This window comes from Buteo buteo, chromosome 3, assembly GCF_964188355.1.
Source record: "Buteo buteo chromosome 3, bButBut1.hap1.1, whole genome shotgun sequence".
NCBI lineage: Eukaryota > Metazoa > Chordata > Aves > Accipitriformes > Accipitridae > Buteo > Buteo buteo.
In genome coordinates, this window is record NC_134173.1 from 42,427,686 (window position 1) to 42,499,774 (window position 72,089).

Here is a 72,089-nt window from a genome sequence, read left to right on the forward strand (position 1 = left end):
AGCGAGTATTCAATGTATGCAATTCCCTCAAAATTTCTGAGTTCCAATTTTCCAGTTTCATGGCCAGATCAGATAGATTCACAGTTTCACCACTTGAGTTTTATTCCTTCCAATCAAGACATGGTATAGCTACTTCCAGTGAAGCAGACTGGGCATACTACAGGGTGTGCTGCCCCAGAGTACTCAAAAGTCAAGCACGTTCAAGTTTGTCAAGTCCACTTCAGGAGCTGTGAAGCAAGTACAGGAACTGTGACTGAAATTAGCTGAAACATATAATAAATTATACTGCAATAACTCTAAATAGCACTAAACGATTGAAGAATGGTTACTTGTAGTCAAGATTTTGTACTAGAAACGTTTATTCTGTATAGTAAGCAACCGAACTGTAGAAGATACAGAATGCAGATTTATTATTTTGTTGGGTATAAACTCAGCTATAATAACAGTTTTTAATTAAAACTATTTTATTTATCAGCTTAATTGCTCATAATTACTCCTCTCAATCAATAAGCAGTCCAATACTTGAGTTAACTTGAAAGACTAATTTAGCAATTTCTTCTTAAGACTGAATTAAATCTCTAACTCATTCTCTCAAGTGAAATGGCTTGAATTATACCCGTTACAAAAGGGTACAGAGGAAACATTAACTGCATATTAAACTGGAAAATTAACTGGACAAAGCTTCACATTTAATACAATTATGAAAGACAGATAACGGAAAAAATCTTAAATTAAGATTTTTCCAGCTGTGGCAAAGGGCACAATAAATCAATTTTAAGAAGTTGTAGCTTTAAATATTTTTTCATAAAAATATATATAGGAGAAATCAAACTATTTCCTAACAGAGGTGAAACAAAGCAAAACAGTTAAAGGAATGTTTCTCATAACTTGATCCACTTATCTAACAAATTCCCTCTTCACGGAGCATTAATGCCTCCTAAAACAATCACAACACCACATTGTAAGAACCTCCACCCTCTAAAATCAGACAGATAAATTTTCAAAGGTCCAACGCACACTAATTCGCCAAGAAACATACACTTTAAAAGCACAGACAGGAGTTAACAGTGCTACTCAAATCAACTCTTTCTATGACCATACACGCTCCCTTCTAATTTTCAAGTGCTAAAGCTACATCTCAAGAAGGTTTTTTGTTCCTTGTAAGAGATTTCTAACCAACAAACAATAAGACTCTGCAACATTTCCAATTAGTTCAGTTTTGTTTTAATGATATGGGGCAATTCTTAGAGCAGACATTGTGTAGCTAATAACTACAAAATAAAGAGGTTTATTGGTGTGGCCTCACAATCCCAATTTGAACTGTAAATTTGAATCAAGGTAATTAACTGAAAAGCCAGAGTATCTGAAAATGCATACTAAGTTTTTACTTCAATTTTGCAAGACTTCTTGAAGAACTTGGAAAAAGTAAAGTTGGTAGAACAGTATATATCACCAAGATTACAAAAACTGGAAAGAAATAATACATTGCAACAGTGATCCTCAGTAAGTGAGGTTATTTCATCACAATAAATGTTTAAAAAAGTGTCAATGTTATTTAAAAAGTGTTGTATCTCCCCCCCGCCCAAGTATTTGAAGACAGATAAACCTTTTTCCTAGTCAAAATGGCTTTTAAAAAAAGTTTGTCAAAACAACAGCAATAATCAAAAACCATTAATTGTATTTTCTTTAATCCACAACATTTCTAGTGCTGAAGGGCCATCCATGTAAAAAGCAGATTCTTTGGGGACATTAGTCAATTAACTTAATAAAACCCAGTTTTACGAGGATTTATCCTTCCTGCTACGAGGCGAGTCTGCTCCATTTGAGGTCACTGTTCCATTTATTCCATTTTCTAGAAAAAAGAAGAAAACATTTTTCAAACACAATGAGATGCTTTATATTTTATTACATTTTTGTAGGTCCTATACAAACAGTCTTTTAACTTCTTTTCTGATGTATCTTCTTTGTTAAACCTCATAATTATCATTAATAATGCAACAGTATAATGAAGTTTTTATAAAGTGCAAAATTTAAAGTTTGCTATGATAAAGTCCAGTTTCCTGACATGGCCAGACACTGAAATGTGTGCATTATATACATCTACACTGAAAATCAGACCAGCTATCATATTTAGAAGATACTCTCTTAAAAAGTAAATACTCAACCTGTAGATGAGACTGCCCTGTGAAATTTTGGAGATACACAGTACATACACAATTCCCTGGTACAGGTCTTTATTGTTTATCCCACCTATTTAATATTTTAATTCTTGCTAAAATTACACTCCTTCACTTACCTTTACAAGCTTTTCATATATATAGGAAACCTTTATATACACATACATTTTTAAGTATATACTTTAAGATACGGAGTTCACTTATGTTCTGATGAAGATATTTACATAGATAAAATGGACAGAAGTAAAACACTAGTTAGATTTTGAGATGAGTATGTGTAAATGGAAAGAGTTCAAGCACAAGACCAGGCTCCAATCTAAGAATACAAAGCAAGAACGTGTTACCAGCTGCAATTCTCTACTTCTATCCCACTTCTGGGCCAACTTAAAGGTCTCAAGACTTTTAATCTGTACAGGTACCACAGTAACTATTTGATAGCAAAAGTTTGCCCTAGAACAATGACCCACAATCTATGGATTTATAATGCACACAACTTACAGTAAAATGGAGCAGCATAATACCACTGTGAATTAGAAGTATCCCCTTTATTCAGTGTCACCACAACACAAGGAAGCAGAGATGCTGCCTGACAATAACCATATTTATAAAACAGATTGAAGAGCAGAGTGTACAGCCAGCTATAATGCTTGCTGCTTAGCATCTCTCCTCTGACGTACAGTATCATTCTGACTTAAAGCAATCATTGTGGGTTTTTTTGTACCAATAACTGGTTAAATTAATGTTTTCCATCTGCAGATCACCACAGTGTGGCCAATCCACAAAAACAACTGTTGATCTCCCTCCCTTTGCCACTACACCCAAATATGCTCTCATTTATGCAAAAAAAACAACTAAAAGAAAAGAAAAATCAGAAACACATAAGGGTGAGACCAGACACGGGCCCAATTAGTCACAGAAGAACAGTCAAAGTCTATCCAACATATTTGGTTGTAAATGACACCACCATTTTAAGCCTACATAAGGTGGTCTTTGGATACTTTTCAAAAAGTTTGTATTATTCTTAAATCAAGAAGCTTACAAACAATGAGCTAGATCCAAGCCAGATAACTGCAACTGTATTTTCTTAAACAGTTAAGTCAAAACAAATATAAGTCAAACAAAGAACAAGAATCAGCATGTGCCTGGGTACCCCACCTACATCACCAGTAGGATCTTTCTACTGCCATTTCTTGCTTTTGGCATAATCTAAAAGTAACACATTTTATTGTGCCCTCGCTCCCCCAAATCCATCCAACCACAAAAAAAGAAATAAAAGAAAAGAAAAAAAAGACTGTTTTCAACAGTTTAATTGCATATATTACTCTTTCAAATACACTATCTTGCTGCACCCTGTGCAAGTGTTCTGAACAGATAACATTACAGGAATCTTCAAAACAGAAGAATCTGAAATGACACTAACCTTTCAGATTTCACAGTTCTTTTCTTTCCATTTAAAATAAGGTGTAAAATTCTCCAGTCTAAGACAGGCATAGCTCAATTATTTTGTGAATTAAACCACAATTCCAATTAACTGACTTTTTCACCATTCATTTACTACTTGCAAGTCTCCACTGAAGTTGGGTAAAACCCAGCAAATTCACCAAATTACATGAATGAAATAGTTTAAGTTAAAAAGCTACTACATTTTTGACTCAGAGATTAAAATGCCATTTAAGTTTATGCTTTAAAAATATCTGTCATAGAAGATTTAAATTAATTCCACAAAAACCATAGTAAGACACAATGAACATGAAGCTCTGATTAAGTAGGACACCTACATAGGAAACTACCTTCACTCAATTTTAAAAAGTCCACCTGGATTTTCTGACAAAAACAAAAAACCCAAACACCACACACAAAAGCCAAGTTGTGACAATTACAAATCATCAAAAGGGAGTACAGAAATTCTCTTTTTATTGAAATCATGGGGTTGGGAGTAACTTGGAAAAAACCCAAACCCACCGAATTGATCTCTGACCACAAATCTCAGTTCTCGGTGCAAATGGTCTTCACACATGTTATGTTCAATATATCAAGAAGTGGAACAGGTTGGCAATACATGACTGATAGCAAAGGATCGTGCTGAAATAAGGTTTTGAAAGGACTTAAGCAGTTTCAAAAAAGTGCAGAAGTTACTCAAGTTAGCAACTGAATTGACAGAAGTTTAACTGTTGGTACAACAGAAATACTGAAGTGTGGGGATTTTTTTTAATTTTTTTTTTTTTTAAAATGGAGGACATGATTTTCCTTAGAGGAAAAAGCGTTCAGTACATGCCCTTTCCATAAAAAGAGTGTGACATAATCAGTAAGTCAAACCTGGAGTCATTAGTTCATTTCCAAATGCTACATGGGTTTAGAGTAGTAAGTAGTTATTATCTCCCCTGAAAAGAAGTATCAAAATTCTATTTTTAGCAACAACAGTCCAACATAAGCCTATTTACTGGATGGATCATCAAACCGTCTCCTTGCCCTAAAACCTCAGAATTTAGTGCCAATGAAAAACAACCTTGAAATTCATTGCAAGGAGAATTTAGAAGTAATTGATTATAACAGATCTAAAAATGTGTCTGTTCCCTATATACAAGGGAACAAAACATAAGCATGACACATTTTGCTCAAGTAATAAAATTAAACATAATAAAAACCTCATGTTGCATTAACTAAAGAAATGGTAATTCATTCAGTCAATCAGAAGAGAAAAACCAAACAACTAATATATAGTGATTTTTTAACATTAACCCCCCTCCCCCAACAGTATTCACCAATACTGTCTTCTGTAACCGAGTCATCTCACTTGCAAGTTAAACAAAATGTTACTTTAGCAATTATATTAAAAAAATGGCTCTCCATTACCTGGAGTAGTTTTTTGAGAAGTCAAGGTAACAGAAAAACTGAAAATACAAACCTCTTTCTTTTCTGGAGGTCTTTCCTTTAGCTGTTACAAACTTCTTTTTCACTGACTGAGGCTGAGAAGAAGAATGCTCTCTCCACCTCCGAAGCTGGAAATTAATGAACTTCCACATCATAAATGCTTGAGCCATGCAAATGGAAGCCAGCACACTGATTCTATAAACAAAACACAGGAAAAGGTTTATCAGTAAGTTTATCTCATTATTCAAATAGAAAAAGAAAGCAGAACATCACCTCAGATAGTTCTTTGTATGTCATAAACTGCCTTTTTATTCAGGTTCCTCAAACACAACAGAGTGATTCCTTCTAGAGAAGATGAATTTCTAAAAGTTCAGTTTTGTTTGGTGTGTTGGTTTTTTTTTGTGTGTGTGTGAGACTTTCCCCCGCCGCCTCCGAGTAATGTCCATTTTCTAAGCCGTGCAAAAGTTAGCTCACACAAGGAGACTGGGCTTAGCACAGCTGAACAAAACTAGATATACAGTGAGAGTGAAGTCTTTGCCCCTCCATCAAAACTGGGAAGCACTAGATTTCTTTCCTGCTTTCTCCTATCTTGGTATTACTCTCAAGGTACCACATATTAACAGCTGAAAATGGTTTAAGAGAGTCTTGCAGTTCCGAGTATCAATTCTGCAGGGTAATGCTGATACTGCCCATGTTTTAATAACTTCCTTTTCTGGATTTAATTCATAAAAAGGCCAGGTGGTTGGCTGAACATTCTGCATCACATAGCAGCAACAGGAGCCATAATAAAGGCAGAGAAAGAGGTAGGAATCTTCAACCAGGACTAAAGATGCTCTGGGCATAACGCTTTGATCTCTATAGATAACCTCACTGCAATTATATCTAGAATTCAGTTCACCTACTCTAGAACATTTTAAAGTAATCTCTATAATTGGATATCCCTTTTAATTCTGTTTTTTTTCTGACAAAACCCCCCAAGTAATCAGTTACAGGTTTCTCAGCCGTAGACTGTAAATTCCTCAATTAATTTCACTGTGCCTTACAAGTTTGTTATAGAAGCTATTCTTACTGATCCCATTGGTTGCATGAAAACACCTAACAATTCAGAATTACTAGCATTAACACCACATCACTTATACAGTGTATTTAACACAGGTTTACAGCTCATGCTTAAGAACCGTTTCAAGTTTACTATACCTAACAGCCAGGATATTAAAGTTTCCAGTACTGAAATTCAGCTGCTGATCTTCTGCTCTTGCCAGTCCAAAGCCAAAAGTGAGGACTGAGAGAATCAAGGTGAGAAGCCTTCCCAAAACAAAAAGAACTGCCCACAGTGAAAATCTACAAAGAAAAACACCACAAACACTAAGTAAATTTTCTGTTCACAACATAGTACTAACAATGCAAATGGTCACTCTTCATCATGTGAATTAGTATGAAATTTAAGAACTTACCTAAACTCATTATTTTGCACCTATCCTAAACTAGTCTTGTATTTCTAGGACTCAGAGAAGACAAAAAGCAAAAAAAAAAGCCCTGCCTCACAATCTTTTTTTACAAACCAAAAGTATGTTCTGAAAACTAATTTCAGGTCAAAGGAAAATGTTTTCCATTACTATTAGAACATAAGCATGTTATTAGTTTCTATAGAACTGGCTATATTAGCAACCTATGCTGCTCCTTTCTCTACAAAATTTTTGTAAATATTAGTACATAGTGTAATATTTTATTTCATTTTACACTACTACTAACTTTTACTTAAATAGGCGAATAAGGTAAAAAAAAATAGTTTTAGAGATACAAATACTAAAACTAGTCTGGAGAACTGTGGCTTCTAAGGAAACACTGTTTGAACTTCCTTGTAATTTTGGTTTCTGGTTAGTTAAATGCACAAGGCTTTGAGACAGAAATCACATGAATTTAAAAGATAAAGACTACTTACCCTTTCTGGTATCTTTCATCACTGAAGTAGAAAAGACGAGATATGTGGAAAAGAAATTCAACAAAGTAATGCAATACCAGAAGAACAAGTCCAAGATGGGTCAGACTATCAAGACAAATAAAACAAATATTCAGACATTTTGTTAGATGTTTAAGACAGAGAATGAAGCCAGCAAAAGTTTACCATTTACTTACTTCAGGAGATAGGCTCCAGCAATATGAAAAAGATAAAGTCCAATATAGACGATCTGGCGAAAGATATCTTCCTATTAGGAAGAAAAAAGTAATTCTACATTATACACAGTGTTATACATTATTGCAAACTATTCCATAGTCTTGGAAATTCTTCTTGGTTTATCAGCTACCTTTAACACGGCACTGAATTACTCAGCCTAGATCATCTAATTCCTCACATAACTTAGTGCTTACTTACCACTAATATTTGGTATCTCACACATACGCTGTTGTGAGAAAATGCATCAATCATCAAAAAGATGCTTTTTAAAAGGGCCTGGTTTTATTTGATATGACTACTGTGAATTTGTAATAGCTATTACAATACTTATTTGGTATGTATTACTGTATCATCGGCTAACTTCCTACAGTTCCATGGTGTTTGCTGCCCATCAGATTCTGTCAGATTGCTACAGAAATAAAATAACAGTCTATGAACCAAAATGAAAAGGTTTCCAAGTGTTGACATCTATTTTAAAAATTCACAATCATCCAAGATTCTGGCACACTGTTGCTGCCAAATACGGAGAATAATGTTATTAACCAGTCATGCTAAGCCACATGGTCACCCTTCCCAGTTAGGTTTTAGCCAGCCCCATTAAATTGAACACTTCATAGAGACAAAATAATGAAGAGGAAGAGACATGGATTGAAGTATAGACACACAGCACATGGAAAGCAGAAGGTGCCATCTGTGATCAGAAGAATCATTAAAGTATGCTAGATCACAATAAAAATCTGTCTTCAAGTGGTATGCAGAGTGCATTCAGTTATGCTTAAGAAACTCCTACTTTTCAGAAAGATTCCCTAAACTTCAAGCAACGTGATTCAGCTTTATCTTGTATACATGTAATTAAAAAAAAGTCTAAAAAATTAATCTTGTAAGATCTATGCTATGTTATGCAATACTCCATCTCAAAGCCAACAAAAGCACAGAATCAAACACTTGTTGCAACAGCAAACACCACACACATACACAAAGAGCAAGAGAACAGAGAGACACCTACTCTAAATGATCTGAAAGAAAACAAAAAATGAGTTCTTTCAGACAAATTAGAGAATAGTCACTACAAATGCTCAGTTTCTCCAAGTACTATCAGGATGAGCCTTTTGCACTTTATCTTCAGAACTGAGGTAATGTTTAAAGTCCATACTACCTGCTTAGACAAAACTGTGAAGAGACTGAAGGCCTACTGGAATAATGCAGGTGGAGGTATACACTACTATACAGAAAGCTGAGTTAAGAACTTCTTTTCTTGTTCACATTAGCAGTACAGACAACTAGACCTGAGTAAAAGAAGCCAGTTCCTTCTCAAGGAATAAGGCAGAGAAGGCAAGATGGCAGAGGTTAAACTGTGGTGAAAGAAATATCAACTATGAACTTGCTAAAACAAATGAACTACCATTCTTAAAAAATGCAAAAGTCAGAGGCCAAAATTCCAAGCAGTGACTGACCCAGTGTAACACTGCTATTCAATACACAGCACTTCGGCCACTTGTGGCAGCTTTCTTGATGTTATGTTAAAAAAACCTCCACACTTGGATATGAAGTGAAATTCAAGAGATATCACTAGCACAATATGGGAACATCAGCTGCAGTGTAGCTGCAAAACATCAGTGTTTATACTGTGTCTCATCAGCATGAAAACAAAGCATCTCAACTATTTTCCCAAGCCTCTTCTAGGCTCTTGAACAAAGACCTACAGTTACATAACACGTACGTTTCATTTTCTTGAATAAAGCAGAACTTTGGCAGCAGAGACCAGTCTACTCACAGAGTAACAACAGAATCATAGAATGGGTTGGGTTGGAAGGGACCTTTATAGATCATCTAGTCCAATCCCCCTGCCATGGGCAGGGACATCTTTCACTAGATCAGGTTGCTCAAAGCCCCATCCAACCTGGCCTTGAACACTCCCAATGATGGGGCATCCATGGCTTCCCTGGGCAATCTGTCCCAGTGCCTCACCACCCTCATCAAAGAATTTCTTCCCATCTAATCTAAATCTACCCTCTTTCAGATTAGAATCACTGCCCCTTGTCCTGCCACTACAGGCCCTGATAAAAAGCCTTTCTCGATCTTTCTTATAAGCTACCTTCAAATACTGAGAAGCAGCAATAAGGTCTTCCCAAAGCCTTCTTTTCTGCAGGCTGAAAAACCCCAATGCTTTCAGCCTGTCTTCATAGGAGGGGTGTTCCAGCCCTCTGATCATTTTTGTGGCCCTTCTCTGGACCCACTCCAACAGATCCATACCTTTCTTGTGCTGGAGAGCCCAGAGCTGGATTCAGTACTCCAGGTGGGGTCTCACCAGAGCAGAGTAGAGGGGCAAAATCACCTCCCTCAACCTGCTGGCCACACTTCTTTTGATGCGGCCCAGGACACAGTTGACTTTCTGGGCTGTGAGCCCACATTGCTGGCTCATGTCCAATTTTTCATTCTCCAGTACCCACAAGTACTTCTCTGCAGGGTTGCTCTCAACCCCTTAAATCCCCAGCCTGTACTGATGTTGGGGATGCCCATGACCCAGGTGCAGGACCTTGCACCTGGCCTTGTAGAACTTCATGAAGTTCACAAAGGTCCAGCCCTCAAGCCTGTCAGGATCCCTCTGGATTGCATCCCTTTCCTCAAGCAAATCAATTGCACCACTCAGCTTGGTGTCATCTGCAAACTTTCTGAGGGTGTACTCAATTCCACTGTGTATGTCATGGATGAAGCTATTAAATAGAATTGGTCCCAGTACAGACCCTTGAAGAACACCACTTGCTACTGGTTTCCACTTGGATGTTGGGGCACTGACAGTAACTCTTTGGAAGCAGCCATCCAGCCAGTTCCTTATCCATCTAACAGCCCATCCATCAAATTCATCTCTCGAAGTTAGAGGTAAGAATGCTGTGGGGGACCATATCAAAAGCCTTAACAGAAGTTCAGGTAGATGACATTAGTAGCTCTTCCCTCATCCACTGATGCAGTCACTCCACTGTAGAAGGCCACTAAATTAGTCAAGCATGATTTGCCCTTGGTGAAGCCATGTAGAGTTTAAAACAGAAAAGTTTAAGAAGGAAACTGCATATGCAAGATAAGCCTGAGCAAAAACATGCAAAGAGACTACTTAAATTGGTCCAGGAAGGCAAAAAGTGTGCTACAAAAAATCTACAGTAAACTCAGTGTTTTGAGAACCCCAACAGAGGGTTAGGGGGAAAAGGATGCTGTTAAAAATTGAGCACTGAAAAAAAAATCTCAATACACAACTAACCAGAACTTTTGCTGAGGACAGTAGCATTTAAATAAAATCCCAGAGTTTAATATTTCCTGGATTTATGAAATTATTCACTGCTTATATTCTACACCTGTATGATGATTCATGAAGCAATTGTGATTTCAGTAAGACTATTCAGACTACTAATTACAAGGAAAAAGAAGAGAGTTTGAAAAGAAAATCTCACATTCATTTGTTCAAGGGAAAATTCTTTTAGTAGATGAGAAACACAGATATATATTGATTTTACTGCAATTAGAAATACAGGATTTAACTGAAAAGGAAAAAAAATAAATCTATCTTCTCACATGGACATTTGAGCACCCAACATTCCATCAGGAAAAGTGGGTAACACAAGTAAGAACAGGGTAGGAAATCTAGGGCAATACGTTACTCTGGAAGTCCAAAAGAAATTCACTATTCCATTGTTCAAGTTGCTTGCTTTAGAGTTCTTTCAATTTACATTTTGAACTTACTTTTTTAGTTTTCTGGAAGTACAATTCTGGAAAAGCATGAAACCAGTATGCCAACTGTAAGATGTAGAAAAACTTCATTTGAAACCTGTACAATACAACAAGAATTGAAGAATATTAGTTTTCATTAATGAACTTAAAACATTTCAGAAGCTTTCTAGTGAACACATTTAATCATTGTCTCTAAAGAAAGAAAAATATGGATCCTTCCTGCCAGCCAACTAAAAAGTAAGATTTTTTTAAAAAACCAATATCATTAAGATAAAGCTTGCAAAAACTTAATTCTTTAAATAACAGACTACAGAGAGAGAAGTATGTGTGCTACAAATTGATAGAGAATCAAGTTCTTCCATAAATATGAGCAAAAATACAGTAATGACCAATATAGTTTTACAGACTACATATTCTACAGATTATACGTGACACACCCTAAGTTTAAAACACTCCCTCCTCTTCCCAACAATCCTCTAAGGAAGAGGCCTTACGGAATCAGAGTGTGCGGATAGTCCCTCCACAGAGAGGTTGGATCTGATATATAGTTCTCCTAAAAAAAAACAAAAACAAACAAAAACCCAATAAACTCTCACAGATGTTACTTCCTAGTCAGACATAATGAATGAAGATATATACATACACGTATTTAAGTATATGCGCATGTGTACATACAAACATGCACACATCTATACACACAGGTAAAAGCTGCAGATCAATATATTTCCTTTAAAAAACCCAAACAAACCGCAAACCCAAAAGACAGCTGTATTGGCTTAGAAAAATAAAAAGCAACCAAACAAACCAAGTGCTTATTCAAGATAGAGTGTCCTTATGAGATGGAGGTTATTTCAGCATCACTACAGCCATAAGTCTTCCCTTGTAAACTGCTGATAAGCTTTGAGCTTAACTAAGAGAAGGGAAGTTTTTTCAGGAGTCATTATGTTAAGGAGAAAAAAACCCAACCAACCAAAAAAATCATACTCTTCCCCTTTTTTGAAACTAAGCTCATACACATACAGCCACTAGCAAAGAGTATGTCACCTGAAAGCACACACTTACCTGACCCTACAGCAATCTGTCCATACACCCATTCTCTAAGCTGCCAAAACACTATGTATGGTGCTTTTAAAACATTTATTTTATGCTAATAAGCCAACACAGAAGACTACAGAAAATGAAGTACCATAATAGAGTTAAAAAGTTTTACCTTATTCGGTTGACAATAAATCAACTCAGACTGAGCAACAGTAACACTATTGGACTTTATACTCAGTTATGACTACAATCTACACAGAATCCATAAACTTGCCCCCATTTTAATATTAAAACCAGCTAAAACCAGAAAAATAAGCCAAAAAACTTATTTAACATCATCATAAATAAGTTCTTGAAATCTCACAACATAAACAGAAGAGAAAAAATACTTACAGAGACAAGAATACTTGTTCCCCAAACACAGGAGAAAAGGTAGAACGCACTAAGTTGCCCAGACTCATTGAACTTGCTATGCTTTGTTTTTGAAAAGTGCATTTTCCTGTTAATTTTCTGAAATGAAAGTCCATTGTTATTTATATGGTGTAGTACTTAACATTCACCTGTTAACTGCATTAGAACATCTAAAAGTTTCAATGCATGTTTTAACAGTTAAAAGCAAACTTTTGCATTAAAGCTTTTAAGTTAACAGTCATAAAGTCTAGTTAAAACCTAACAATTTTCTTGATGAAAGGAATTAATGTTTTGTACTTACATCCAGTACGTATTCCTGAATTATAGCATGTATGATTATTGCTACAAGCATGTAAAAGAAAATTGTAGCCAAATCTTTGATGCCATAGTGATAGAGAGAGATTGTTTCTGCAGATTGTTCTTCTAAAAGACAAAGAGAATTAACTGTTAGGCACCAATACAGTTTAATGGCTAATAAGTTTGTTTCTCAAAGTGAAACCTTTCAGACAGAAGTAGTTTGTAGTCAGCTGAACAAATAGAATTCAAATTAAACTGCTATCATGAGCGAGGTCACTAGATTGTTTACAGTCATCTTCTCCATCACATCACAAACTAAATTTGATTCTGGAAAGATGTACTATAAAAATGAAAACTTAAGTGCACTTAAGAAGCCTACCCAAATGCACTAAAAAGGGAAAATAAAATTATGTTAAACTATCATGTTTAAATTATGTTAAACTATGCTTTGACTAGTAAAGACTGTCACTTGCAAAACCAGAGTAAGAATTAATGTGAACTTATCTACCAGTCAGATGGTGTTTTAGCACTAATGATGAATCCAGCAGAACAGAAACACAGTCCCTAACCTAATTAATTAAAACGGAGTTTTACTAAAAATGAAGTCCTTGAAATTTTCTTATTATCTATTCAAACTGACAAATTCATTTACCCTCAGCCTAGAAAGTACAGCATACTAATAATGTCTGAATACACTGTCTCATAACTAACCTCCTGCAAGATACATACCTGTGGCAGGAATGGTAACATTATACTGAAGTGTAACAAAAATGACAGCTGCTTTTGCTGTAATCTGAAAGACAAAAACCAGAAGTGCTATAAGTTCTCACCGAAATAAACTATGCTAAACTGAAAACATTTGCCCATAGTTTTAGCATGCTTCCCCAGCACGTTTGTCCCCTCCCATAAAACTGATCAACTTGCCTTATCACACCACTTCATTTGACTTTCCAAAGGCAGAACACATTGCACGATCTCTATAGGTTTGTTTACAGAATACCCAATCTCCTGAATGAAATCTCCTTGAAAATGCTACTTACAAATAGTCTTTTCTACAACATTAAAATGAAAAAACATGCTGCAATTCTTTCTCCTGTTCATACTATATTATTACATTAAGAGAACGTAAAATACCATGTAATCCCTAGAACATGACACATGCAGCAATGGCTGAGAATAAACTTCATTTAAAACTACTTTTTAATTTGACAAAATTTGAAGGTTAATATCATATTCATAAATCTGTGGGTGATTTGGAAAATGTGGACAGGAAAGGAGAAAAGGCATAAAGAATGGAGAACCATTTCAGGACAGCTGCATACCAACTCAATACAATTAGCATTCTTTTAACCCTGGGGATCCTTTGGCAAGAAGTGCAAAACAAAAGAAATGAAATTTAGCAGTAGTGGTACTACCCCTTTATGATGGACAGTAAGAAAATGCAGAATGAATAAGGGGGGGGGGGAGTCTGTTCTAAAGGCTTATTTTTTGGGGGTGGTGGTGGTGATACTATAAAAACCCCAATAAATAAGCAAATAAAAGGAGCACAAGTTCTTATCTGTCAATAAGCATACATTAATTTTCAACTTTAACCCATCTTTGTTGAATGCCAACGTGAATCAATGTGTCTTAACAGAGAGGGAAAAATAACCATGCTTTGCAGTATTTATTATCCGATTGTTTCTCATTGCTGTAAAAAACTAGCACCCCAGTTGCATTTATAGGACTGATGAGAAAATAAAACCAACAAACAAACACCCCTCCCCCCCCAAACCAAACTCCTGTTTGAATCTTGGAAGGATATTTTGAGTATCTGAAGGTAATGATTAGGTTACTACCAGCATTTATTATCACACACAAGAAATAAAATTTATTTATTTTTAAAACTAGCGCTTTGTAAACAAGCCCTAGATTTTCTAGGGGTCCCTGAATACACAGTGGACTATTCGCTCCATGTAACTCCAGAGAATCCAACTAGTTTGCCTGAATTAGTGAAGTTGCCTAGGGCTCCCTATTCATAAAGGGAGCCTTCAGAGGACAATTCAAAACTAATGAATTCTGAACTGCCCTTTGAAGGCTGTCAGCTACTCACAGTCCTAATTCAGTTGCACAAGTCAGGCAGTATAAACACCTTACCAGACCAACATTAACCACAGCAGGTGATTTCCAAGACCAATCAAAGCATTTAAAAAAGCACAACAATCTTCTCGGCCATACCACATCTGTACCAAAGGCGTACAGCCCTTCTACGCTGGGGCAGAAAACACCCTGGATTAAAAAAACTGGAAACAAAAGACTTCAGCACATCCAATCCCTCCAAGATTTCCAACCCTACCAGTAATGCTGTAAATACAGTAAGCCAGAAGTAGACATAAAAGGTAATGGTTTAAGTCCATCTATTTAACCTCAATCCCCAGAAAACCACCATATAAGGACTGTCTTGGTGATTTTTGATAGTAAACCCAAACATAACAGCTTTCTTGGTCTGACCCGTTTTTCCTTTTCATATATATGGGTGGTTTTTTTTTTCTCCTAACTCTACTGGCCTTTAGTGCTGAGCAGTGCCAACAGCTGGATAAAGTTATTCTGAAAGCCATCCATATAATAAAAAGGCCCACAACTCTGAACAAATGGCTAAAATACCGAAAGCCAGGAACATTTAGCCAACAAAAACTAAGTGTCTTACTTTGACGGGACACCACTAAGCACATTTTGGAAGTCACACAGGTAAACGACCTTTTCGGTTCTCTCAGAAGGTAACCGAGAAAAGCCCCAAAGGCACATTTTAGATCATCTGCCTCCAACGTGGGGGCCTAACGAGAGCGCCAGGCCTACAACCGCGGCCGAGCAGCAGGGCTTTGCCCTCGGCCAGGCCCGAGAGGCCGAAGGGAGAAGCTCCCTCCGGCCGCTGTCAAACCCGGCCCCATCTCCGACCGGGAGAGGAGGCGGCGGCGGGGGGTAACGTCGGCGCCGGCCGAGACACCCGGATCGACGCCCTGTGGGCTAACGGCTCCTCACACCGCCGCAGCGCCGGGAGGCGACGCGCGGCCTCGGGCCCCGCGGGCGGCGGGGTCCGGGGGGCGGGAAGGGGAACCCGCCGTGCGCCCCCGCCGCCCCGAGCGGGGGCTGCAAGTACACGTCACCGCTTGTTTCCCTTCCCCGCCGCGCCGCCTGACGGGAGCCGTAGTGCCGGCGGGGCCCAGCTGGGCCGCGCACACAAAGAGCGGGGGATCGTCTGTCGCGGCTGGGCCTCGCCCGCCCCTCCCCGCCTCCCCCGGCCGCCGCGCTCCGACTGCCACGTAACCCCGCCGCCAGCAGGAACTCCCCCCCGCCACCGCCGCCGCGGCCGCGGGAGGAGGCGCGCCGCCCCGCTCCCCGTCCCTTGCGGGAGCGGGGGACGGGGGACGGGGCTGCAGGGCACGGCCTCCTCTCCCGGGCGGCGAGTGGAGCCGGGAGCCGGGTCCTGGCGGCAGCCGCGGGCTGCGCGTCCCCGGGCCGAGAGGGCGTTCCCCGAGGGGCCGGGCCCGGCGCCGCGCGGGTGAGCCGTGGGGAGGGCGGCCGCCTTGGCTCCTCCGGCCGTGTGGCGGGGCGGCCGGCTCCTCTCCCCGCGCACAGCGGGGACGAGAGGGCCGGGGGCCGCGCGGCCCGGGGAGGGCGTGGGCTGGCGGGCAGGTGCGCCGGGAGGGACCCAGGCTGGCCGAGGGGCAGCCGCAGCCACCCGCCGACCGGTCACCCGCCGGCGCATCGGGACCCCCCCCCCGCCCAGCAGCACCGAGAGCCGCCGGCGGGGGAGGGGGGGAAGCGGGAGGAAGCCCTTCCCCACACCTCCCCGGGGCGGGGGCGCCGGTGCCGCCTCACCTCGAACATGAGCCCCAGCAGGAAGATCATGGCCATGCAGGACACGATGTCCGCATGGTTCTGCACGATGAACTCGTGGCTCAGCACCGGCGGGTTCTTGTTGCTCTTCTTGCGGATGGCCATGGCGGGCAGGGAGTCGGGCGACGCCGCCGCCGCCTACCCCGCTGCCAGCACAGCTCCTCTCGCCGCGGCCAGGAAGAGGCGGAGGGGGAGGAGGCGGCCGCGCAGCCGAGGAATGGCAGCCGCCGCTTCGTTTCACCCCGCCCCGGCCGCAGGGAGCAGCCCCGGCCGCCGCCAGCAGCGCCCCTGCCGGCCGGCGGGCCCCCACCTCACCCGCCCGCGGGGGCGGCGAGGGGCAGCGCCCGGCAGTTCAAACCGACCAACGGCGGCGGGCCCGGCGCCTCCCCGCCCCCGGGAGGCCGCCCCGGCTGGCGGTGTGGGCCGGGGCCTGGCAGCCGCGCCGAGCCGCGCCGCCGTGGGCGGCGCCGGCGGGGTACTCGCTGGTGGTAGCCCGGAGCCCGCCTTGGGCACCGGCTCAGCTTCCCTCTCCCGAAGCGCCGACAGAAGACGGCCGCGGGTCCCGCCGGGGTCGCGGAGGAGGCGGCCGCGCTCTGGGGCAAGCGGGGCCCGCGCCCACCCGGGCAGCGGCCGGTCAGAGCGGGCGGGCCCCGCTGCGGTCTGTGCCCGTAGGGCCGGGCCAGGCTCCGCTCCCGCCCGGCACCCCCCGCCATCCAGGTGCAGCCTTGATTTCCTTCTGCCCCCCCCCTCCCCAAGTTTTGTGGTCGCCAGACCTCGGCCGACGGGACGCTGGGCGCCCGCAGGCCGGAGTGAGGAAGCCGCGCTCCCTGGGCTCGGTGCGGTTACGGCTGAGGCGCAGCCGCAAGGTACAGCTTGCCCTGTGCTGGCAGCAGGCCCCGGCCATCCCGTGTGCTTACATTACACTGTATAGCCAGAAATAACGTATGTTATCCAAGTAACAGCGAACAAGGAGTCCAATGACAAGGAGGCAGAAGGGAGGAAAAGCTAACCGGCAAGTATAGAAGGGAGAGACGTTGAAAGGGAGGCTAGATGTGGATTAAAAAACCGACCCAATCACAGCAGGCTGTTACCAGGGTAGAACAGATGAAGAGGTCTGAGAAATCAACACTGATCCAGAAAACATTCAGGCCGAATCGAGCTGTCCTTCAAACCCCCCCAATTTCGTGCTGTTTTTATTTATTAAAGCTTCTGGCTGACAGATACTCCCAGTGGATATATGGAGAGGAAAGATCAAGAAAACAAGTAATTCATGGCTGAAGTTTAGCATTGTCAGAACAGTTTTTGCTGCCAGCAGCTGATGAATACAGGGTAAGAGATTAAGATGCAACTATTTGGTATGGCTCTGCCTTACCAGAATTGGGAGTATGCACCAAACACATTGTATGAACTGTTTTTAATAGGTTGGTTTCTTCCTACTATATGGAGCAGTGACTGATTCAGGGAGCAGACCGATTAGTCTGCTAATGACCTTATGACCAGGTTTTTCAACTACAGAACACCTTCATCAGCTGTGAAATGCTCAGTTTTGTATGAATGTTGTTGTTCAACCCCAGCCAGCAACTAAGCACCATGCAGCCACTTGCTCACTTTCCTCCCTCCCAGTGGGACAGGAGAGAGAATCAGAAGGAAAAAGGTAAAACTCGTCGGTTGAGATAAAGACAGTTTAATAGAACAGAAAGGAGGAAACTAGTAATGATAGTAATAACAATAATAAAATGACAATACTAATAAAAGGATTGCAATATACAAAACAAGTGATGCACATTGCAATTGCTCACCACTCACTGACTGATGCCCGGTTAGTTCCTGAGCAGCGATCCCCCCCCCAGGCTAACTCCCCCCAGTTTATATACTGGACATGATGTCACATGGTATGGAATACCCTGTTGGCCACTTTGAGTCAGCTGCCCTGGCTCTGTCCTGTGCCAACTTCTTGTGCCCCTCCAGCCTTCTTGCTGGCTGGGCATCCAGAAGCTGAAAAATCCTTTGACTTGTTGCTCAGTTGTGTTTATACTAACGGAAAACATCAGTGTGTTATCAATGTTGTTCTCCTACTGAACCCAAAACACAGCACTATACCAGCTACTGGAAAGAAAATTAACTCTATCCCAGTTGAAACCAGGACAATATCCAGCCCTTATTCTATACCATTTATGTTGTGCTCAGGTCACATACTTTCCAATATATCCTAATCAATCACCATCACCTTTTCCATCCTTTGATATATATATATATATAAGTATACACACACAGAGATATCATTCCCTTAGTCTATGGGCCATCTCTATAAAATGTTCATCGAGTTCATTTAGTCCCTGAACTTGGGCTCCATCTATCATAGCAGTTTTTCTGGGCAGGAGGGATGGTGCGAAGCCCGCTCAGTCGGCAGAGCAGGAACAGGCTTCAGTGCGGTGTGGCGAGTGGGTGACATTGGGCACAGCAGGAGGATGGTGTGCACTGTTGGATTGTTGCATGCCAAAGTCAGTTCTGGTTCCATCGCTACTGTGCTTCGCTCAGTTTTATCAAAGTTCATTCTTGCTTGATCTAAGTGGTTCTTACTGTAATACCATTGTTAAAGCATATAACAATTATAGTAATGATAACATACAATGGCAGGGTTGTATAGCAACTAACGTCATACAATTTAATTCATTGGCTGGTCTCACCTAAAATCAGATCCCCTTGAGGCACACATCAGACTTCTCCATCTTTTTGCATCATCCACCACATGCACCCAGGTCCTTGAGCAAAAGCAATCCCACAATTGGGTTTGCTTTTGCCTGAGGCAGGAGTAACCCAGACTGTCTTCCCTAACATATTTTTTATGTGTGCTATAGGGACTTTATCCCCTTCTACAGTACGTTGAAGTTCTAACTGGGCAGGGCCACCCTGAGTGGCAGATCCTCTGGTGTTGACTAACCAGGTGGCTTTTGCTAAATGTGTATCCCAATGTTTGAAGGTGCCAGCACCCATCACTCGCAGTGTAGTCTTAAACAGTCCATTGTATTGTTCGATTTTCCTGGAGGCTGGTGCATGATAGGGGATGTGATATGCCCACTCAATGCCATGTTCTTTGGCTCAGGTGTCTCTGAGGTTGTTTCAGAAATGAGTCCTGTTGTCTGACTCAGTTCTTTCTGGGGTGCCATGTTGCTACAAGACTTGGTTTTCAAGGCCCAGGATAGTGTTCCGGGCACTGGCATGGGGCACAGGATATGTTTCCAGCGACCTGGTGGTTGCGTCCACCATTGTAAGCACATGGTGCTTGCCTTGGTGAGTTTGTGGGAGTGTGATATAGTCAGTCTGCCAGGCCTCCCCATATTTATATTTCAGCCATCACCCTCCATACCACAGGGACTTTAACTGCTTGGCTTGCTTAATTGCAGCACATGTTTCACATTCATGGATAACTTGTGCAGTAGTATCCATGGTTAAGCCCACCCCTTGATCACGAGCCCATCTATATGGTGCATCTCTTCCCTGATGACCTGAGGTGTCATGGGCCCACCTAGCCATATATAACTTACCCTTATGTTGCCAGGTGGATCCACCTGAGCCACTTCAATCTTGGCGGCCTGATCCACCTGCTGGTTGTTTTGACGTTCTTCAGTGGCCCAACTCTTGGGTGCGTGAGCATCTACGTGACGTACTTTTACAACCAGATTCTCTAGCCAGGACACAATATCTTGCCACAGTGCGGCAGCCCAAATGGGTTTGCCTGTGCACTGCCAGTTGCTCTGCTTCCATTGTTGTAACCACCCCCACAGGGCATTTGCCACCATCCATGAGTCAGCATAGAGATAGAGCACTGGCCATTTTTCTCTTTCAGCAATGTCTAACGCTAGCTGGATGGCTTTCAACTCTGCAAACTAACTCAATTCACATTCTTCAGCAGTTTCTGTGGCTTGCCGTACAGGACTCCATACAGCAGCCTTCCACCTCCGATGTTTCCCCACAATGTGACAGGACCCATCAGTGAACAGGGCATATTGCCTCTCATTTTCTGACAGTTTATTATAAAGTGGGGCCTCTTCAGCACGTGTCACCTCCTCCTCTGGCGACATTCCAAAATCTTTGCCTTCTGGCCAGTCTGTGATCACTTCCAAAATTCCTGGGCGACTGGGGTTTCCTATGCGAGCCTGTTGTGTGATCAGTGCGATCCACTTACTGCACGTGGCGTCAGTCGCGTGATGTGTAGAGGAGACCCTCCCTTTGAACATCCAGCCTAGCACTGGCAGTCGGGGTGCTAAGAGGAGCTGTGTTTCAGTACCAGCCACTTGTGAGGCAGCTCGAACTCCTTCATATGCTGCTAATATCTCTTTTTCAGTTTGAGTATAATGAGCCTCGGATCCTTGATATCCCCAACTCCAAAACCCCAGGGGTCGGCCTCGGGTCTCCCCTGGTGCTTTCTGCCAGAGACTCCAGGTAGGGGCATTCTCCCTGGCTGTGTTATAGAGCACATTTTTAACATCTTGTCTTGCCTGGACTGGCCCAAGGGCTACTGCATGAACAATCTCCCGTTTAATTTGTTCAAAGGCTTGTTGTTGCTCAGGGCCCCATTTAAAATCATTCTTCTTCTGGGTCACTTGATAGAGAGGGCTTACAATCAAACTGTAACTGGGAATATGCATCCTCCAAACCCCCACAACACATAAGAAGGACTGTGTTTCCCTTTTATTAGTTGGTGAGGACTTAGCTGCTATTTTGTTGATCACATTCATTGGGATCTGATGACATCCATCTTGCCATTTTATTCCTAAAAACTCAATCTCCTGTGCAGGTCCCTTGATCTTACTTTCTTTTATGGCAAAACTGGCTTTCATAAGGATTTGGATTATTTTCTTCCCTTTCTCAAAAACTTCTTCTGCTGTGTTGCCCATACGATGATGTCATCAATGTATTGCAGGTGTTCTGGAGCTTCACCCTGTTCCAATGCAGTCTGGATCAGTCCATGGCAAATGGTGGGGCTGTGTTTCCACCCCTGGGGCAGTCAATTCCAGGTGTACCGGATGCCCCTCCAAGTAAAAGCAAATTGTGGATGGCACACTGCTGCCAGAGGGATTGAGAAAAACGCATTAGTGATGTCAATTGTGGCGTACCACTTGGCTGCCTCTGACTCTAGTTCGTATTGAAGTTCCCAGCATATCCGGCATAGCAGCACTCAGCAGCTGTGTGGCTTCATTCTGGCCACAACAGTCAACTGTTAGTTTCCACTCTCCATTAGACTTTGGCACAGGCCATGTGGACTATTAAAGGGTGAATGAGTTTTGCTGATCACTCCTTGGCTCTCTGGTCAATGAATCAACTTGTGGATGGGAATCAGAGAGTCTTGGTTGGTGTGATATTGCTGCCAGTGCACCTCTGTAGTAGGAATTGGCATTTGTTTTTCTTCAACCCTCAGCAACCCCGCAGTCGAAGGGTCTTGAGAGAGACCAGTCAAAGTAGACAGCTGTTTAATTCCCTCCGCCTCCAAGGCAGCTATACCAAAAGCCCACCGATACCTCTTTGGGTCCTTAAAATACCCTCTGCTGAGGCAGTCTATGCCAAGGATGCACAGAGCCTCTGGGCCAGTCACAATGGGGTGTTTCTGCCACTCGTTCCCAGTTAGGCTTACTTCAGCCTCTAATACAGTTAACTGTTGGGATCCCCCTGTCACACCAGAAATACAGATGGGTTCTGCCCCTTTATAACTTGATGGCATTAGAGTATACTGTGCACTGGTGTCTACTAGAGTGTTGTACTCCTGTGGGTCTAACGTGCCAGGCCATCGAATCCACACAGTCCAATAGACCCGGTTATCCCTTTCCTCCACCTGGCTGGAGGCAGGGCCCCTCTAATTCTGGTCAGAGTGTCCATTACTTGCTTCTTGTAAAATTGACTTAGAAGTCCCTTCAAGAGGATCAGAAGTAAGATCAGCTCTTCTACTCTGTTTGGAAACTGGAGCGGCATTCTTCCTGGAAGAATCCCCTTCTATGGTGGTTTTTCCTTGCAACTCATGTACCCGTGCATCTAGGACTGAGGCAGGTTTTCCATCCCATTTCCTCATGTCGTCTCTGTGGTCACATAGGTAAAACCACAGGGCACCTCGTGGTGTGTACCTTCTATATTCTCTCTCTTGGGCAGAAGAACGCTCACTCCTAATAGCTAAGATACTGGTCTGTACAGGTGGGGAGTAGGACATACCCTCTTTGAATTGCTGGAAATCCTGGGGCAGCTTCTCCACAAAATGCAGGCTTCTAGGGAGGAAGAGAGATTTTCTTTGTATTGCTGGAGTTGGTGAGCCACTTCATTCACTGTCGGTACCTCTTTGTCTTTCCAGGTCAGCATTGTCAGTGGGTTGGCATAGGACGATGGTGCACTCCATACAAACTTCGGCCACATGGGTCGTATGCATTGGACTTCATCTGGATCTTTGAGTAATTGTGCGTTGTCCAAGTCATAATAAATCGTCTCTAGCATGGCTAATTCCCTCAGATATTGGATACCTCTCTCCATGGTGGTCCATTGGCCTGATTGACGTATAGCATCTTCCTTGAAGGGGTACCTTTCCTTCACGCTTGACAGGAGTCGCCTCCAGAGGCTGAGGGCTTGTGTCCCTTCTCCAATTGCCTTGTCAGTGCCACCTTCCCACCTTCCCTGGAAAGAAATCCCAGCTGCTTGCTTCCCTACCTTCTAATTCCAGGCTACCAGCCCCATTGTCCCAGCATTGGAGCAGCCAGGTGATAATGGGCTCACCTGGACAATGGCTGAAATCTTTTTGCATATCCTGCAGCTCACTCAGGGATAGAGATCGGGTGATTACCTCTGGTTCTGCTTCTTCCTCCTATTCTTGTGATGACACTGGTTCATCTTCATCCTTCGCTAAGCGAACTAAATTTTTTGTATATTTCTTCTTCTGTATGGGGGCAACTGATACTGGTGCAGGTTGGTTCGCTGGTTCAGCTGCAGTCCCTGTCACGGCGGTTGGAGTGGCCGCAGTACCTGTCACCTTGTTAGATCCAGAGACCTTCTCTTCCCCTTGAGGGTACTGAGTGGCGTTGAACAGGGCTTGATAGGCGTGGGCCAGGCCCAAGCGTGTTGCAGTAATTTGTGTCTCCCTGGAACTGTCGGGCTGACAGCATGCTTTTTCCAAATGTTCTGCTAGTTTTTCAGGATTCTGCACTTGTTCAAGGGTGAAGTACCAAAACACTGGAGGTGCCCACCGCCCTAGGCATTTGCCCATACTACCCCCACACCCTGCCACTCATAATTATCCAGCCTTGGGGCAGATCTCCCAGTGATCTTCTTAAATAGTTGTTTAACCCTAAACAAGACCTGAACCACATTCAGGAACATCCTAGTTCCTAGCACTAGGACCATGCTGGTTCAACATCCCAAGGGTATTCAAATTTTTCAAAATTCTCAAATGCCACTCTAATTAGAGTGGAGGAGAAGGGAAAGGGGAAGAAAGGTGTCTCGCCCATAGATTGGCTCCCCGAGGAGGAAAGGTAAATGGGGTAATTATTAATAGTTTCCCACAGATGGCTCCCGAAGTATAGAGGTGACGACAATGCTGAGTGCAAATAACGGATTAGTCCCACGACTAATAACTTCATCATACCATAAAACAGTATGACACAATACATCAAAGTGAAAACCTTAATCCACCTCCCACAGATGATAAGCAGCAGCACAGGGACTATATACAGCAAGTGAGGTAATACATACCAGAACTCTAAAAACGAGTGCCACAACTCTAAGCTCATAAATCAACATTGTGACCAGTGACTATTAAACTAATATAATGAATGCTTGTAACAAATCAGTTTTAACACACTCTGGTCAGATCTGTCGTTATCTCAACCCTTCGTGCCCCACGTTGGGCGCCAAAATGGACTGTCGTGGTTTAACCCCAGCCAGCAACTAAGCACCACGCAGCTGCTTGCTCACTTTCCCCCCTCCCAGTGGGATGGGGGAGAGAATTGGAAGGAAAAAGGTAAAACTTGTTGGTTGAGATAAAGACAGTTTAATAGAACAGAAAGGAAGAAACTAGTAATGATAGTAATAACAATAATATAACGACAATACTAATAAAAGGATTGCAATACACAAAACAAGTGATGTACAATGCAATTGCTCACCACTCACCGACCGATGCCCAGTTAGTTCCTTAGCAGTGATCCCCCCCACAGGCTAACGCCCCCCAGTTTATATACTGGACATGACGTCCCATGGTATGGAATACCCCGTTGGCCACTTTGGGTCAGCTGCCCTGGCTGTGTCCCCTCCCAACTTCTTGTGCTCCTCCAGCCTTCTTGCTGGCTGGGCATGAGAAGCTGAAAAATCCTTGACTTAGTCTAAACACTACTGAGCAACAACTGAAAACATCAGTGTTATCAACATTCTTCTCATACTGAACCCAAAACACAGCACTATACCAGCTACTAGAAAGAAAATGAACTCTATCCCAGCTGAAACCAGCACAATGAATTTATTAAATCGGGAGACAGGAATACTTGGTATCTGGAGATGATCTGGGTTACTTAAAAATAGAGAAAAGGCTACAGAAATTTTTGCTTTCACACCTGGAGTTTTTTTTTTTTTAAATATAAAAGTTTAAACAGAACAAGCAGTCATATTTCAGTCCCAAGTTGGTTTATATCATAGAAATCTCTTCATCCCCTGGCCACACCAGTATTTTGTAACTCTAAACTAAGCAGAACATTATTTCAACAATAACAATTTGAAAGTATAGCCCTGATGGCATACTGTGTAGTCAGGGATGTCACATACTGCACCCAGAAAGTACATTGGGCTGTGATAAAAATTAGAATCCTTTCTGCAAGGTAGTCTTGCATCTATTTCCCACCTCAGCCTTTAAAAGAAATCAGGTCATCTCATCTCCACAGAACATAACAACCAGGACTCAACTGGGACAAGACATCCTTTCCTCAAGCTATAATCAGCAAGTACCCTGAGCATCTGGCTCGACGTCCTCTCGTACAGGGACAGAGCTCCTTGGTTTCCACTTGGTTTTGTGTTTGTCCTGATGATATAGTGCAAACTACTATACTGAAATGGAAAACAAGGCAACCTGTTACCTCATCGGAACAGCTTCCACACCTTCCTTTTATTGGAGTTTTCCCTTCTGCTGCATCATGTTTCTTAGGGCTCTTCAGGCAAAGTGGGGTAATATAAAACACCCAAGACTGCAGCCCTCAGTCTGCTGTTTGCCAGTGGGGTTGCTGGCCCATGTTTGCCAGGTTTCTTTCCAGATGTCCACATTTTGAAATATTAGGCTTCAAAATGATTGCGTCATTTAGGAAGGAAGTTGCCAACAGTCTGAAATGGGGGAAGCTTCTGGCATTTTCTCACAGAAGCCATGCCGGTGGCCCCCCTGCTACCAAAACCTTGCCACGCAAACCCAATAAACCGTTTCACATGGCAAGACTGTGGAGGATTTGGTAGGAAGCGTGTTATTGCACCTGCAGTAACAGATGCAAACAGAACAATTCCCTTCCTACTTGGGAGCCTTTCCTGAATTCACTCATCACCAAACAGGCTTAAAGATATAACCAAGAACGACATTTTAAATGCAGTGTAAGTAAGGAAGTTAGCAAGAAACAGAATAGAAAACCCCCCAAAGGTTATAATTACCATCAAACTTCTTTCCTAGGTCTTAAACCTAATAAATGATGCTGCCTCTTAGGACAGGATCTTCAAATTAGCTGGCAGTAAGGCTGGCAACACAATTTGTCCTCAGCTGTTTAAGAAGTTAATGCATCAAATGACATTTGCCATTCTAGCTTGATGAGACAGAAATTGCCCCTTCTCTTGTTTTTATTCTTAACTTTTAATGTATTCTGCACAGATGAATGTATTCAATACAAAGGACGTAAATAGGCTAATCCCCCTTTTTATACATACATAGCATATAGCTTACATTACCACTCTTTTTAAATAAACACTTCTTCTGACTTATAATCTCATGATCAACAAGGAGTCTTTAGACTTTTGCAACATGTCATAGCAGATACAAGTATCCTTTATTGTATATACATTTTAGTAACAGTGCAACCTCTGCTTTTAATATTCCAGAGACACCATACACAATCATTAATCACAAGTCTGGTTAAACTGCAATCTCCCTCATTTTTTTTTAGAATGTCAGGCATCTGCTGCAGCACAGCACAGTGCACAGAATTCTCTGATTTGTATCTTCTTGCTTTCTTTGCTGCCTGCAAGTTCCAATGATACCTGAACTGAATTCTAAAGCCATTTCCATGTATTTAAAAATGAAGTGTAGTAAAACAGAAGAAAATGGTTCAGTGACATTTTGCCTGACAGCAGATTTCTTATTTGGCTCAGAAAGGTAATGAGACATCACCTCTTCATATGAGTTTCCTGCTGGCTTACGTTCTCAGACCTCATGACAGAAAACTGTGCCATTTCACTGAACTTTCTATTTTCCTGAAGCAAAATGACATCATTCAGAGCATGTGAATTGAGCTTTTTTAAAAAGAAAACACTGATAATTATCTCTTCATTCCTAACAATGGAAAAGGTAACTATAAATTCATAAAATAGCTACAAGAAAACAATAATTATTAATGGCAAGAAGTCCACGTGAAAGCTTCTGAGTAATTATGGAAAGACCTCAAAATGGCACTGCACAGAAAGTTAAAAGTGAGCAAGAGCCATGACGTGGCCAAAAATCAGGTAAATGAAGTTCACAAAAAGCATCGTTTTATAGAGCAGAAAGTTATTATTTCCACTCTTCAGGTGTCTGGTTACTACTTCAGAATGTGATTTCAGTTTTGGATTGCTGTTCCTTGAAGTACTTTTGTACTGGATTTGGCTCAGCTGATTAGAAGAAATGCCATCAACTGCATAAAATAATGATAATTATTAAGACATGCCTTAAATACCCAAACATATGCACGTTTCACAAATGAAGGCACAGGATTGAATGGTGAAAGGTTTTCAAGGATTTTCAGGGACATATATTTGTCTTTGGTAGTTTTGGTGTATTTTTTTTTTTTAAGGTTGAGGCAGCATTAAGAAGTGTATATATCATAAAAACTTGAATGCAAGTAATGCAAATATTTATACACTATTCTGAAAGTTTATGTTACACAGAGAACTGAACTTGCAGTTCAATCTTCAAATGTTGTATTTTAATACACTATACAGTATCTTACCACCAAATACAACCTTTAGTTAAAATATTTGTAGTTTAAATGGATTTAATAGCAAAACTTGAAGCCTGTTAGACAAACTTAACTTCATGTGGTGTGTAATACGTATCTCAATTTATACAGCTTTTTAATCACATTCTTGCAGAATCCTGTAAGATAAAAAAATGCAAGCGTCTGCTCCAACTCTGTGCATTGACACTGATTAGTTAGAATTAATGAATCCTTTGGAAGAATTCCACAGAAATGATGTTTCCACTACCATTTCCAGAGAAGTCTGGAATTACTTTCAGTGTTTGCTAAATCCTATTGCAGAGAGCAACCACCAAAGATGTGCACAGGCAGCTAAAATAGAAAAGGAATATAAACCCCAGTATTTACATCTGTTAACAAAAATAACTTGGTTTTTAGAATGTACAGCTAACTTACTAGAAAATAACTTTTTAGAAAGCACAAGCAAATGAAAACAGGTTTAGAATAACATCTTTTCAATTTTTTTTACTAGAGATTTTTTTATATGTCTGATTCATTAAGTTTATAATATTGCTTTATAATACTGTAATATTAAGTTTATAAGACCTTGCTATCTGTTTTCTGCCACTGATGATAAAGCTGGGTCTTTTATAGCAGAGGTAACATTCAGTTCTTCACGCTCATTCCATTTTATTAACTTAGTACCTATCAGGTCATTTTTAAAATTCCCATAAAGAAGAATATGAAAAACATTAGTTAACCAACTGTGACATTGCTTTAAAATTGTGTTACCAGTTTAAAAAAAGGAAGAATTAGTTTTTATTTTACATTTTGTCTGAGATCTTAATTTTATTTTTTCATGCTGTAATGTGCAGATTAAAAATATCCTTGAGCAATCTTGCATAACTTATAAATTGTTTCTCCATCTGAAGTTGGAAGATGCCTCATGTACTGTTAAGAAAAAAAAACCAAATTAGTCACAAGCTAACACTTAGATGCTATATATAAACACTAGACTATCTCAAACTTAACCTGTACATGCATATGTATGTCTATACATGTAATTTTTTTATTAAAACTATTGGAATACTTTCCTTCAGGCCAGTGTTGAGTTTTAATGGAAGGTGATAAACATTAACTGTTTCACAATGTAACCTAGCGATATAAAGAATGATTACTAAAAAAGGGTTTAATAATCCTATAGTTAAAGCTCAGAATATTAAAATTTCTAGATATTAAGAAATTTGAGCTAGAGTACTTGTCACATTTTCTGAAATATATGAACTTCAGAGAAAAAAAATCTGTGCTGCTGAATTAAGAACAGTCAAATTGTTTTTATCTCTTCATCAGCTGTGTTTTAAAAATGTGAAACAATGACGAAGATATTTATATCCAAACAAGGGAGAAAGCTTATATGAGCATATTGTGCCATGTTCCTGTACACAAGACATTATTTTTTTGTTGCAAGTGAGAAAAATCAAATCTGTAAAGGCAGTATCACACCTAATTGAAGTTATGAAACTTATGTACCACCATAAACTGCAATCCCTAGAATGAAGTGGTGAATTAATGACTGCAGCAGACAGCATATGGCCATAATTTGCATTGAGTAACTCTCTTGTAAGGTTGTAATATGCCTGTCACATTCATTACCAATACTGACAACATGTTTCTTTGGAAAAATACTTTGTGAAAATTAAGCAGGGAGTGTTATGACTGCAACTCAAGTCTTCCATAATAAGAACAAAACTTGAAATACTGCAACTCAGACTATGTGGAAAGGACATCAATCTTATCAAAACCAAATGAACAGGTACCATGAGTACTCAAGCACTTGTATGCTACATGCTCAGAACTAACAATCAATTTTATTTAACAGATGTCCTTAATTTGAACCGAAAAACGGACAAAGGTCACATGATGTTAAGTGTTTATCATAGATCTGGATCTAAGCTTGCACTTAAAAATTTAGCAATTGTTTCCAAAAAACTTTAAGGGGCACTTCTTGTGCTTCGTGGACATTTAAGATGCACAGAGTCTTTTGCAGGTAAGACTGCAAGTCTACCTTTTGAAGAGAAAGTTATTTATACACTATTTCATCTAAACAGAAAATGCTGTTGCTTGAGTTACTTTGGCAGTCAAGGGAAGGGACAAACAGTCAACAGCATCTGAGACCCCAGAGGAATCTTGTGTAGCCAAACTGTAGAAACGTGTAGATCAACAATATATGTTAATAACCAAGAATTGAGATCACATTTAAAAGCTGGTGCAGTAAGCATCACACTGGTAAGCTTCCATGGCATTCTGCAAAATATATGCTTAAAGACATAATTTTCTGAACTTCAGTAATGACTGTATTCATGTGACTCTATTTTCTTTGAATAAAAAGCAGGTCATTATTACAAAAATTAAGTCTCAATTGTTCAAACAATTAGTGCCTAGCAGCTGATTTATCATTAAATAAACAGAAGGTCTAAATTGGAAAACATACACTTATTTCATGTTGTTATTCATGTGGGTAAATGCTGAAAATTTGAAACAGTTGTAAATATTTGTGTAATTTTTACTTGTAAGTAGACAGGCCTGGGTGCAGTTACATAATGTACAGAAAGTATTTTCTTTAGCTGTTGGCTGAATAACATTTCCACATGCACATGCAATTACAGAAATAGAATAGCTCACCTTGTTCGCTAAAAGTAAAGGCACAATGTAAAAACAGTAAACTAAATACAGTTGCTCTACTTAAGTATTGTACTAATCAGAAATTGTAAAAATTTACACTGAGTGTTTTTAACCATCTCTAGAACACATACATACAACAATGTGCATTTACGAAAGGCAGAAATGTAAAGTGTAATCCCATAAAACGCTATGTACATGCATATTTAGGTATGAATTTCAGAAAATACACAAAGGTATAAACACTAGCATTAGGAATGTATTCCATGGTATGTTTTAAATAAAAATTTAAAGGTATATGCATTGCAGTAATGTGTGGTCTAAGCATGTCACAAATACTTTATAAAATATTTTCTAAAAGTTTGGAAATGCTGTATAACCATAGGCTTTTTGTATATAATTCTGCTTCAAATTGTCCAAAGGACAGCTACTGCAACTAATTGCAGGTTTTGGGGTTTTTTTTGTTTGTTTCGTTGTGTTTTTTTTTTTTCCCCAGGAAATAATGCATTAAAATATAATGAGAAACAGTACATAGAAAATCAAAATGAAAATGACCCTCCTTCTACCCCTCCATCCACAACTTACACACTTTGCCTTCTTTTTCCAACTTCTTCAAGTGGACTAGGAGGTTATTTTCTGCTGCTCGAAGTAAATTTTCAGGGATATCCTAAAGGAAACACAAATATACATTTTGTATTTGTTTAAATATCTCCCAATTATTTTCAATATACAGAACTCATGGTTTATTAACATAGATTTTCCTCTTCTGAATTGCTCTGTTGAACATTCAGTTAGTTATATAATAACAACAAACTGAAATGAGTAAATCAATTTTACACCAGTTAAACTAGTAGCCTAATAACACGTTTTTGTTTACGTTGCTTATTTTTTGCATTATCCATTTGTATTATGCAAACTTTGGCCAACACTAAGAAGACTGTGCTTTTCTGAGCTTGGTCTGCACTGGGTTGTCAGTGTAGCTGAGCATTTTTAAAGACAAATTTGAAGATGCATTTCTCCACAGATACCTATCACTTCTATTCCACGACAATATTTGCATAGGTTTAAATATCTTTTAACAATCAGCATCTGTAAATGAGTAGACAATTTAAAAATACAACAGCTTCTGGAGGACAAAATGTCTCTTAAAATTTTCCAATGCTCATGAGGTAAAAACCAATAGCATTTCTCAAAATCCCCCTCTCCAGGTCTATCATCCTAAAAGTAAAGCCTTCTTTTTGAAAATGAAAAAGTTCTTCTCCCAATAACAAGTCTGGCAGAAAAATTCACTAGAAAACTAGCTCAATAAATTGTGAATCTTTAAAAAGCTTTGAAAGATTAAATTTTTTTTTTTCATAATATGAAAGCTTTAGTAGTACTGAAAAATTCTTATCATATAGTGACAGGACAAGTGGTTTGTGATTTATACGAACATGTGAATGGCTGTATACTTAAACACTGTAATTGTTCAGGTAGGAAAACTACAGGAGCTAAACAGCCACAGGTAATGGTACATCAGCATTGCAAAATGTTCAATGTGACGCAGCCATTCTTTTGGAAACCGGAGATCAGCACAACCGTGAAAAATGAGTCGTGAAGCTGTTACAGACCTCTTCACAAACCACAGCCACTGGCAACTTTGACATCTTCCTCTGAAGCAAATGCTGCATCTCTTTTATCTCTACTTGCTAGGAGGGGTAACCCTCATACCACATGTACAAATTACCGAGGTTACATGAAGAACGATGAAGTAGCGAAAAAGTACACTTACGCCTGTCTAATAACATACGCAAGCTACCCAACTTCTGAGCGCAATATCCACCTCTGTGGAACTGCAGTTCACTTGCACCCTCCTGCAGACTTATAAATCAGGAACTAGAAGTTTTAACCCATCTTTCAGGAGACTCCAAACACACTTTGACAAATCAACAATTAACAGTCATCTCATACTTTTCACTTAGAACCAAGCACTACAACTTTATTTTTGCTTGGCCCTATGAAACTGTGCTTAGGACCATCTAGATAGTGAAATAAAGTTTGTAAGAATCACCTGGGCCCCACTCCAATGAAATGCTTAAACAATACAATTTAAATGCACAGTCATATATGAATTCTGAACAAGCAGAATTTTTTTTTTCTCTTTTAAAAAGCCACCATGGTCTTCACTCAAATACTTAAACTGTTACAATTTTATGAACATAACCTCAATTTTCTTTAGTTTGATCTAAAAACTTTTAATCAACAGTTACCTTGTATACTAGCTTTACAAGCTCCGAGGATGTATATGATTTTCCAGCATTCGTCTGGAAAACATTTAGAATTTGCTGTTCACGTGCAATTCGGTGAGAAATGTAGCCTTGGATTCTAGTATTTGCATCACGTACTACTGGGCCATGACCTAAATCAAGACACAGAGCACTATTACTTAAATTTGAAATTAAGTATGCTTTTGAATAATTGAATCATTCTTATATAAACTCTGGTAGACTTAAAAGTCATAAGAAAGAAGTAGCACCTGTATGTACCACCCTGTCAGAGTATCCTTGATGTTAAATTGTAGGATGCTCTTTGCATGTTTTTTGGTTGGTTGCAGGTTTTTTTGGTTTGGTTTGGGGTTCTTCTTGCACATAAATAGGCCAAAATTAAGTTTGCATGTCTGCATCACAGTCTGCAATTAAAAAGCATTAAGATGGAAAGGAAGAATTAGGATCTGAGACGCCTGAATGGGGAAAGGGAATACTTCAGATGGAATAAGGAAAGCAAGGGAAGACTACTTTAGGCCATTAAAAAATGGAAAAGAGTTCACTGCTGAACGGATTTTAAAGATGAGATTCAGATTATTACCTCTATCTGCCTGTCTCACTCTCCCCAAAGGATATTGATACCCATGATTTAAACCGATACTGGTCTTTGAACAGTAGTAGCTGAGGCAAAGGACACATGTAGTACTGTCCTGTTGTGGGGTTATCTAGCAAACACAGGTGAGGGAAGTAACATCTTTAGTTGTGACAGACATACTGTACTTTATTCCCTTAAGAACATGCTTTCATAAATATGATCAAAAAAATTAATAGAGACAAATCAGCGAGCCAACTGGAATGTGCCAGGGCAGGAATAAGCAATGCACAAGGAAGGTTATATGTAGATCATTTTATGTCTGGCTGGTTAATAAACAAAACGTTTTTTTTCTGGACTTAGTGTGGTAGATCAGAAATGTTCAACTTACTGAAAGGTCTTTGACTCAAATCAGAAAAAGGCTTAATTGGTAAAGCACTAATTGTAGAAAAATCAAATGCTGCCTCATGATACACTAAAATGACAGACGAAATGAAAATATTTTTCAGACATGAGAGTTACATGCATAGAAATTAAACTTAATATTTTACCTATAAAGAAATTTACTTGCATGAATATTTGTCACATGCTTTTTATAGCAAGGTTTCCTGTCTCTTTGCCTGTATACCTCACCTGAAGTAGCAGCAGCAACTTCCAGCTCTGCCAGTCTAAACTCCAAGTAATTTATAAAATGAGTAGAACAGAAACTACTGTAAAAACGCCTAGCTTTCTTTTAGAAGTTATGGAGTATAATCCAAATCAGACAGTTTCTTTTGAGGTTCTCTGACTATTTAAAAAAAAATCATCATATTCTTGACTTGTGCTTTTGGGTTAACTGACTAAATGGGTTTTTAGTTTTAAGGCTTTTTAAATTAGAGCTTATTTTGCCTGAGGACAGGCAACTTAGAGCAACTGATTTTTGATGATTTGATTATCTGTGAAATAAAAAAGTGTCAAAAGAATCTATCCTTCAGCAAGTCAAAATATTTATGCATATCTCAACTTACACACTCACTTCAGCAGATCTGAAATTACTAAATATAGATTGAAGCTTGCCTTGTGTAAAGACAGTATTATAAATAAAAGATATGTAACATGTAAATATAAAACCATACTGTCATATACACATATATTTAATGATTTCAAATATATTTAATCTGAAGCTATTGGTCCTTACAAAATAAATTACAAATATAACAGTATCTCTAGTAAATATGTTTCCACTTATAAAACCAGAAGTTTAAATTTAGAAAAAACACATTAAGATACACAGACCAGAGACTGTAATGGTAACTGTCCATTCTCTTGCATTATCTAATGACAAAAGTCACACTAAAGTATTCAAAATTAAGACCCACACATGGAATCACAAGGCAGTTTTAAAACCTGTCTCTGCTCTTCCAAGTGATTTAATTGACTTAGACTACAAGACCAATGTCAGTACCTGGAGTGGAACCCACATTTTGCAAAGTTAAAGGCATTTCATATCCATTACATCATCTGATCCATAGCCATTGTGTATGCATATACATACATTAAAATGATGTCAGAAACCTTGGGACTAAATCCAGATGCGGACCTTTCCCATCCATAATTTTTCAGGGACAGCAACACACTTACCTTCACCAATAAATAAATTAGTATCTGCATAAATGTAAAGTGTTTCTGAGCATGCGAAATAGATCTTTCAAAACATGACCCTCTTTCCAGTAATTTAGACTTTGTATCAGACAGCTTCATATTATTGCAGACCTCTGTACAGCCCAGATAATCAGAAACAGTTTTGATTCTCGTAACACCCTGTGAAGTAATATAGATTTTCCTACTTTACAGTAAATTAAAGCACAAAGGATAAAATTGAAGAAAATAATTGGGTCATGAAATCTTGCAGAGATTCCTAACTCCAGTACCATTTTTTTCTGTATTATCAAGGATCATCGTTTATTATTACAGGATGGGGAGCCCTCTGCTGACAAAAATGCCCTTTTCTGGTCCCAAGGATTCTCATCAACTATTGGCTGCAAATAGATTGTCATGAGTATTGTGCCTGAAATAATTTCCACATTAAATTAAAAAAGAAATGTGGAAAGGGAAGAATTAGCAAAATTCAGCTATTCACACCTAGCCAGCAGTCAGCTTGTTACAAAAATTCTTGCTCCCTGTCTAATTCTGAGGCTGCAATGTGAGTGCTAAAGCATGGATGGGGAACAGAGAAACAGTTCAAGAATTATGAAGACCTAAAACTGCAATAAAGTCAAAGTACTGAGCTTATATAGAATTTATTGGTAAAGCAAACTGCCTTCTGCTATAGCTACCATTTTACTGTAGTACATACCAATAGTATAAACGATTGTTCTGATTGGGCAACAGTTACCTTTGACACAATTGCACATACATTTTGTGATGCATGGATAAAAAAAGAAAGTTGGTTCCAAATCATCTCAATACATAGCTACTCATCATTGAAAATGCATAATACCCAACTGGCTTCCTAATTGCAAGTACAGCATGAACATACTTAGAACGGAGTAGCAAACAGTTACAGATAAATGGCACAAATATTCAACCTTGGTGAATATGTAATCTAGATAAATAATGATTAAGGAGAGAGTGAAATACAACAGATAAAATTGATAAACCTGATAGAATTTGGAATATATGGGGTTTTGGAAGGCAGAAATTCAATCAGAGGAACAGACCGTGTTTTGTAGGTATGTAAGCAAGAAAGTAGAACAGTTGATTGATCGATAGACTGAGATTCTGGAACCTAAAATATTCTTAGTTTTACCAGTAGTTAAGTCAATAACTATGAGCAAGTCACTATTTCTGTCTATATCAGCCTCCACATCCATGGAATATCTATAATGATATTTTCTTACACAGCATTTTAATGCTTACATCTTAAAGCACTTAAAGAACACCTGCTTCAAAAGAAGCATATTTTAAGAATGAACACAAAAGAAATTTGGTAATACAGGCTAAACATAGATGGTTAATGGAGGAAGACAGAACTGAGAATGCAGATACCGCTGCTCAGATTGACAAGTTGAAGAAGATGAAACAGAAAAAGTCAGAAAAAAATCCTGAGATGTAGCTCTGAAAAAGCAAATGAGCTTAAACCTTAGTTACATAACTAATTCTTAAAATCCAGTCGTGTCAAATAGACACATGGTTTATATGAAAAGTAAATGCATTCCCAAGGTTTGGGAGAGGTAGAGGAAAAAAATTAAAGCAAAGTCATAGACTGAATGACTCGGCAACTTTCAGAACATGATGTTGGCCTCTTGGCTTTTGTTCAAATTTAAGCTAAGTCATTAACTAAGACAACCATTTGACAGTTCTGCAGCTTCCCAAGAAGAATTTGTGATTAATCTGTGCTGCAAAGGACAGATACCTCTCTCAAAAAACATTACTAGGTTACTCACACTGGCAGTGTATGTGGGGCTGCAAAGGACCAAAAGAACAACTATTATTTTTTCTTCCAGGGTAACATTAAGGCGCATGGATAGAGTAATACAAAAAAACCAAATTTGCTTATGATTCCAACAGTGAAAGATTCTGGCCTCTGTAGGCTTTGGACACAGAAGCACAAGATTCACCCTCAAATGGAGAAATCTCAGGAAGGAAAGATATCACTGAAAAATTTTCAAGTCTTGCAAACCACCATGCTATAAAGTCATCTTAGCTTAGCAGTGGACATATATTAAGTAACAAACTTGAACTGTTACATTAGTAATGGTGTTTGATTGTATTAAGAGTTCTCAAATTCTTAGAGATATTTAAAAATTATATAGTAAAACAGAACAGTTAAAAACAGAACCGCTTACCTGGATATATTAAATCTAGTTTCATTTGTAACAACCTTTTCAGAGTTTTCATATAATCATACAGGTCTTCAATTACTGTTGTTCCTTCCCCTAAAATACAGTCACCAGAAAACACAGCATTTTCTTCTTCTAGATGTAAAGCCATATGATCATCAGTGTGTCCAGGTGTATATAAAACTCTGTTTAAAGAACAACAACAAAAAAGCGTAAGTTTTTCATACAGCATATATGCTTCATTTTCAGAAGCTAGGAACAAAGAATGATAAAAATCACTCAGAAAGTAGCTCACAAGAACCAGAAAAACATAGACAAAAAAGGCTGAAATGTTGACGTAAACAGGGTATCACTTTGTCTAATCCCAGTTGATTTTCTTATACCATGTAGAGAGCACAGATCATCTCTAACATGCTTTTACTTAGATGACACATCATAATAGAAGTGCATTAAGGGAGCTGGCTAGTCATGTAGAACTTGTGTTATAGAGGGCTTTACTCTGAAGCTTTAAAAAAGAAAAATTGACATGTTATTTCCAGATTGAAATGCGTGAAGTTCTTGACATACACCTTGCACTTAGCAAAAAAGGGTAAGGAGGATGTTGCCAATTCTTTTGGAAATTATAAGCTTCTGGACCCCACCCAGATAAAGTTCTGTCTCCTCAAATTTATTTTTCCCTGAAAGACCCATGACACAGTGGAGTGGAGCTGTCAAATACAACAAGGATTCATGTTCTTTTAGCTGTTCTATATGCAGGTCATTAAACATCTGAATGGTAAGGATTTAGCACCCCACAGCTTGAATGAGTATTGCATTAGAATGCAGCAAAGGGTGAATGGACAGCTGATATGTCTATAGTAACCTGAGATGCTAAGGAGCTGCACTGCAGTGTCATTTCACTACAGTTTTTGAAAAGCAGAAGGCGTCATGCTGAGGCTGATTCAAACAAAGCAACACAACTCAGACCAGCATCACTGCTGAAATTCATCAGAATCTTCTTATTAATGGCAGATGCATCAAAGCAGTGATCACGAACTGGCAGAGCTGGTGCCAATCACCGTGTACAGGCCAATGTACTGCACCCAGCCATGTCACTGCAGGGCTGGGAGGCCAGAAGCACAGCACCATCTGATGCAATGACTTCCAGCTCTTACTGAATACTGAGTTCAGCAGAAAGCAGGTCAGGCATCGTCCTGTGGAGGCAACATAAAAATCAAGTTGATGGGTTGCATCTTGCCTTTGTAGAAAGTGGTATCCTCCAGTTCTTGATGAAACTTTACCAGAAAGCTTAACCACTAACATGGAAAAACAAAGGAAAAAGAACCCAACACTGCCTGGCACACCTTGAAAACGTGAAGGTTCCTAACTAAAATTTAACATGCAGATACTGCTATTTTGGAACCAGTGGTGGATCTAAGAGTATCCTTTAAGTGCTTACTGAATTAACCAGGTGAGAATACCTGCTTTTAACCAAGCATAAAGTTTGGCTCCATTACCCCAAACTTCAAAATGTGCCACCCCTATCTTACTTGGATTCAAATTTAACAAGTTGTTTTCCATCTCTAAATTGCTTTTGTCCAAACATGGGCTACTTAGGGTAGTGATAGGTCTTCAATATTCAATATAATAGTCTCCATGTTTTCGTTGGGTTTTTTTTTTTACGCTAACAAAATAAAATGCTTTTGGTCAAATACATTCTTTATTTTTACATTTTTTCTTCCAATCAGCCATCTGGCACATTCTACAAGTGGGATATAATTCACATTGAAGCTGAGGAGAACAAGCAGAATTTGTCCTTAGAAGAGTAATGCTTTGTTAACCAATGAACTCTGGAAACAGAATGGTCAGATCTTTTTAGTGTGTGCGTGTTTGTTTGAGGCAGGGTGGCTTTCTGTTTCAGACTCATTCGAGCTAGCAAGACAGGCAATATGCCCTCTGGGAAGAAAACCCCCAAATTGGCACCCTACAAGAACCTGGCAGGTTAAAGATTTAAAATGTAACATTTTAAGTATTAAATGTTTTAGTGTCTCCTTGGGAAATATTTTTAAAGTAAAAAGAAAGGCATGCTAAATAATCCATCCAGACTACCATAAACTTCCCCCAAAGTGTCATTTTTAATAGTAATTACTTAGATAAGAGTAATGAGAAAGAACGTCAAATCCTATTTAGTTTCCCAGAGGAAATATTTTTCCAGGGAAATATTCTTAATTTCTCTGCTGAGGCCAAAAACCAAAGGCTAATTCCTGATAATCCTCATTCATAAAACAATTTCTTCGTATAAACATAACCTGCTGGATCATGATAGCAAGTCTTACATGCATAAGTGTTGAAAAGATTAGACGTATGGATTGCCAATCATTTGAAGTTAGGGTACATATACGTGCCAGAATTCTGAAGAAAAAAAGTGATTCAGCAAACTTGCAGAAATTGGTCTTTACCTGAGTGTGGCTCCTTCTGTCTGTATCACATCTCCCTCTTTAAGATAAAAATATTCACGTCCTCCTTCTATTGTTTCTTCACGATGAGGGACACGAGGAAGCTTACAGATGCGATATTCAGAGTCTATTTAAAGAAAGCAAAGAAAACGATGTTTTGAATTTGTTACTAACAAAGCTAATTCCACAGAAAGGCTACTTTTTGAACAAGTACTATTAATTATTACACAGTATGAATACAAAACTAGACACAAGAAATTCTGTACAGTAACTTTATGTTTATAAAGCAACTTTATTCCAGAGCCACAAACACTGAATAGTGAAAGCCACTGAACCTGAATACCGTACTCTGTACCAGCAGTAGTTTTGAAGACAAAAAAGTACAAGTGAATTAATAACATCAGCAATTATTATATTTTACAAACGTTCCTTCTTGACTCATCAAGAGCCAAAACCCCCAAGTTTCTACAACACCACTAAGATTTCTGCGCTCAAGTTCTGCATGATGATTCACAGAAGCACCATTCAACATTTGCCTAACACTGGATGGAGGCTTTTTACCTGCAACTTCCCTCAGCACCCATCATTGTAAACCATGCATGAACTGTGAATGTCTGGGCTGAACAGCTATGGATAGCAACCCAGAAAGGTATTTATATCCCTTGCTAGTCTTTACAGCCATGCTCATGGGTTGACAAGACCAAAACCCTCACAGACACCAATGTTGTTTTCAGTAGTGCCCAGGCTTCTTTGCATATAAGCACCTGGCAACTTTACAAAATTTGATAAAGCCTGTGACAAAGTTTGTGATGAAGTCCAACAACACTAAGAACCACATTACCCATACTGCTTATTCTCTTCTCAGATACTAAAGCAGAAATGTCCCTTACTGTTTATCAACATGAAATACACATTTTTAGATCAGAATTTACCTGCAGACTGCCCTACCCTCTTTCCCCTCATGATATGAGGCCTACGAATTTGTCACCAATTACTAATGGTCTGTGTAAGGAATCTCAAAGTTATGCATCTTTCTTTTTCAGAGGTTAAATTATTTATTGTTTTTACACAAGTGAAAATAACGGTCAATTTGTCATTACTGTCAATGTAGAAAGGAAGGAGTTTCAAGTTTTTCTCAAATCTCTTAATATCATGTAAACTGCTGATGGTAATCCAGGTTCTTATTACTCACACATAAGAAAAATTGACTATGAAGATATGCACAGGTATTGAAGAAAAACTATAGTCTACAACTACAATATCACGATTATTCGTCGCTTTCATTCTATGCACTGTAAGAGTATCATGAAATTACATGTAGTCTATATGGAGGTTCCAAAAGAATAATCCAGCTGATTTGCATAGAAGCACTCTGTAAAAGTTTTTTTCTTGCCACATATATAACATTTTCAACAATATCTGAAATCTCTGGCCTACCATTAGGGATGTTTTTGCAGATATCAGGTATTCCACCACTATGATCATAATGCCAGTGAGTCACTAAAATGTCTTGAATTGAGACGCTGAACTCTGACAGTGCCTGCTTTAAACAGCCAATATATTCAGGAGTAGCCGGCTCCCCAGTGTCAATAAGGACTCTTCTACACATGGACGAAAAAAACCCAAAACAAACAACAGTGAGAGAACTTAAGAGTGCTCATGTGACAGTTAAAGAGCGCTAAAGAAAGAACCCAACGTTGCACAGGAATGTGGCAGTAATGGACGCCATCTCTTTCCCTCCGTGATACTCCACCCCCGAGGCATAACAATTTACAAAGAAGGATAAATAATTAATTTAGCCCACACATTTTCAACTCGCGGACACGTCGCAGGAACCACGTTTAGCCCCGCCGGGGAGCTGCGAGGCCTGAGGCGAGGCCCCCACCCGCTTCCCTCACGGAGTGCCGCGCCTCAGCCCACCAGCCGCCCGGCCGAGGCACGCACCCCTCCTGCCCAAGCCGCCTCCGGGCGCCGTTCCGAAAACCTAATGCTGTATTTTATTTTATTTCCCGCCCCCCCCTCCTCTTTTTTACGCAACTAAGGGACTTCGGGACAGCCCGGTGCCCGCCTCTCGAGCCGGAGGCGGCGCCCAGGCCCCTTCCCCCGCCGCCGAGCAGGGTCGTTACCTGGGCCCGGTGCCCACCAGGTAGGTGTTGGTGCCCTGCAGCGTCATGGGCCCCGGGTTGCAGCCCAGTACCCGCACCACCCGCGACGAGAGCCGCTCGATGCGCGGCAGCAGCGACACCATCGCTGCAGCGGCACCCCGCAAACTCCCGGCTCCGCTCCCCTCGCCCCACCGCCACCGACGGCGGAAGCCACTCTTCGCCCTGCTCCGCCTCCCGGCGCCGGCCGCCAGGCTTTCCGCCCGCTTGTGAGGCGAACCGGCGGCGGGGCGGGCCGGCTGCCGCCCTCAGTGGGGCGGCTCCTCCCGGCCCACGGCCACCGTTTTCGCTTAAAGGAACACGGCGGGTTTTCGCTGAAAACTCGGCCTCTAGGAACAAACGCTGCGGTAATTCGGTGGAGTAAAGGCGATGTTGTCCTTCGACGGGTCGGTGCCTCGCTGCTGCCCAGGGAGGGGCAGGTCCTGCTCTGCTGGCTTCTTCCTAAAGCCGGGAGGAATTTGCTGTAGCTACAGCTGCATCTTCTGTCTATTCTGAGAACATGCCCACTTACAGCATATGTAAGAGCTATATATGCTCCTGTGTGGCATACAGGAGCTATCTAGGATTCGGCATTTTTAAGAAAATTGAGGAGCTACTGGAGAGTGTCCAGCGAAGGGCCACTAAAGTGAGGAAGGGACTGAAGCATCTCTTCTGTGAGGAGAGGCGGAGTGAGCTGGGACTGCTCAGCCTGCAGAAGAGAAGGCTCAGGGGGTCTTATCAAGGTATTTAAATACCTGAAGGGAGGGTGCAAAGAGGACAGAGCCAGGCTCTTTCCAGTGGTGCCCAGTGACAGGACCAGAGGCAATGGGCACAAGCTGAAGCACAGGAGGTTCCCTCTGAACGTCAGGAAACACTTTTTCACTGTGAGGGTGACCGAGCACTGGCACAGGCTGCCCAGAGAGGCTGTGGAGTCTCCATCCTTGGAGATACTCAAAGTCATCTGGACACGGTCCTGGGCAGCCTGCTCTAGGTGTCCCTGCTTGAGCAGGGGGTTGGACCAGATGACCTCCAGAGGTCCCTTCCAACCTCAGCCATCCTGTGATACTGTGAAATTGTGCCACTGTCATCCAAGTAGTAATACTGTGTTTGCGAACAACGTTCATTCTAGAGCCTGCAAGGTGCTGAAATTCACCTGTTTGGCTTTGCAGCGTCCCCTCTGAAATGCTTGGTTAATTGCCTTTCAACTGGCATTGTTAGAGAAATTAGAGCAGACTTGTTCTTTCCTTAAAGTACCTGTAAAGGAAGAATAGAGATAACTTAACCTGAAATTAAAGGAAGTAATATTACTGTGGACAACTTTACCAATATTAGAATTTCAAGTATTATCTGATTGTTTTATACCTATATAAAATCCTATATATTACCTGTAACAATAAATGTAAATTTATAGGTTGATCATAGCAATACAAAGCACAAAAAATTGTTTGGTGGTAGCATATTTTTTGCTTAAATGTTTTTTCATTATGTGAAAATAGAGTTGCAATGCTTATATGTGATCTGAGGCCATTTCTAGGATTTGCATGGGCAAACAGAACAGTTTCCCACTGTCTTCTGCGAGGGGAGAAATCCCCAAACATGATCTTGATATGCAAACTTCCAAAAGACTTGTTAGATACAAACAACTTGGAGTACAGTGTGGAACTGAAAAACAAAACTTCGTGGCTTCAACAGAACTTTGTAACTTCATGAAACTTCAAAGTTTAAATTTTTTGGTTTGCTGAAACCCTAATGTGGCCAAGTAATACATGCAATACATGCCGGAAGATAAGCTATTAAAGGCTTTGACATACTAACAAAGGTCTGCATCTTGCCATGCATGACAAACTGGTGTTCCCCACTCTAACACTATGTCTCTTTCGTCCTTTCCCCATTGCCGGTTCTCAGTTTGCCACAGATCCACCTGGTGCGTTTGGCTTCCTGGGCAGCGTGAGGCAGAGGACCGCACGAGGCAAGGAGGCAGCTCGGAGGTAGGCCCTGCTACCTGCCTATCCAAGCCGCACTTGCTAGTGTTGGCTCACAACTCCAGATTTGCAGCTGGCCTCCAAGGTCAGAGAACAAATGGTGCCTTTCAGCTGCCTGGTCAGACAGCAGTGCTGCATCTTCGCTGTGCAGGGGCCAACAGCATGCTTGCCTCCAGGCTGCTTCATCAGTGCTCATTTAGGTACAGTTAGTACACTTAAAGTGCTAGCTAACCCTTCAGCTACACAAACACACAAACAGTATGCATTACCTTGCAGTCACCCATTCAGCCAAACAGTTTGCTTTGTGGTGCACAAGAGGCTTGCTGGCAGTACATTGTGCAGGCCTATATTATGCAGCAATTAAAAAAATCTACTCCTGGGCATGGAATTCGATTGCAGCTGTTAATTGCCAGGCATCACAAAAGCCACAGACAGAAACTGCCACAGTACAGATACTGGCCATCCCTATATTTAGGCCTTCAAGCCGATTTCTTTGATTTATCTCCTAAGTCAGAATTTTGCTCACTTGAGATATAAACCCTTTACATTTATTTTTTATTTTCAAGCTCATCAAAGCAAGAACTACAGACAACAGAAAGGATGTTTTGGGTCAAATGAAAGAAGCCTTTTTGTGTGCAGGTGTGCTGCTGAAGTAAGCAAGACACCCCTATACACAATATTCCAGTCTCTTCCTATGTCACTTCCCTGTATACTGTTTTATAAGAAACTGTGACTACACCTGAACTTACCTAATCATGAGGTACCCTATTATGCTGATTTTATAGCACACCTGCATGCATATTTGGTGGTATGTTCAACCCATTTTCAGTCCTTAGATAAAGTTTAGTTGCTGTGTCTTTAAAAGAAGGTACTAACTAAGCAAAGGCAAGTTGTGTATTATTTCAGTGGTTTCCTATTTCTAAGAAAATTCTGAAAAGTTAGAGAAGATTTCTGAAATGATTTACCTGAAGCTTTACATGTCATTGATAACTCAGAAGTAGTAAGGTGCCAGTTATTTTTAACATCACAAGACTTTTTTTTTTCTAAATTAAGAATTGTTTGGGGAACTGTAGACTTGTTCCCCGGGGAATACTTATTACTACTGTTACTGTCCTGTAGTAAAAGAATACATTTTCTGTTAGGCAGGAGTTGCGAATCTGTTTCGTCTGTAGGTGGCAGCAGTGGGTGCCTTTGGAGAACGAAGTGCAGGTTCTTATATCTTATTTCCTGCACAAGCCCATCGGTTTTAAAAGTCTAGTGTTTCTCTTATAATACAGAGGTTAACAGGCACGTAGTGAAAGTCTTGCTATTATACTCTTTAATGTGGTACAAGCAAATATGAGTGTATAGCCTCGAGTTCTTTTGGTTCATTGACTGTTTTATATTGTTAAGACAAAATTTTGAGGGGAGAAATATTCTGAAGCAGGCAATGTTAGACTACCAGTAAAAAAAAAAAAAAAAAAAAGAAAAGCTGCGTTTCAATAAATCTAAAGTGAGATTGCTAGTGATATACAATGTGATCTTTGATGGAGGATTAATTTTCTACAACTATGAGATACATAAAATGCAGTTTGGTATTTCTGAAAATCCCACAAGGTCACTGTTTGCATTTTTAGTACTCAGGAAACCTTTGAGCACTGGCACTTGGCTTTCTTCCCCATTTTCAGCATAAATGTTGAGTGTAAATGCCTCTCCACTGTGGCTGTATAATAGCCTAATAGATCTAAGCACAAGCATGTAATTCTGTGATAATTCGACAGAATCAACTGCACAGTACACAGAAAATTTCTTGAGATACTTATCTTCATAGACATTGGTACGTGAAAGTCTTGTTGAAAGGATTTTTGGTTGGTAGGTTTTTGTGTTATTTTAATACAATTCTAGCTGCTATTTATAAAACATATTTTAAGTAAGATATGCACGTATGTCTTGGTACTTGCAGAATTTATCTTCCAGCTTCATTATGTTTTTATGCTTGTTACCTGGTACAGAGATAAGTAAAGAGACCTTAAACCAAAAAGAAGTGAAGCAGATATTGCAGAGGGAACATAGGCCACAAGATTCCTACATTAAGAGGCAGCATTGTGTAGAAAATGTAGAAAGCCAGATCAGCCGATTTGTAGGAGGTGATTAGGGGAGATGATGAAAGGACTGGAGCATCTCTTCTATGAGGAAAGGCTGAGAGAGCTGAGACTGTTCAGCCTGCAGAAGAGAAGGCTCAGTGGGTCTTATCAATGTATTTAAATACCTGAAGGGAGGATGCAAAGAGGACAGAGCCAGGCTCTTTCCAGTGGTGCCCAGTGACAGGACGTGGGGCAATGGGCACAAACTGAAACACAGGAGGTTCCCTCTGAACGTCAGGAAACACTTTTTCACTGTGAGGGTGACCGAGCACTGGCACAGGTTGCCCAGGGAGGTTGTGGAGTCTCCATCCTTGGAGATACTCAAAGTCATCTGGACATGGTCCTGGGCAGCCTGCTCTAGGTGTCCCTGCTTGAGCAGGGGGTTGGACCAGATGACCTCCAGAGGTCCCTTCCAACCTCAGCTGTTCTGTGACTGTGAGATTCTCCTAAAAATCTGTATGTTAATGCTGCTCAGAGCATAAATACTCTATGTGAGTTCAACTTTTGGGTTCACTGGATGGGTGACCAGGGGTTCTGGTGTAGCAGGGTACCAAGTAGCAGTGGTGGGAGAAAACTGCTGACAGCTTGGACAAGTATATTGGAGAAATTCATGAAGAAGCAGGGGAATCTATTACACTGAGGTCATTGGCCAATACACTCTTTCAAGCCATGGATTTTCTTCTGTAACTTCCATTAATACCAATGGCAAAAGCATCCATTGACTGCAAAGCTTAAGTATGAAAAGTAAAGACACACAACGAATCTTCAGAAATCCCGAAGTTTTACAGGTTGGCATTTCATCCTGTTTATTTCTATGCTAGTCCTAGTGAGGACCTTAGTTTCTGATGTCTGGAATGAGTCGTCTCTTCCAAAGATAAAATATCCAATGTCCTGTTAACACTAATCAATACAGAGATAAAAGGTTCTTCCTACCCCATTTGGAAACAAATAACAAGATGTGTACTGAGTACCATAGGAATTTTGTCACATTTTAGAGATGTGCTTTCTTTGATGGCAAGTCTAACTAGAAAACAAATAAATCATCCAGCCAGTAATTTAGCTCATGAGCTGTTTGATTTACACTCCAGGAATCAGATACACAAACCTTGTGTCTCTCTCTGTGCTGTAGAGTTTTTGTCATTTTTTAATAATAATAAAGGTCACAGCAATGAGTTTGTGACTTGGCTGATTTAAAATGCCTTCCTTTAAAGCTGTAGGAGCTTAGTCACTATTTGGGCAAATACCTTGCAAAGCCTATTACAAACTTAAAAAAGCTGAGGTGGAGCTATGAGAATTTAAAACTATATACGAAATTAAATATATAATGTATTTATTGTTCTGCTGCTAAATTATGTATATTTTTATAATTCAGGAAGAACATATCTTGGATAACCAAAATTTTTCATACATAAAGAAATTATATTAATCATTGACTAAGATCAATAGAGATTTCTTTAGGATTTAAAAGACATGTGTGTTGTACTGGAGGGCAGTTGCTTTTCAGATCTGGCCCAGATCCATGGAAAGGGGCAGTCTTCTTAAAAGCTTCTAAATGTGGATAGTCTAGTCCACAGTCAGTTTGCCAGTCTTGTCTTGTCTGCAGCTACTCTTTCAGTCTCATCCATCGAGGTCCCAGTGAAGTGAAGGCTGTGAAGAACCAGTGGTCCAGTCCATTCCAGAGGATTTTATGCAAGTGGAACAATCAAGTCAGGTGAATACAAGATAGGATGGGCATGATGAATCACTTTTGTTTTTCTCAGCAAAGATTATGGAGGTTTATGCTGCTATCAGATGTTTAATTTGCTGCAAAAGCACACAGTAGCTTAGTCCAATGTTGAAAGAAATATTGTCCACAAAAGCTATATTCTAACAGAGTGCTTGTATTCATCTGATCATTTATAGGACAGAATAGGTGTCATTGTAATTCCTGAGCTGCTGCTTCTCTGAAGTCACCGGGATTTTATTGTGGAGCAATATACAACTACATTTTTAAGTAGTGCATTCATGATGCTCACAGCCATTTTAAAGAGCTTGTTGGCATGCACGCAGTAGGCCTGCTATCTTTGAATCATCACTGAGATGATTCTGCACAGGTAGAAAGGCCTCTGCTGCATTTATTCAGAAGGCTGTTATGGATAATGCTTTGCCCCACTGATGTCCTCAGGTGTTTTCCCAATGTGTTGTCTTGCAAGAATGAACCATGTGCAATTGAACCAGGAATTCTGCAGTACTGCTTTGGATTCAGACACTGTTTTTTTAGCTTTGGAAAATTAACTTGATCCTTTGAGTCTGTTCTTCAAGTAATGACATGAAAATAGTGGTATTTCAAGCACTGCAAGAACTACTTAGGATTAGGATGTTTCTAACCTGTAAGGGGGAAGGAGGAAGGAGCACAAGAAAAGGCAAGCACTGATACTATGTTTGCTATGAGGACACTGATAGGTTTGTATCTCCTGTCCTAAGTGCTAGAAAAGCTATAGACTGCTCTGGCTGAGGGTATGCATCATCCTGCGCAGCACAGTCATAGAGGCAGAATCACACCACCTGCTCCTTGTACCCCGCAGCTCTTTTAAACATGCAGAAAAATTGTATGTTGAGTGCCAATGGCTCAGCTGGAGCAGACTTGCAAACGCCTGTAGTTTTACCAGAGGAAAACAATTTTAATCAGTTGTCCCTGGACACATGCAATCTCTTCATGTATCATTGCACAGAAAAGCTTTTGGTATATATTTTAAAGTGCATTGTACTACAGTTTTCAACTATAGCCAAAAAGATTGTTCTTTTTTCATAAAACTTTGAGATATATAAATGTGTATGCAAATAAATAAATGAATATGTATGTATAAATACAAACATATACATATAAACAGACACCTATACACATATATGTTTCCATAAATATCTATTGGCTTTTGCTTAAGAGGTCTAACAAACTAAAGTCTAAGTTTGAACATGCATACACAGATATATAAATGTACAGAGGGAAAGTGGTACTTTTTTTTTCTTTATGGAGCAAAGTGTGAAATTAATTTATTGAAAGGAATTTTATAATATATTAAACTTAGTATTAAATATAGACAGGGACTTCTAAACCGAATTTTTAGAATAGAATTTTTATAGTATATTCATAAGAATGGCAGTTCTTGACTGGTAGCAAATCATTAACTGTGTCACATGGTTTCCATATGATTTTAGTTTCAGTTTGTGTTGTATCCGTAAGACCTTTAACTCTTCTTGGATTGCAAGTCTTGTAAAAGTATGGATGGGAAATCTGCAAATATGCAAATCTACAATTTTTTTAAAGTGAAAAATCTCTGTCCATGGCAAGTATTAAGGTAAGCCTGCATTTTGTAATAGCATTTTAAATGTATTGTGAGAACTGAAGGCCTTGCTAACCACTTTTTATTGTTTCTGCTTTATCACAAAATGATTCTGTAAAAGTATGTTAGTTTTTAGAGCAGGCTTATATTTATGTTGGCTGACAGACACTTTACTCTTCTTGCTCCTGTCACATTAGACCTCATATGTTTAATAAGACCAGGGACAATATAATTCTGAGTGATACAAGACACTTCTGTGGCACTTAATTGTACCCCACCTAGTACTTGAGACTGTGGTGCTATTTGGAGTGCTATCATGCATAAAATATAGGGGATATTAAGGGTTGAGATCTTCAACGGAGTTTCCATGTGCACTTGAGAGCAGGCATTAGTGCTTGGGCTTGGAATTAAGACATCATACATTTGGGAATACAGATTGGTGAGTCTCTGATAGATTTTTTTTTTTTTAGGTTACCATGAGCAAAATGTAAACCCTGTGTTTTACCAGCCATTCAAAGGCTCTTACAAGACTAGATTCCTTATTCAAGATAATTATGAGACTGTGAGCAAGCTGACATGCTTGATAATGTGTGGCTCCTCATTTATCTCAGCTTACCTGATGGCTTCATATACCACCAAGATGTCCAGACAGGTCTGCAGACTGCTGGCATGGCAGCAGTTTTGACAGTATGTGTGTCTGAAGTAGAAATCACCTGGCTCCCAGCTACTCTTCATGCTGTTTTTTCAGAGGAGTCTGGACATAGCCTGTAAATCTTCCTTTTTATTAGGAATAATATGATAATGAGATAATTCCTCTTTGTGAAGTGCTCAGATACAAAAGGATAGGGAGGTTGTAAAGAGGGAGGAATCCAGTTACCCTGTTTATTCATTTCAGGTACAAAATTAGAGGCTACTCCTTGCCACTTAATGTCTAGTACAGTATTATTCATTAAATGTGAACCTTGGTATACTGCCTACTTTGGCCATAAACTGCCTATCCAAAGAACTTTCTGTTTGGATCCAGTTATTGACTTACCTTTCAGTTTTGTGTTTCTTGCAACAGTCAAATAGTGAACTTGTTCTGGTTTTTGTTTTTTTTTTTTTTTTTGTTTTTTTTTTTCTCATTTGTTCGAAAAACCACACATAATGTTCTTGTCACAAAAAAGAATACAGCTTGATGAAGGTGGTACATATCAAGTTGCAGAATGACATGATATTCTTACATAGAGTAAATACAGTTTCCTTCGGAATTTTTTTGAATGAATCCTAGTAATAAACTCTTAAGTTTGTTCATACACAAGTTTTCATATATGAAATGTGTAAACACAAAGCTCAGTTTATGCTGGACTTTGTACCAAAGTCCATTTCCCTGAATATGACTATGAAATGGATATAAATTGCATTGATTGGAAAGAGATTAGTGGTATTTTATTGGAGAGGAGAGGAAAGAACATGAAAGGATTCCAGCTATCCCAGCTGTAAAATCCCCTGATATTTCTGACCTCTTCTGGGTCATGAAACCTAAGTAGGAGATAGAACAAGAGGCTAGAAATAGCTAAGGCCTAGATCCAAAACAATAATGTTTAGACACCCAGAACCTTTTTAGGCTGTTATGTTCCCACTTGTCTTCATTAGGAAATTAAGAGCTTAAGTTGTCTTTTTTTTGATTAGTACCTGGGTCACAGCATAGACTAGCCCAGTCAACACAAGCAAAGAATAGTCATTATGTTTCAAAAGCTTTGCTCATGGGATATTAACCAATTGTCTCATTTCATTCCCCTGTGTCAGTGTGCCAAAATTCACAAAAATCCAAAGGAGACCTGCCTCCGCATGCCCTTCCCCTGCTCCGAGTTCCCTGGCGCAGCTGTTCCCCGTGTATTGTCTGTTGCTGTTTGGCGGTGGCACCAGCCCAAACCTGGTTCTTTGGCATGTCCTGCATCCCATCCTCTGGGATTGCTGCCAGCAGCTTTTTCCTAAGATATGCAAATGAAATAAGGGACTTTGTAATTTTAATATTTATGGCGCTGCAGAGGTGGAAATGAATGAGAAAAGAATGTACTACCTTACAGCTCCTCTGTTTCACCTGACAAATACCACAGATCTACAGAGGAAAGATGTGTAAGGACTACTCAAAGAGGTCACAAGAATCCTTGCGATGTAAATGTAGTTCAGGCTGTGAATTAATTCTATTTGTAGTAGACAATGTGGTTAGATCATCTATGTGTAGCTACTATTCATACAGCTTACAAGACATTTCCCAAAGAGGTGTAGACTGGTTCAGGTCTGGCTCCTTACAAGTGTCTTTAACAGGAGAGCTGCAATCCTACTCAGCCCTTTCTTGCTGCATATGGAAAAACAAGCAGAAATGATAAAACCACTAGACATATGCACACAAATGCAGTAACACAGTTGGAAATGACATAATGATGTGTACTGTGATACAGCGGTGTGCTTCAAGGCAGGAGTTTTCTCAGTGTTTTGTGCTGTGCATAGTAAGGGTGAAGAGCTCAGAAGTTAAGAAAGTTCTGGGAAGGAATTAATCTTTTTTTTTCCATAAACTGGTATTAAAAACTAGTAGAGGTAAGCTTGTTTCTTGCAACTAGTAAGAATTATCTCAACAGGTGCTTGGTAAGTGGAGAGTTGTTGTTGGGAGAGAGGGTGACCTCAGCATGTTCAGAGGTTCAGCTTCTCTTGGGCTGATTGTTCACAGATATCTCAGTACATTCTGCATTTCATACTTGCTTGTTTAAATGGTCATGTGAATTGCTGTATATATGTTAAAAGAAAATATTGTTACTGGTGTTCTTCCTTTTTTCTCTTCTTTTTAGGAACCAGTAATGAAGAATGACTCCATCAATTAAAAAGACAATTTACATTTATCTTTTCCAGAATAGACATGTATCAGTGTAGTTAATTTAATATTTCAATTAAGAATCCAGAAAAATGCAAGTCTCTTTGCCATAATAAAAATGCATAACCCAACTTTCCTTTGTATAAAGCACTATGAGCAGGTGGTATTGTCAGGAAAAAGACTCCATTGTAGGAAAGCATTTAGATTAATTCTGACTTTCCTTTACATGAAGTGAGGAGAGAATGACAACAGTGACAGTCTAATGCATGATGAAATTTACTAAGCAGAATTTTATTTTTTTAGTTGGTGGAATTATAATTTATGTAGTTGATATTGGAGTGGACTTCTGGGTAGCTAGTAAATATTTCTGTCAAGGACAATATTGTTGGGGAATATTGCTACTGTGTTTTAGAGGTCTTTCATCATTAATAACTCAGGTATTCAGTTATGAGTGGTTTAAAAATGACTGGGAAGGTACCGATACTGGGAAGCTGAAATGGATTTTTCTAGTTCATCTCTTTCAGTGTGGAATTTTTATAAGGTAAGCATATTTTAACAATTATTTTAAAAAGAGAAATAATGTTGCTTTAAGCCAGTTCATTAAGAAATGCTTAATATGGCTTCAGAGACAAAACCAATTCTGGCCTTAGCAGTTGCTCCATGTAAGCAAACAGATTTTTGTCTGCTTATTCCAGGGGTAAACTATGTCAGGTTGTGATGGAAATGTAGATCTTCTTTCATTTTATCTGTAAGTAATAATTTTTATCATTCACAGCCTAAGTCTATTTGATTAATCAGCCTTTTTATAGTGCATATTTAATAAAGATGCTTGCTTTACAGAGTAATACTGTTGTAACTGATAAATTTAAGTTTTTAAAATGATGTTAAGAAGGGAATTCACACTAAGCAGGTGAGACAGCTAAAGTAGGAGGTAATTTTTGAACCTGAGAGTCTAACCATATGTAGCAAAACCACCAAGATTCAGAAGAGACATGAACAGTTGAATAATTAGTAAGTATACTTGCAGCAGTACTTCCTGCAGGGACTGAGTTAATGGTGACAGGAACCTTTGCTTGCTGAAAGGCACACGTCCAGGAATAGTTTAAGATACCATATGCTTAACATTCTGTGGTGGCTTTGCTGTAAAATTATCATTATTATAGACATCATTTATGCCAAGATTTTACCTCCATTTTAAAACTGAGGTGAAAGGTATTTCTGAAAAGTCCTGAACTTTAATTATTTTGGGTATGCAACATGTGAGAAACATGAGTGAATATAGACTTATCAATACTTATTTAAAATCTTCCTTTAACTTCCTATACTAATTTATGGACAGCAATGAAAAATATATTTATGCCAATGTAAAAATTCCCCTCACATGCATGTTTTATTCACTTGATATTATCATGGATTAAGGAAAATGATGGAGCTTTTACATGTCATGATTAAATTTGCCTCTCCATATTCTTTTTCCTTTTGTCCGTCAGCTTTACTTTCCTTCTCCTCCTCCTCTTACAATCCCGAAGTTTTAGAATTCACAAAGGATTATTTACTGACAGGTTCAACTTTTCTGGTGTCAGGTATTAGAAAAACTTAGAAATACTACATTTTGAAGAAAAAGAAAATGCTTCTTCAATTTTTCTGGATGGTTTCTTATTCACTAACCAGATGCATGGACATGGGTTGTTTCACGTGAGATATACCAAGACCTGGCCACAGGGACTCTGCCAGGTTCTGCCTTTTAGAGGGGATGTCTCAGGGCTCAGTGTGGCACTCTCCTTTCTGTCTGTCCCCAAGGCTTTTAATCTGCAGGTATGTCTGGGAGTGCCATTCTTGTGCTCAGGACTTACAAACCTGCCCCTCTGAGTTTGTTTCTTCCAAAGAAAATTAAAGCCATGGCCTCTCTTTCTGATAACTGATGATAAATGTTAAGCCAGTAACCACGGTGTAGAATGGCAGAAGCTGCTCTTTCGATGTCTGGCAGAAAACCACCCTTCTTCCCCTTTCTATTCCATGACCTTATTCTCTGTAATCTGTTCAGGACTGTAATTCTGGTTTCACCTTTGGCTTGGTTTTACACTCCCAGGTTGCGCCTAAATTTTCCTGCTGATTACTGCCTATCTGTAAGACCTCACCTTTCAACACAGACTTTCAGAATTCAGATCCAAGCTCCGATTGTCTACAACTCTAGATATTGTAATCTTGACTCAGCGCTTGTATCTATTAAAAATGCTGCTTTTACGGGCAAATCTTCATGGAGTACCTTAACTCTAAAGTAATCCATTAAACTCTTGGATTTACCTGAACTCATACCCTTTTCAGTGAATACCTCTTACCATGAGTTTCTATAATTTTCAAAGCTTCCTTCCTAGAATTAGCCCCATCTTCTCTGAGTGGCTTATTATCTAGTAAACATAATTTTGCCCTTTGCACTGACAGTGTTGTCAACTTGGTCACCTGTTCTCTATTGCACAAATGATACTTTCTTCTATGCTGCCACTTATGCTTGGAAAAAGTTTCCAAGTTGGTATGTATAAATTACAAAGTTCTTTCAGCCACTCCTCAAAATTCAGCAGTGTGATAATGCATACTGTAAAGTATAAACTGATAACAGCAAGCTGACATCTGTGCTTGTACCTTTGTGATTAACTATTATATACTTCCTATTATATGTGTTTTCTTAGGTGTATCCATGTACAACTCCCTCCTGTCCTCATTCTTAGTCATCTGATTTATCCAGTTAATTTAGACAATGAGTCTCTCAGGCTTATTTCTATAGTTGATGGACAAAAGTAGATTTTGTCAGGAGTCAGGTCATATTTGTTAAGGTGAGCTTCTCCAGAAGGTCATTTGGGGCAGGAACCTATATTCTCCATTCACTACAGAGGAAAATAGGGGCCTGGCCAGTAAATATGGCTTGAAATATGCCTGAAATTATAAGATATGAATACACTTTACCAAACTTTCTTCCTTCATTTCTTCCTTTCTTGCTTCCCTTCTTCCCTCTCTCATATGTCTTTTACACCTCTTGCTCCATCTTAGAAACAGTGAACTTCATTTTGTTATGTTTGTACAGTGCACAGCACAATGGGAATCAGTCTGGTCATGTTATCACACCGCCAATGCTAAGTAATAAATGTAGAACTAGTATGTGTGTATACACATACATATACATTATGTACATATATAATAAAAATAGAGGAAAAAAGAAATTAAAATTATTTCATATCTAATAAGGCTTTACTTTATTTTATTGGAAAGAATTTAGACCTGTAATTATATTTCATATGAAATGTTATTCTCTGCAAGGAGGAAAATTAAGTTGGTAAAGTATGTATTAGCTATGCTGACTAAAAAATTTTCAGCCTGACCCATTTAAATGAGTCACACAGATGTTGGCAGAATTGAGAACAGACTGCCGCACAACAGTCAACATTAAGACAATAACACAGTCAGTGACTGTGGAAAAACGGGACATTTCCCTGGGGCACCATATGAATTCCGGAGTCCACTGACATGTAGCAGTTTGCAGTATCAGTCAAGGACACCTGAGAAAGACTAGATTTTAGCAATTAATAACCTTCACTGTCAGAATAGAAGGCCATACAGGCAGCAGCCATTGTGATACTGGCAGCTGCTGTTGTGTCTCTTGATGCTTAAAAGTAGGCTCAAGATGCACTGCATCTTTGAACAGAAGCAGATGAAAAAGATTTTTTTGCAAAGATGAATTAGAAATCCATGAGACATCAGAGTAAATGTGAGTGCTTTGCTTTTGCTGGGATTATTTCATTACACATTTTTAAAAGGCGATGAGAAAAATTCAGTCAAGATAGGTGATGTTTAGTTTATACTGGTAAGAATTTAGCACCTGTTAAGTCACACCCAAACCAAGAATGGGTCAAAAGTGAGGACTGAAGCTGGTAACATGCCTCCAGCAATTTATGTGTATAACATGAAGTTCCACAGGACAAAATAAATAGAAAGGTATTTAAGATACAAAGTCAGTGAGGTACAGAGAGTCAATTAAAAGTGGAAAGTTTGTAATGCTACTTTAAGTGAGTTAGACGTTACATAATAATATGTGCTTGATCACCTTTTCTTAATATAAATTTACTGTCCTAAGTATTGACTTTGTTGTATCAGTTTCATGGACTTAATCCAAGCCTTTTGATACTTAGAAGATTAAGCTTAACATGCAGCAGAGAATAATTTTCCTTTGATTAAGGATTTATACGATGCTGCAAACTGTGACTGCATGACTAGAATTTAGAAGGGACAGTCACTGCTGCCAGGTCTCTCTCAGAGCCTCCCTGCACGAATTTCTAAATGGCACCCAAATCTTTATCAGTGTAGTTTGATGAGATGGGATGTGAAGTGTAGTACTGGGATTGTGGTGGAAAGTCCTCAGTGGAAATCGGAGGGGAAGCAGGTAACATGGAAGCACGGGCAAGGCAGTTTGCCTGTGACATGTGAAGGCTGTGAAGCGACAAAAACAAGTAGCTGTCACCTCTGTGAATTTCCAGTCATGCTTGGAGAGCCAAAGCCTTCCTAATTTTACAGGAGACCAGTAGCAAACTTTATCCCTTCTGAAAGGATGATGAAAACGTAGGAGCGTCTCAAGAACAGAGGGGCAGTGGAGCTGTGTTTCAATGAGTGTTTGTAACATGTAGGAGTCCTATCATCTGCATTCTCTGCAAAGCAACACTACAAAGGCAGAAACCTTTTTTTTCCTATCAAAGTGAATATGATATTTAGGAACACTGATAACTCTTTACTGCTCACATATGACAATTCCAGTTGTAAAGAAATTATGGTTTTTTACACTGTTGGCTTCCAAGTAGCTTATATACCTTGGATTAATGAAAAAAGGATCCTCTTTAATGAGCTTAGAGGGAGAAAAAGTAAATGGCAACCCTGCATTTGTCTGTATCAATGACACACTACCCATACCCGTGTCACCTTCAGTTTAAGATGTACGTCTACTTAAAATACATAACCAATCCAATACTTTTAATTAATGTATTTTTAGTCTAGTTGAAGTAGATTTTTAAGAGCCTTTTTTTCAGTGTATGAAGATTAAAACATGGAGCTGCTATGGCAATAGATATTCATGTAGGAATATAATTATGATTGATAGGTTCATAGCAGGCACAGTGTTTGGGTGAACTGTGGGCATGATAAAGGAGAAAATTTTGAGTCTGATCTATCCCTTAGAACAGACTGAACTTTGCCCTTGGCTGTGAACGCAGTTAGGCCTAAAAGTTGGCTATGGGCCCTTCTTAAAATGTCCGAATATTGCATGCCAAATGGGTAGATGGGAACAGGAGTGTAAGCTCAAAATACTCTTAAAGGATAAAAGATTTGTCACAGTGAACTACAGTAAATGACATAGGTGTGTGGAGCTCAGGGAATACCACCTCACTTAATACATAGTCAAAGAGCAATGGAAGTATTTGGACTTTTCTAGAAAAAACCCAATGTATTTTATACAGTATTCAAAGTCAGAAGTGGACTAACTGAAATTGCTACAACTAGTGAAAAATACTATAGCATACCATCTTATAAAAATATAAACCTAGTATACCATACTCAGAAGGAATATGCTTTGGAAAACTGACAAGTGATTTCAGGTGCCATCAAGCTGAAATATTCCTTTTAAAACATGTCTGGTTCTTGCCTCGTGTATCATCTGCCTTCTCAACTGTGAGCTCTGCAGCTTGAAAGTTGCGCAGCTGGTTTCCACTTCTTGCTGCTTGGACAAACACAGGCTCTGGTGAATGAGTCCATGGACAACTAACAGATTGGTCTACCCAATTGTTTTTTCTTGAAAACACTGCAAACTCCCCAGATGTTTACATCTTGGATGCAAGAACCAAATATTTTGGAATACTAATTGTTTTATAAACTCAAAAAGCTACAGATGCCTTGCCAAACAGTTCAGTTCTTTGCTTATGAGTGATTATTCAGAGAACAGTAAGACAAATACACAAAAACATAAAAGTAGAGAACAGTTTCCTTTGGGAGTAAATAATGGATCTAGAGCCAGCTCACGGAATCAATGTATGGCCTGAATGGCAGGGCTGCAGTCTATGAATCTCTGCAAGGAGAAAAGCAAAGGATCTTCCCCTAAGGCTCTTCAGCAGTAACATAGCTGCTCTACACCTACTACTGATGCTTCCAGGTTGCAATTCCCACTTGTATGGTCTGCATTCTTTAACATACCACGGAGTAAGCCATGATTCCTCTAGCACGCACTTAACCAGGGCCTGCAAATCCCATCTGTCTTGCTTGTAGCTATGGAAGAGCAACTGACGCTGTCTACCCTGTGGTCAAAGGATTTGGTCTTTAGAGGTGGTGAAGGTGTTAAACTTTTAACACCTGGAGGAGTCAGGAATTCTTCCTAGCTCCCTTTGTAAGCAGAGGGGGACTGTGCTCCAATGTTACATTGGGATATGATCCTGTGAGACCTGGGTGTCTAATGATCTGCTGCCCCCCATTTTCTACATAAAGGAAATGAAACTGCATGGGTTTCACAGGGTCCGTAGTGCGTATGATCCTGTGGACAATCAGGGAATTGGGAACCTGTGGCACTTTAGCATGAATCTTGAAATCATCTCAGATGCAGCCTTAGGGAATGGAAGTAGGAGGCAAGCTAAGGCATAGGACCTTGCCTTTCTCAGCCTGCATGTTAGCAGGCTTGTACAACTGTGTAAGATCACCAAGTGATGGTCTGTGGTGTTCTGCTTGATTTATCAGGAAAATAGATCTGAATGAATGATGTAATCTTCATAATCCAGATGACTAAATTTTTCTGTTGAGGGGGAAGGCCTTTAGCAATGTTTATAATGCTAGAAAAATTGGCTGAATAACAGTGAGTTTTCTTGGAAAAGGGCTGCTTTTGCTGTCCTTGCCTGCCAGTTATAGTAAAAATGGGTTCACTGGAGAAGAATATTGGAAGCTCAAGACATCTGGGAACTGAATAGGCAGAAACAGGCTTGAAAGTGATGTCTGAAGGCTGTTATGCTCAAAATCCTGTTTATGAGCAAACACACGGGATTTATATACCTATAAAGCCAAGAACTTAGTACAAGTGAAATTGTAACAGTTGATTCCAAGAATCATTATTAGTCTAGATTTATGTATTACAGGAAAAGAAAGAATACTTCTATGCATAAAAACTTTCAGGAATAATAATACGGTTACAATTAGACACGTATTTCTTAGTTGCTATCCCTTTTCCTTGTGTTCTGCTCACCTCTCCTCTGCTCCTCTGGGTCTTAAGGTCAACAGTTCCATTCTGGTGCATGGGGGGGGTTACGGCTGTTGCCAGTGTCTTTGCTGTGGAAGGTGGCAAAGCCGAGCTACAGGAGTGTGCGGATCACACCTGAATAAGGCGTAAGCAGCACGTGGCAATAATGGGATAAGACTGTAAGCCTATGATAGCAGAGCAATGTATATAAATTATAGAGGTTGTTAGTATGTTTTGGAGGGCTTTAAGGACTTTGTTCAGCTGCTTAAAAGTAGTCCTTCATGATAAAGCAGAACGCATAGCTCGCTTAATGCTTTTGCTTCGTTGGTCTATTCTGTGATTGGAGGAATAAGCAGATTTGGAAAGCCCCAGAGCCAGTTTCAGGCAGGAAAAGGAGAGATAGTAACAACTAGCCTGAAAAACAGGAAAGAGGAAGAACCTGCCTAGAGGTGAGAAAAAGGACCCAATGAGAGAGAAGACAACCGCAGACCTGAATATTACTATTGGATCAGACTAGGGTGTGAGGGGCAGGAATTTCAGTTGTAACGGTGTACTTGCCCAGGGATTGTAGTGTTTGGGGTCCCTCTCCGGAGGCACCTGTAAGTCTGTGCACCACAGACAGAATAAATTACGCTTTTTATTTTGAAGGCCTTGATTAGAGAATCTGCTTCGGGGAACCTAGGGTCGAGCCTGAGAGAAGAAGAAGGGCCCGAGGATGAGTGTGTGCATGTGAGGAATCGCAGGGGGCACCCGTTGGCTCACCGGAGTCGCCCGCTGCGAAGGGACTCTGCTCCGAGCAGTTCAAGTCTCGGGTGGTGTGTGTGTGTGCACGACTCCTTGATTGCTGTGTGAATGCTCGGGCAGCGGCTTCTTCCTTAACATCTAGAGTCTTGCTGGGAGGAACATGACTGATGTTCACGTCAATGATTGCTTCTTCACCCTTAGGATCCACTTTGGGTCTTTTTTGTATGTTTGCTAACACATTTTGCTTTTTTTTAATTTCTCTGCAGCCTCACGTTACATCCAAACTTAGTATCTGTGCTGCCTTTTACACATGTAAGATCCTATTTCGTTTTTCTCTGTCACCCCTAAAACTGGTTCCACCGAGCTCCAGGTCCTCATTTCTATAACTGACCATTGGCAATTTGGTTATAGCTGTGGAGTCTCCAGTGTCAAGCCATCACTTAACATCCTATGCATCCTCTTCCACACTGCCTCTGGTGTCTCCACATCTCAGGACCTCTGCTATCATACCAGGATTATATTTCCCTATTCTAGGTCATCATGTCTGTCAGAAATACCTCATTCAATATAGAATATCTGCTTGTTACTGTTACCTATATAAAACTGTGGCTGTACCACACAAAAATAAACAAAAGTAAACCAAATTACCCACCTCATCACTTGGAAGAAATCACCAATTTTTCTGCAGAAAATCCAAGCTAAACCAAGCAAAGTCACAGGCAGGTCATGAAAAATGAGAGCAAGCCTGACAAGCATCTGTCCTGAGGCCTTGCAAAGCTTATGCCATGTTACTAGCAATGACAGTGCTTATTACGATGCTGCACAGTAAGAAGGCTTAGTCTACAATCTGCATGGCCAGTGCTACTGATTGCTTGAAATCAAGCAAACAGCAGAAGGGAGCAAGCATTGCTTTGCTTGAAGATAGGATTTACATGCATACTTACAAGGATACTTCTCCCTGCTTTCGTTTGTTAACTAGTTCCAAAAGACTGCTGCTGAACAGTTCAGCTGGAAAGAGCTCTTTAACTGTGAAAACCCCTTCTTCTGGAATTGCCCCATTTCATCTATTACAGCATTTCCTACCTTGCTTGGCTTCCAAAGAACTACTGCAATGAGCCAGATCATTCACCAGGGCTGTGTGTGTTTGTGTGAGTTCATTAGGGACAGTGGAAAAAACTGTAATTTCCAGCAGCTGGAGCTTTGGTCCTCCATCAGTCAGGTTGTAGCCGTCACCCTGTTTTCCTAAACACAGCCATAAAGATTACCAGGTACAATAGCTGGTTCCTCCCTTCATTATCAAAATAATTTGTTTGATAAAAACTTAAGCATTCTCTCCTTTCTGAGGTGCTATGTTCACATCCAGGCCTGAAGCAAAAGTCTTGAAAATGGGAATAAGAGCTAGGTTTTATTTATCTCTAAGCAAAGCATTAGAGATATCCTGAACAGAAAAGGTTCTTTACCACACAGAATGTACACCAGTCATGACTAACTAATTCCATGTAGCTTTGCGTTCACTGTTCTTTAGAGAAAGTGTTCATTTAGGCTTAATTGAAAATAAACCAGAACTGTTCTGAAGTCATTCAGGTGCACTCATTTGCCAAGGCAAATGGCTTCTTCATGTAAAACCACTCAGATTATTAATAGAATCTGTCAACCCAGGCATCCATGTGTCTTGAAAATAATTTTCTGAAATGAAAGTCTTCCTGAGTATTTAAAAAAAAAAAATCACTACAGTGTTATTTTCAAGTCTGTTGTATGTTTGCAATTCATCAGATATCCTTGGGGCTTATGGATCTATATTATATGTACATATGGATATTCACAGCTGGGTATTCACTAATACCCTTAAAAGCATACAAAGAAAGTGAATGAGTATCTCAAAGGCAGACTGAGGAGAGATGCTAAGGGAATTTTCAGAAATGTGGTACTTTTAAAGAAATAAGAACCTAACAAAATAAAGCTTGTAATCTTTATTCAGGCAAGGCTCATTCTGTTCTAGTAGTTTTTACATTGCATCGGTATCACTGGACTTAAATGATTATCTGATATCACTGATACCAGACAGATACTGGACAAAATTATATCTTAGTAGGAGGTGCTGGATTACATTCAAAGATAAAATGTGAATAGAGAATGAAATGGAAAAAATCATTGTTAGGCTATATCATTTTATTGAGTTGCACTTCCAAAAAACACTGTCTAATCAAGTCTGCTTTTTTTATAGGTATTGGTTTGCTTTGAAATATGGCTGCCAAGCTGCATTTAAACAAAAAAGCAGCAGAGATGCATCAGAAACAGACCCTCCCAACTTCATTCAAAAACAAGCTGTTGATGTAGTGACTGATATTAACATGCTCAGGGTATTCAAGACTTTTCTTGAGACCACACCACAGCTTTTTGTCCAGATTTACATCCTCATGGAACATGAGAAAAATAATTTCTGTCAATGTGAGTCTGTCTTTCTCCTTAATTTGCAAGTTGAGTATCTTACCTAAAACGATAACTTATGTGATTGGATAACATTTTAAACATACCTTGGAAAACATACAGTCCACTGTATTATTACTCTGCATTTAGTTAGAATTTCTGTCTAGTAGATGGTCTGTTCTGCTAAATCCACGAGAAGGAAGATTTCACTATAACAAGTCATACTATCTAATAGAAACATAATGATACATCACTTGAAAATGAGGTATTGAGTACAATTAGTATATGATTTGCAGAGCAGTGTGTTTTGTGTGCTTTTGCTTACAGTTTCTTTTAAAACTGCTAACTGGGCATCTTGAAATCACTAATGTATTTAGAGCAGCCCTGTGAACTGTCACTACCATCACCCACGTTACAGATGAGGGACAGAGTCAGAAAAAAACTGAGGATGTGTCAGCATTGCAGAATGCAGTATGATGAAGAGTTACTGGTTCAACTTTCAGAAGCAAGACAGCAGCTCTACCATTTCCAGCTCTAAAACTAGCAGGATTATTGGCAAGACATTGACTTACTTAAGGCTGGATTTTATCTAAATAAGACCTGCACTGCTGTCTAGTGTTCCTTCATAATCCGTGGAGTTAATAGGTACTCAGACAAAATGGTCAGACGAATCTCATCTTAAATATCACCATGTGAAGGGTCAAGTCTTAGTTATAGATTTTGACATTATAGACACTCCAGAGTCAATATCAGTTGCTGAAGCTTAAGGTTTTATGGGCTATTTGCAATACTTTGGGAATTTCTAAGTCATCTGTCTATGAAGATGGCAAATATGACACACAACTTAGGCAAGACCATTAATGGCCAGAGGCTGGGCAGGATAACGTAGGCATAGCAAACAGCATTAGATGCCTAGATTTAGGTGACTAAACTGAGCCTTAAAATTAAGGTGACTTGTTCAGGAGCACAGAGTAAATATAAAATTGGTATAAAGAAAGTGTTAAGAAAGCACAAACTTGTCCAAAAGTTCATTCAGAAATTATAAAGTAAAATAAGTATCTTCTTCTTCAGTCTGACATTTTTCTTTGTGTTTTTTTTTTAGATGCTGCCATTATTTTGTCTTTTTGTGGTATCTCCTTTTCAATGGTTGATTATCAGATATCATTACGAAAATCTCTGCCGGATAAAGATGAATTTCGTGTGCTTCCCAAGTTAGTGTATCTCCTCTATAAACTGCTTACCATCACTTCTTGGATACTCAGTATTTCACTGATCACTCTACTAAGTGTTAGAAGTTCTGTAATTCTGCTGATATTTCTTTGGATCTGTGGCTTCACCTGGACTTTGAAACAACATACGACATTTTGCAAATCTAGGAAGATGGAATATCTGTACAGAACTGTTGTTGGAATCATTCTAATTTTTACCTTTTTTAACATAAAGGGGGAAAAAACAAAAGTTTGCATTTCTATTTATTATGCTGCTCACACTGTTGTAACTCTAGGTATTTTGTTTGTATATATGTTCTGGAAACCTTCCATTATCAAGGAAATACATTTTGCAATTGCAAGCATCCTAACCATTCTTAGTCTGGTGTTAGGTATTATTTTTCTTGTTGTTTATTATAGGCATTTTCATCCCACTGCTTATTGCAGACCACCGGCATGTTCAGATGAAGTTGATGGAGAGGCAGGACAAAAAGATAGAGTGAAAATTGGTAGATTTCAAAACTTCATAATGCAATGAACAGTACAGATTTTTTGGTGTGGACTTCAAAGCAAATACTTGCTGGATAGTCTGTTTCTCTGTCATTGTTTCTTGTGTATCATCACTAAGTAGTACATAATGGACCAGAGTTACTGGCTCTGAATAACTATTGTTTTCTGTGATGCTGTACAAAGCCTTTATAACATAAATATTTCTCTATGTGCTGGTAAAAGTTACTTTTGAAGAAGAGGAAATTTAATTGATCCATCCAACACAATCCACACTGTCAGCTTTTAGCAATGCAAATAAAACACAGGAAAAGCTTAAAGTTAATCAAACGAAAGCTAGCATTAAACCATAGTTATTCATTTATGTTGACTCTGTTAAAAACAAGACTTGTTTTTCTTTTCTTGCTGGAAGGAAAGAGGAGTGCATTTGAAATAATTGAGGGCAGTGATCAGTTGTCAGCTTCTCCCCATTAGTGTAAGAGCTGCAGTTCTTCAGATGAGCATAGTTACAAACCATACTGCCTTCTTCCTAAATATCCCCTGAAGAAAAATAGCTTTGATTTATGGCTCAATCACTGTCTTGCCACAAGGAAATTTGGGGAGATATATTCAGGCATTTTCTCTTCTAGGTGTTTTAATGACTCCTTTATTGTTTTTGTTCTGCTAAACTTTCACACAACCTTCTGTATTTAGGGGTGATGCCAGCTTGTTGTTTGGGATTATAATAGCAGCTTGAGTGATTTATGGATGGCAACAGGAGTCTTGCATATAAAGGAAGAACTATCTTCCTTGAAGCTTTCCTCTCATTTGGATGTAATACTTTAAATGCTGGTTTCCACTGAAATAGGAGGCTATGCAAGGTATGCAGTAGTGCAGTTTCTTTTGTCTTTGTCACTGGTGAAAAGAGAAGCAACTGTTCTAATGCATTGCACTCACAGGGGCTGGGAAACCATGGAATAACCAGCTTGTCCCTCAAGATTTTTTTGGCAGAAGGCAGAGTGAAATTAGACAACATTTCAGTCCTGCGTTCAAATGCTAAATCAACAACAAAGGAAATAAGGTTGATAGGCACAGCTTCTTCAGAAATAAATCTAAGGGGAAGTCTTTCAGAGCTGCTGTGTTTTAAATCTGAATTATGAAAAGTGGGCTCTTTCTCTCCCCTCCTTCCCCCTTCCAATAATTCACATTTGCAGTTAGAGTAGCCACAGGCAAAGGGAGGAAACCGAGTTTGAGAAAAGAGACTGGAGATAAGAAAAACTGATAAACTTTGCCAGGAACCAAATCTTTTTGCATTATTGATCAACAGCAAACTTCCCTGAAACTTTGGGGGAAGGGCTGATGCTTTGGTTGATAATTAGGGTGCTGAAGAGCTGTGTCTTGTGCCTTTTGTGTCAAGTCCTTGGACTGCAGACTGCATTTTTCTTGTTACCCTTCCAGCCTTAGCAGAGCTCAGGAAAGTTTCTAAATGTGTTTCTTTCCTGTTCCATTTCCATAGTTCTTTTTACTAGGCCAACCACTTACATTTCCTTAATCCTATTCAAGGAAATTAATTTCTAGGTGCATAGGTTGGACTGAATGGTCTGCCTTTCTGAGGATACACATGAAAAAGCAGTGTAGTAAGAAGAGTTTACTTCTACAATCCCTCATTTCCACTTAGGGCTGACTAGAATGTGGGTCCAGAAGTTAAGACATAAAAAAGCATAATCCATGAGACTTAAGCACTAGTTTTCCTAAAATGAATACATAAACCAGTACTTTCACTTCCCTCTACTCTGGAAAAGAGATTTCCAGATTTATTTGCCCTGGAATGGCTGCTTAGGCAAGAGAAAAAGCTCAAGGCTCCATCCTGCTTCATGCACCATGATTGCCCTAAGTTGTGTCTCCTTTATCTACAGAGTATTTATTACTGGTGATGGTACCCTTGGCAGCAGAATGCATGCCTGGTTTTAGGTTCAATGTACTCTTATTTTGCTATGAAAAAATAGGACTCTAAATAGTGAAGACTATCCCTATATTGCTTCCCAGACTTTTATTGTTTGTTCATCTGGAATCCTGAGAAGGGACTAGGGTAAGGTAGGGTGGAAAAGGGAGAATATTATCTCATCTTGCAGAAAATTACAAAATTTTGTCTAACCATTATTTGGAAGATGACCTCAAACTTTGTACATTATCTGAGAAACAGATCTCTGGGGAAATATGAGCTTCCGAGATGTCCTAGTGCGAGCGCTTCAGCCCTGGGGCCTCCAGGTTGTCTGCTTGCTGCCAAATGCCAGAAATCTGGAGCCTGAGTTGCTTTGGAGGAAGGTTAGTTTCTGGTGAAACAAAAAAAATTTGTCTTGGTGTTTTTTGTTTTTTCCTTTCAGTGAACTGACAAATTTCAAATAAAAGTATTTCATTGCCATCTCTCTGGCCAACTCCTAACACTGATTTTCTTTCATGGGAGAGAAGGTGAATGTTGTGCTGCCTTCTGTTGTTCTCCTTATGTCTCCTCGTTCCCTCTTCTGTGCTACTGAGAAGAATGTTACACTGAAGTTGAGTTAGTAAGAAAGGCATCTAGGTGGCTATTTATATCACACTAATTCAAATATACACCAAACCAAACTACTTAAGTTTCAATCCCTATTTTATGCTTGTAAGTTGTAGTGGATATAAATTTAGCCATATCCTAAAACTGGGAAATGATCCTTTTGGGAAATCACGCAGATTCTTTTCATAAAGCTCAAACAGTTCTTTGGTGTCCTGCCACAGATACTGTAAATGTCTCCATTTTGCTGTCATCAGTCAGAGGGCCTCAAAAGATGGGGATTCCTGTTAGCTTGTCCTCTGTAGACTTTTATTTTTTTACTTTCAACTTTAACCTCCTCCCTTTCTTCTTGACCTTAAGTTGAAGATTTTCACTTGATGCCCTTCATTTTCATACTTACGAGAATGGCTTCTCATTCATTTGGTCATTCTAACTCTGAATCACTGTAGCAGGGAGGACAAGGAAGCACACGAATTGACTCTAGACACATTTCATATCACCAGTGACCACTTCAGACAAAACAAACAAAGCCCCACTTCACCTAGGTGTAGAGTTCAAACAATAGACTTCATACATATCCTTTCTGTTCCCCAACTACTCTTAAAATTCAGCTGCCACTCAGTTCATGCATTGTGCCTGACCTTGTCATTTTAATCTAACTGCAAATTGAAAACAAATGTTTTTTTTTTCTTTTTCATTCAGTATGTCCATTACATCTTACAAGAAGTATTTTAATAAGTTAAATAAAAATAATAAACAATTTCTTCCTGTTTTGACTACTGTCAGACCTGGGTAAAAGGGACAACATTCAACAGAATTGTTTTAATTATCCTACTAATATTCAACGTGCTATTTGATGGCATGGGTGAGCTCACCTGATGTACCACAGATAGCACTGATTTATGAAGCCATAATTGAGTTTCCAATAAACATTTGTCAAAATAATGTATTCATTCAAACCAAAGCCTTCTTTATTTATTCATATAAAAGAGCACTTAACTTTCAACAAAGAATTGCCTGCCATCAAAAACACTCCATAAATGGGGGAAATTTATGAAGACACAGTACCAGAGGGTGATCGGTGGAAGACTAAAGTTCACTTTAACCCTTCGGAGTGCTGAGTTCCACCTCTTGCTTGTTACTGGTACTATACGTATTTCTTTCTAAAAGCCCCAAGCCCAAACATTAACCTTTGTATATTTAGACATTAAAGTACCAGCTCTTTTTTTCTACCAGAAAGTCTTACATCTCAAAGATGGTTTCAAAACTAGCATCTCTCATTTTTATTATGCAGTGTAGAAGCATGCGCACAGCTCAAGGGTAGCTGTTTTTAGGCTTACCGGCATTCTGCCCAGTTTTCACCATGTGTATATTCTTCCAAAAAAAGATAAGCTTTGAGAGGTTAAGCAACTTATTTTGTCTGAACCTGAGGCAATACATGTACTTGTCATTCATTCCAGCTGAAGAATTTTCCTGTTCTACCTCTTTGTGCCCTTCTCTACTTCCTAGCACTTTAGTTTCATTTTACAGATTTGTAATAGAATAGCACGGTAGATGGGCTGTACAATCAGTATTTGAATGGAGTGCAGATAACCCCCTGGAATCCACCTCCATAAAAAAAATTTCCTCTTTTACTTACAATTAGCTAACATATAACAAATAGAGGTCACACTGAAGATTCCCACTATGCAAGTCTTGCTCAGTAAAATGTAGACCTTGGTGGGATAGGAAGTGATGCTTCAAGTTTACCTTAGTCTGCTAACACCTGTTGAAACTATAAACTGCATTGGCCTTCCTATGATTGCGTGTGGGTTTCCATATATGTTCCTATTTTTAGCATGCTGGTTTTATTTTGAACAGTGAACACAGCTGTAAATAACAGAGCAGAATGAGAAAGTATAGGAAGTTTTCAAGTGCACATTCATACCTCAGAAACTCTAGTGTGATTTTGCTAATCTCAATACAAAATCATCATCATCATCATTACCATTATTGTTACTACTACTGGCACTTTGTCCAGGTGTCTAGGATGACAATACTTCGAAGAATATGTATCTGTTGCAGCTGGAATGCAACAAAAAGTTGGTAGTAAAGTTCTGTCATGCTTTGTCTGCTCAGCACTTATAAGTGATCTTAAGTCTCTCTGATTAAACGCAGGTATTTTTTAATGGCAGCTTACAAACCTCTTGGAAAAGAGATGGTTACCCATTTTGTTCTCTGTGGTGTAGGTCAACTTCTGCAAATCAAGGGCTAAATGTCCCTGGACAGTTCCTGGCTGCTGTGAGAAATTAAACAAAGCTACATGTTTGAAAGTCACTTGCAAGGAGAGGAAGCCATAGTGAACAGAGACAGTGGGAGCTGGTGTTTTTCAGCCCTTTTCAAAGTAGCATACTCTACACATTTGGTCAAACTTGAAGTGTGTTATACTGTAGTAGAGCAGAAAGGGACCTCAAACGTAATTTTGTAGCTTGTCCTGCAGCAGGACCACTGTGCTTGTGCCATTGCTGGCAGAAGTTTTCTAACTGGTTCTAGAAAACACAATGTCCCAACTAATCTCCCCCAGATCTATATACAGTCTTGTCAGTCCGAAGCCTCCTGTGTCCAGCCTCATTACTGCAGTCTGAGCCCCTTGTCTTCCCTGCCTTGCAGAGCAGATGGTTTCCTTCTTCTGTGAAGCACTATTTTACATATTTAAATATAATTACTATGTTCTCAGACTTCTATGCGTGCCAAACACATGAAACCACTTAATCATGTATGTCTTGTCTTCTAGACTGATGATCCTTCCTGCTGCTTTCTCTTCCAGTTGACCATGTCCTCCTTGAAGTATAGGACCAATATCTTTATGCAGTACTCTAGCTACTGCTGACTGTATCAGATGGATTACTTCTTGTGTCCACAGGCTATAATCCTATTTTTATATCATAATTACAGTTTTTGTCTTTTTTTAATGACATCGTGACTTTCAGTGACTCATGTTCAATGCACTGTAGCACAAATATTTTTTGTGCAGAAGCATTGCCTTATCTGTTCTTTCCCCTTTGGGTGTTTGGTTTTAACTGTAAGATGAAGTTCAGCTCCTGCCTTCTTTAGGGCCTGGCTTCCTTCAGAGATGTGTTTCCATGAATATTCAGCCCATGGTCTAGAAAACAGCTTCTCCTCTTCAATGGCAAATGTTTAGTGATTGGAGTTTAGCTGGGTGTTCACATAAAAGTCTGAGAGACTTGAGGAAAAGTCCATTGGCTTTTTATAATTCTGCTATGCCTATATTTGTCGTTTTCCAAAACTATGTCCTACATGAAAATGTACATCTTCAGTGGACATTGCATTATTCAGCTGAGAAAAGAAATGCATTTGCCTGGCTGAAGTTACACTGTGTGGGGATGTGCCACTGCCGTGACCGAGACTGCATGCTGTTGATGGTTTTGTAAACTATCAGGTCTTCGTAATACTGTTTGAACTGGATGAAAAGGCAGAGCGAGAAGAAAGTGGTTTTGTAATCTGAGCTCTGGAAAATGGTGTCATACAATAGGTACAACAATGCAAAAGATTACATACTACAGGTCTCTTCCAAGCCATTTTGGGCTGTGTTTTCCTGGTCTATAGTCATTCCTAAACTTAGATTTAAAAGGATAAGTCTTAGTCAACTGTCAGTTGCTTTTGTCAGCACTCCAAAGCAGCAAAACAGTACCTTGTATAGCTCTGTGCTGCTTTGCCATAGTCACTAATGTGTGGCAGCGTTATCAGAGTGGTGTTGGTACCCTTACTTGTAGGTTGGTATTTATCTCAGTTTTCTGCCATACACAATTAATTCCAATTGGATGGTAAGTTGTATAGGGTCCTCTACAATCAACAGAAGGGAAAAAAAAAAAAAGAAAAAAATCACACCCAAAGTACTGTCATCCTGTCTACCCTGCCACCTATTTAGGATGTGATGAATCTTCCTTTAGAGGTACCCTTTTCCATTGACTACAGAAGGAACATCAACAGGATGCAGTTTAGGTAGGTAAAATTAGGTGATATAACTGACCCTTTGGATAGTATTTCTATCACATGTAGCAGAACCCCAGTAAGTTATCAGCAAGAATCTTTCTACAGATTGTCTATATAGGGATATTAGTCGGCTATTTCAACCATTGAAAAAGCTAAAAACTGAATGGTGGGAATGAATCTTCTTTCTCCTATGCACATGGACTTCTCTGGGATGCTGAGATCCTTTGAATCTCATTTGCTTCTTCTGCATAATGGCTTACATTTAGAATTTCAGACTGCCTTATTAAAGCATTTGGACCATTTCTGAACAGCATGTTGAAATAAGTAACCTTCCTCTTAGTATTAGCGCCTTCATTGTAGTAAGCAACCACTTTAAGTATTTTAGAGTTAAATGCATATCAACTTGTATTAGGTTTTGCTTAGGTGCAACTTGCTGATATGACCCTGTAACATTTTCTCACTTGAGAAGAAAAGTGGAAGGAACTCACCCTGGTGAATTCTCCCTGGGTTCTCTACCATGGCATCGACTACATGATCTTAACCGACTGTGACCTTATAGTCTGCAAAGCTGAATGGCACAGTTATGTAAACACAAGGGAAAACAGGCTAGGCTATATAGCATGGAAGAAGTCCCTTCTAAACAACTTCTTAAATTACAGTATCAGAATTTGCATAGGCTAATGAGCTTGCACTTTGGCAAACAGTTATCATAATCAACAGCTTTTTAAAAAGCATAATATAAGCAAAGTTATTTTTCAAGTTGCATGTCCATTTCTACTGTGTTCCGTTAAACATCTGGGGAATTTTATAAAAAGAAATAAGCATGGCAGTTTCAAACAAGAATGACTATTGTGTGAAAAAATGAATATAAAATCATAATTAGTGATTTAATGTCTATAATTATAATCAGACTTGAACAGCTATTGTAAATATCAGTAATGAATTTATGCCTTTCTTTGAAAAAAATAAATTAAAAACCCCAGAGCCTTCTCTCACTTATGTTCTCCCAGCCAAAGAAATAATATTTACATGTATGTATTTAGAAATATAATTAAAGCAGCTGGGTGTGGCCTTCTTTAGTCAGAAAGAAAAACAAAATGCAAAAGCCCAAGGGTTTTTTTTGCTAATGAGGGATTATGCATGGGAGAATGGAAACAAATAACTTGCAGGCCTTGTCATGGGCAGTGATTGTTTTCACCCCACCAAAGTGGGCTGGACCTCTGAGGTTCAGCAGTTACCAAACTCCACATGTAAAGTGGGTGGCTCCTCGTTCACCGGTTAATGGCTACTTACGCTTGGGTGTTTTCAGAAAGGATCGAGTGAATTTTCAGCTCAACCACTTAGGAAGAAAGCAACAGAATCCTACTAAAACACTAAGTCTTCTACTTCCAGCTTCCATTTATCAATAAAATGTGCAAAAGGGTGATTGTCAAAGCAATTATTTATTTACTGCTTCCAAAAGTCCCAGCAATATTGTGTCAGTTGTATCTTATGTATGTGTTAGATAGCCATAAAT

General features: G+C 39.6%; 3 protein-coding genes across 4 annotated transcripts; 1 reads left to right on the top strand and 2 right to left on the bottom strand.

Moving 5' to 3' along the window:
- Window positions 1-1,208: 1,208 nt before the first annotated feature.
- Window positions 1,209-16,805, bottom strand: TRAM1 (translocation associated membrane protein 1). The gene is made up of 11 exons (XM_075023436.1): window positions 16,549-16,805; window positions 13,420-13,483; window positions 12,695-12,816; window positions 12,376-12,492; window positions 11,439-11,497; window positions 10,957-11,041; window positions 7,185-7,255; window positions 6,991-7,095; window positions 6,246-6,389; window positions 5,083-5,243; window positions 1,209-1,852 (listed from the first exon to the last, which is right to left on the bottom strand). Exons 1-11 carry the CDS (start codon window positions 16,669-16,671, stop codon window positions 1,779-1,781), a joined length of 1,125 nt encoding a protein of 374 aa, XP_074879537.1. The 5' UTR covers window positions 16,672-16,805; the 3' UTR covers window positions 1,209-1,778.
- Window positions 16,806-24,573: 7,768 nt separating this feature from the next.
- LACTB2 (lactamase beta 2) lies at window positions 24,574-41,851 on the bottom strand. 2 transcript variants are annotated; one of them, XM_075023438.1, is made up of 7 exons: window positions 41,628-41,851; window positions 40,939-41,102; window positions 39,505-39,628; window positions 37,073-37,251; window positions 32,660-32,808; window positions 31,000-31,077; window positions 24,574-28,682 (listed from the first exon to the last, which is right to left on the bottom strand). In XM_075023438.1, exons 1-7 carry the CDS (start codon window positions 41,747-41,749, stop codon window positions 28,608-28,610), a joined length of 891 nt encoding a protein of 296 aa, XP_074879539.1. In that variant the 5' UTR covers window positions 41,750-41,851; the 3' UTR covers window positions 24,574-28,607. The 2 variants fall into 2 exon arrangements, with proteins under 2 accessions (XP_074879539.1, XP_074879538.1); XM_075023437.1 differs by having other exon boundaries at window positions 30,996-31,077; window positions 41,628-41,850.
- A 10,333-nt stretch (window positions 41,852-52,184) lies between these two features.
- Window positions 52,185-64,087, top strand: XKR9 (XK related 9). Its single transcript, XM_075024347.1, has 3 exons — window positions 52,185-52,459; window positions 62,139-62,362; window positions 63,444-64,087. The coding sequence occupies exons 1-3, from the start codon at window positions 52,185-52,187 to the stop codon at window positions 64,085-64,087; spliced, it is 1,143 nt and encodes a 380-aa protein (XP_074880448.1).
- Window positions 64,088-72,089: the final 8,002 nt, after the last annotated feature.

Coding starts and splice junctions, on each gene's coding strand:
- TRAM1 (XM_075023436.1), bottom strand. CDS start 16,671: ATGGCCATCCGCAAGAAGAGCAACAAGAACCCGCCGGTGCTGAGCCAC. Junction 7,256..10,956: donor ACTTCCAGAAAACTAAAAAA/GTAAGTTCAAAA, acceptor TCTTCCTAATAG/GAAGATATCTTTCGCCAGAT. Junction 6,390..6,990: donor GATGAAAGATACCAGAAAGG/GTAAGTAGTCTT, acceptor TTTTCTTTGTAG/ATTTTCACTGTGGGCAGTTC.
- LACTB2 (XM_075023438.1), bottom strand. CDS start 41,749: ATGGTGTCGCTGCTGCCGCGCATCGAGCGGCTCTCGTCGCGGGTGGTG. Junction 41,103..41,627: donor CTGGTGGGCACCGGGCCCAG/GTAACGACCCTG, acceptor GTCCATGTGTAG/AAGAGTCCTTATTGACACTG. Junction 31,078..32,659: donor TTGTAAAGCTAGTATACAAG/GTAACTGTTGAT, acceptor TGTTTCCTTTAG/GATATCCCTGAAAATTTACT.
- XKR9 (XM_075024347.1), top strand. CDS start 52,185: ATGATGAAATTTACTAAGCAGAATTTTATTTTTTTAGTTGGTGGAATT. Junction 52,460..62,138: donor CAGTGTGGAATTTTTATAAG/GTAAGCATATTT, acceptor CTTTTTTTATAG/GTATTGGTTTGCTTTGAAAT. Junction 62,363..63,443: donor GAAAAATAATTTCTGTCAAT/GTGAGTCTGTCT, acceptor TTTTTTTTTTAG/ATGCTGCCATTATTTTGTCT.